Genomic DNA, 72,089 nt, shown 5'->3' on the forward strand with positions numbered 1-72,089 from the left:
GTATCACCCCGTACTCCCAATCTCCTCACACCGCACTATGAACCCGTCCATCTCACTGTCCGGTGTGTATCAACTTGTCCTCACAATCTCCTCATCCCTCACTGTGAACGTGTCCATCTCACTGTCCGGTGTGTATCACCCTGTCCTCACAATCACCTCATCCCTCACTGTGAACGTGTCCATCTCACTGTCCGGTGTGTATCACCCTGTCCTCACAATCTCCTCATCCCTCACTGTGAACGTGTTCATCTCACTGTCCGGTGTGTATCACCCTTTCCTCGCAATCACCTCATCCTTCACTGTGAACGTGTCCATCTCTCTGTCCAGTGTGTATCACCCTGTCCTCACAATCACCTCATCCTTCACTGTGAACGTGTCCATCTCACTGTCTTGTGTGTATCACCCTGTCCACTCAATCTCCTCATCCCTCACTGTGAACGTGTCCATCTCACTGTCCGTTGTGTATCACCCTGTCCTCACAATCACCTCATCCCTCACTGTGAACGTGTTCATCTCACTGTCCAGTGTATCACCCTGTCCTCGCAATCACCTTATCCTTCACTGTGAACGTGTCCATCTCACGGTCCGGTGTGTATCAACCTGTCCTCACAATCTCCTCATCCCTCACTGTGAACGTGTCCATCTCACTGTCCGGTGTGTATCACCCTGTCTTCACAATCTCCTCATCCTTCACTGTGAAAGTGTCTAGCTCACTGTCCGGTGTGTATCACCCTGTCCTCGCAATCTCCTCATCCCTCACTGTGAACGTGACAATCTCACTGTCCGGTGTGTATCACCCTGTCCTCGCAAACACCTCATCCTTCACTGTGAACGTGTTCATCTCACTGTCCGGTGTGTATCACCCTGTCCTCCCAATCTCCTCATAACTCACTGTGATCGTCTCCCTCTCACTGTCTGGTGTGTATCACCCTGTCCTCACGATCTCCTCATCCCTCACTGTGAACCTGTCCATCTCACTGTCCGGTGTGTATCACCCTGTCCTCACAATCTCCTCATCCCTCACTGTGAACGTGTCCATCACACTGTCCGCTGCGTATCACCCTGTCCTCACAATCTCCTCATCCGTCACGGTGAACGTGTCCATCACACTGTCCGCTGTGTATCACCCTGTCCTCACAATCTCCTCATCACTCATTGTGAACGGGTCCATCTCACTAACCCGTGGTGTATCACCCTTTCCTCACAATTTCCTCATCCCTCACTGTGAACGTGTTCATCTCACAGTGAGGTGTGTATCACCCTGTCCTCACAATCACCTCATCCCTCACTGTGAACGTGTCCATCTCACTGTCCTGTGTGTATCACCCTGTCCTCACAATCTCCTCATCCCTCACTGTGAACGTGTCCATCGCACTGTCCGGTGTGTATCACCCTGTCCTCCCAATCTCCTCATCCCTCAATGTGAACGTGTCCATCTCACTGTCCGGTGTGTATCACCCTGTCCTCACAATCTCCTCATCCCTCACTGTGAACGTGTTCATCTCACTGTCCGGTGTTTATCACCCTGTCCTCGCAAACACCTCATCCTTCACTGTGAACGTGTTCATCTCACTGTCCGGTGTCTATCACCCTGTCCTCCCAATCTCCTCATACCTCACTGTGATCGTCTCCCTCTCACTCTCTGGTGTGTATCACCCTGTCCTCACGATCTCCTCATCCCTCACTGTGAACCTGTCCATCTCACTGTCCGGTGTGTATCAACCTGTCCTCACAATCTCCTCATCCCTCACTGTGAACGTGTCCATCTCACTGTCCTGTGTGTATCACCCTGTCCTCACAATCTCCTCATACCTCACTGTGAACGTGACAATCTCACTGTCCGGTGTGTATCACCCTGTCCTCGCAATCAACTCATCCTTCACTGTGAACGTGTTCATCTCACTGTCCGGTGTGTATCTCCCTGTCCTCCCAATCTCCTCATACCTCACTGTGATCGTCTCCATCTCACTGTCCGGTGTGTATCACCCTGTCCTCCCAATCACCTCATCCCTCACTGTGAACGTGGCCATCTCACTGTCCGGTGTGTATCACCCTGTCCTCACAATCTCCTCATCCCTCACTGTGAACGTGACAATCTCACTGTCCGGTAAGTATCACCCTGTCCTCGCAATCACCTCATCCCTCACTGTGAACGTGTTCATCTCACTGTCCGGTGTGTATCACCCTGTCCTCACAATCACCTCATCCCTCACTGTGAACGTGTCCATCTCACTGTCTGGTGTGTATGACCCAGTCCTCACAATCTCCTCATCCCTCACTGTGAACGTGTCCATCTCACTGTCTGGTGTGTATCACCCTGTCCTCACAATCACCTCATCCTTCACTGTGATCGTGTCCATCTCACTGTCCGGTGTGCATCACCCTGTCCTCACAATCTCCTCATCCCTCAATGTTAACATGTCCATCTCACTGTCCGGTGTGTATCACCCATTCCTCGCAATCACCTCATCCTTCACTGTGAACGTGTCCATCTCTCTGTCCAGTGTGTATCACCCTGTCCTCACAATCACCTCATCCCTCACTGTGAACGTGTCCATCTCACTGTCTGGTGTGTATCACCCTGTCCTCCCAATCACCTCATCCCTCACTGTGAACGTGGCCATCTCACTGTCCGGTGTGTATCACCCTGTCCTCACAATCTCCTCATCCCTCACTGTGAACGTGACAATCTCACTGTCCGGTAAGTATCACCCTGTCCTCGCAATCACCTCATCCCTCACTGTGAACGTGTTCATCTCACTGTCCGGTGTGTATCACCCTGTCCTCACAATCACCTCATCCCTCACTGTGAACGTGTCCATCTCACTGTCTGGTGTGTATGACCCTGTCCTCACAATCTCCTCATCCCTCACTGTGAACGTGTCCATCTCACTGTCTGGTGTGTATCACCCTGTCCTCACAATCACCTCATCCTTCACTGTGAACGTGTCCAAATCAATGTCCGGTGTGTATCACCCTGTCCTCTCAATTTCCTCATCCCTCACTGTGATCGTCTCCATCTCACTGTCCGGTGTGTATCACCCTGTCCTCACAATCTCCTCATCCCTCACTGTGAACGTGTCCATCTCACTGTCCGGTGTGTATCACCCTGTCCTCACAATCACCTCATCCTTCACTGTGAACGTGTCCATCTCACTGTCCGGTGTGCATCACCCTGTCCTCACAATCTCCTCATCCCTCAATGTTAACATGTCCATCTCACTGTCCGGTGTGTATCACCCATTCCTCGCAATCACCTCATCCTTCACTGTGAACGTGTCCATCTCTCTGTCCAGTGTGTATCACCCTGTCCTCACAATCACCTCATCCCTCACTGTGAACGTGTCCATCTCACTGTCTGTTGTGTATCACCCTGTCCTCACAATCTCCTCATCCCTCACTGTGAACGTGTTCATCTCACAGTGAGGTGTGTATCACCCTGTCCTAACAATCTCCTCATCCCTCACTGTGATCGTCTCCATCTCACTGTCCGGTGTGTATCACCCCGTACTCCCAATCTCCTCACACCGCACTATGAACCCGTCCATCTCACTGTCCGGTGTGTATCAACTTGTCCTCACAATCTCCTCATCCCTCACTGTGAACGTGTCCATCTCACTGTCCGGTGTGTATCACCCTGTCCTCACAATCACCTCATCCCTCACTGTGAACGTGTCCATCTCACTGTCCGGTGTGTATCACCCTGTCCTCACAATCTCCTCATCCCTCACTGTGAACGTGTTCATCTCACTGTCCGGTGTGTATCACCCTTTCCTCGCAATCACCTCATCCTTCACTGTGAACGTGTCCATCTCTCTGTCCAGTGTGTATCACCCTGTCCTCACAATCACCTCATCCTTCACTGTGAACGTGTCCATCTCACTGTCTTGTGTGTATCACCCTGTCCACTCAATCTCCTCATCCCTCACTGTGAACGTGTCCATCTCACTGTCCGTTGTGTATCACCCTGTCCTCACAATCACCTCATCCCTCACTGTGAACGTGTTCATCTCACTGTCCAGTGTATCACCCTGTCCTCGCAATCACCTTATCCTTCACTGTGAACGTGTCCATCTCACGGTCCGGTGTGTATCAACCTGTCCTCACAATCTCCTCATCCCTCACTGTGAACGTGTCCATCTCACTGTCCGGTGTGTATCACCCTGTCTTCACAATCTCCTCATCCTTCACTGTGAAAGTGTCTAGCTCACTGTCCGGTGTGTATCACCCTGTCCTCGCAATCTCCTCATCCCTCACTGTGAACGTGACAATCTCACTGTCCGGTGTGTATCACCCTGTCCTCGCAAACACCTCATCCTTCACTGTGAACGTGTTCATCTCACTGTCCGGTGTGTATCACCCTGTCCTCCCAATCTCCTCATAACTCACTGTGATCGTCTCCCTCTCACTGTCTGGTGTGTATCACCCTGTCCTCACGATCTCCTCATCCCTCACTGTGAACCTGTCCATCTCACTGTCCGGTGTGTATCACCCTGTCCTCACAATCTCCTCATCCCTCACTGTGAACGTGTCCATCACACTGTCCGCTGCGTATCACCCTGTCCTCACAATCTCCTCATCCGTCACGGTGAACGTGTCCATCACACTGTCCGCTGTGTATCACCCTGTCCTCACAATCTCCTCATCACTCATTGTGAACGGGTCCATCTCACTAACCCGTGGTGTATCACCCTTTCCTCACAATTTCCTCATCCCTCACTGTGAACGTGTTCATCTCACAGTGAGGTGTGTATCACCCTGTCCTCACAATCACCTCATCCCTCACTGTGAACGTGTCCATCTCACTGTCCTGTGTGCATCACCCTGTCCTCACAATCTCCTCATCCCTCACTGTGAACGTGTCCATCGCACTGTCCGGTGTGTATCACCCTGTCCTCCCAATCTCCTCATCCCTCAATGTGAACGTGTCCATCTCACTGTCCGGTGTGTATCACCCTGTCCTCACAATCTCCTCATCCCTCACTGTGAACGTGTTCATCTCACTGTCCGGTGTTTATCACCCTGTCCTCGCAAACACCTCATCCTTCACTGTGAACGTGTTCATCTCACTGTCCGGTGTCTATCACCCTGTCCTCCCAATCTCCTCATACCTCACTGTGATCGTCTCCCTCTCACTCTCTGGTGTGTATCACCCTGTCCTCACGATCTCCTCATCCCTCACTGTGAACCTGTCCATCTCACTGTCCGGTGTGTATCAACCTGTCCTCACAATCTCCTCATCCCTCACTGTGAACGTGTCCATCTCACTGTCCTGTGTGTATCACCCTGTCCTCACAATCTCCTCATACCTCACTGTGAACGTGACAATCTCACTGTCCGGTGTGTATCACCCTGTCCTCGCAATCAACTCATCCTTCACTGTGAACGTGTTCATCTCACTGTCCGGTGTGTATCTCCCTGTCCTCCCAATCTCCTCATACCTCACTGTGATCGTCTCCATCTCACTGTCCGGTGTGTATCACCCTGTCCTCCCAATCACCTCATCCCTCACTGTGAACGTGGCCATCTCACTGTCCGGTGTGTATCACCCTGTCCTCACAATCTCCTCATCCCTCACTGTGAACGTGACAATCTCACTGTCCGGTAAGTATCACCCTGTCCTCGCAATCACCTCATCCCTCACTGTGAACGTGTTCATCTCACTGTCCGGTGTGTATCACCCTGTCCTCACAATCACCTCATCCCTCACTGTGAACGTGTCCATCTCACTGTCTGGTGTGTATGACCCAGTCCTCACAATCTCCTCATCCCTCACTGTGAACGTGTCCATCTCACTGTCTGGTGTGTATCACCCTGTCCTCACAATCACCTCATCCTTCACTGTGATCGTGTCCATCTCACTGTCCGGTGTGCATCACCCTGTCCTCACAATCTCCTCATCCCTCAATGTTAACATGTCCATCTCACTGTCCGGTGTGTATCACCCATTCCTCGCAATCACCTCATCCTTCACTGTGAATGTGTCCATCTCTCTGTCCAGTGTGTATCACCCTGTCCTCACAATCACCTCATCCCTCACTGTGAACGTGTCCATCTCACTGTCTGGTGTGTATCACCCTGTCCTCCCAATCACCTCATCCCTCACTGTGAACGTGGCCATCTCACTGTCCGGTGTGTATCACCCTGTCCTCACAATCTCCTCATCCCTCACTGTGAACGTGACAATCTCACTGTCCGGTAAGTATCACCCTGTCCTCGCAATCACCTCATCCCTCACTGTGAACGTGTTCATCTCACTGTCCGGTGTGTATCACCCTGTCCTCACAATCACCTCATCCCTCACTGTGAACGTGTCCATCTCACTGTCTGGTGTGTATGACCCTGTCCTCACAATCTCCTCATCCCTCACTGTGAACGTGTCCATCTCACTGTCTGGTGTGTATCACCCTGTCCTCACAATCACCTCATCCTTCACTGTGAACGTGTCCAAATCAATGTCCGGTGTGTATCACCCTGTCCTCTCAATTTCCTCATCCCTCACTGTGATCGTCTCCATCTCACTGTCCGGTGTGTATCACCCTGTCCTCACAATCTCCTCATCCCTCACTGTGAACGTGTCCATCTCACTGTCCGGTGTGTATCACCCTGTCCTCACAATCACCTCATCCTTCACTGTGAACGTGTCCATCTCACTGTCCGGTGTGCATCACCCTGTCCTCACAATCTCCTCATCCCTCAATGTTAACATGTCCATCTCACTGTCCGGTGTGTATCACCCATTCCTCGCAATCACCTCATCCTTCACTGTGAACGTGTCCATCTCTCTGTCCAGTGTGTATCACCCTGTCCTCACAATCACCTCATCCCTCACTGTGAACGTGTCCATCTCACTGTCTGTTGTGTATCACCCTGTCCTCACAATCTCCTCATCCCTCACTGTGAACGTGTTCATCTCACAGTGAGGTGTGTATCACCCTGTCCTAACAATCTCCTCATCCCTCACTGTGATCGTCTCCATCTCACTGTCCGGTGTGTATCACCCCGTACTCCCAATCTCCTCACACCGCACTATGAACCCGTCCATCTCACTGTCCGGTGTGTATCAACTTGTCCTCACAATCTCCTCATCCCTCACTGTGAACGTGTCCATCTCACTGTCCGGTGTGTATCACCCTGTCCTCACAATCACCTCATCCCTCACTGTGAACGTGTCCATCTCACTGTCCGGTGTGTATCACCCTGTCCTCACAATCTCCTCATCCCTCACTGTGAACGTGTTCATCTCACTGTCCGGTGTGTATCACCCTTTCCTCGCAATCACCTCATCCTTCACTGTGAACGTGTCCATCTCTCTGTCCAGTGTGTATCACCCTGTCCTCACAATCACCTCATCCTTCACTGTGAACGTGTCCATCTCACTGTCTTGTGTGTATCACCCTGTCCACTCAATCTCCTCATCCCTCACTGTGAACGTGTCCATCTCACTGTCCGTTGTGTATCACCCTGTCCTCACAATCACCTCATCCCTCACTGTGAACGTGTTCATCTCACTGTCCAGTGTATCACCCTGTCCTCGCAATCACCTTATCCTTCACTGTGAACGTGTCCATCTCACGGTCCGGTGTGTATCAACCTGTCCTCACAATCTCCTCATCCCTCACTGTGAACGTGTCCATCTCACTGTCCGGTGTGTATCACCCTGTCTTCACAATCTCCTCATCCTTCACTGTGAAAGTGTCTAGCTCACTGTCCGGTGTGTATCACCCTGTCCTCGCAATCTCCTCATCCCTCACTGTGAACGTGACAATCTCACTGTCCGGTGTGTATCACCCTGTCCTCGCAAACACCTCATCCTTCACTGTGAACGTGTTCATCTCACTGTCCGGTGTGTATCACCCTGTCCTCCCAATCTCCTCATAACTCACTGTGATCGTCTCCCTCTCACTGTCTGGTGTGTATCACCCTGTCCTCACGATCTCCTCATCCCTCACTGTGAACCTGTCCATCTCACTGTCCGGTGTGTATCACCCTGTCCTCACAATCTCCTCATCCCTCACTGTGAACGTGTCCATCACACTGTCCGCTGCGTATCACCCTGTCCTCACAATCTCCTCATCCGTCACGGTGAACGTGTCCATCACACTGTCCGCTGTGTATCACCCTGTCCTCACAATCTCCTCATCACTCATTGTGAACGGGTCCATCTCACTAACCCGTGGTGTATCACCCTTTCCTCACAATTTCCTCATCCCTCACTGTGAACGTGTTCATCTCACAGTGAGGTGTGTATCACCCTGTCCTCACAATCACCTCATCCCTCACTGTGAACGTGTCCATCTCACTGTCCTGTGTGTATCACCCTGTCCTCACAATCTCTTCATCCCTCACTGTGAACGTGTCCATCGCACTGTCCGGTGTGTATCACCCTGTCCTCCCAATCTCCTCATCCCTCAATGTGAACGTGTCCATCTCACTGTCCGGTGTGTATCACCCTGTCCTCACAATCTCCTCATCCCTCACTGTGAACGTGTTCATCTCACTGTCCGGTGTTTATCACCCTTTCCTCGCAATCACCTCATCCTTCACTGTGAACGTGTCCATCTCACTATCTGGTGTGTATCACCCTGTCCTCACAATCTCCTCATACCTCACTGTGAACGTGTCCATCTCACTGTCCGGTGTGTATCACCCTGTCCTCACAATCTCCTCATTCCTCACTGTGAACGTGTCCATCTCACTGTTCGTTGTGTATCACCCTGACCTCACAAACACCTCATCCCTCACTGTGAACGTGTCCATCTCACTGTCCGGTGTGTATCACCCTGTCCTCACAATCTCCTCATCCCTCACTGTGAACGTGACAATCTCACTGTCCTGTGTGTATCACCCTGTCCTCACAATCACCTCATCCTTCACTGTGAACGTGTCCATCTCACTGTCCGGTGTGTATCACCCTGTCCTCACAATCACCTCATCCCTCACTGTGAACGTGTTCATCTCACTGTCCAGTGTATCACCCTGTCCTCGCAATCACCTTATCCTTCACTGTGAACGTGTCCATCTCACTGTCCGGTGTGTATCAACCTGTCCTCACAATCTCCTCATCCCTCACTGTGAACGTGTCCATCTCACTGTCCGGTGTGTATCACCCTGTCTTCACAATCTCCTCATCCTTCACTGTGAACGTGTCCATCTCACTGTCCGGTGAGTATCACTCTCTCCTCACAATCTTGTCATCCCACACTGTGATCGTGTCCATCTCACTGTCCAGTGTGTATCACCCTGTCCTCACAATCTCCTCATCCCTCACTGTGAACGTGTCCATCTCACTGTCCGGTGTGTATCATCCTGTCCTCACAATCTCCTCATCCTTCACTGTGAATGTGTTCATCTCACTGTCCGGTCTGTATCACCCTGTACTCGCAATCACCTCATCCTTCACTGTGAACGTCTCCATCTCACAGTCCGGTGTGTATCACCCTGTCATCCCAATCTCCTCATCCCTCACTGTGAACGAGTTCATCTCACTGTCCGGTTTGTATCACCCTGTTCTCCCAATCTCCTCACACCGCACTATAACCCGTCCATCTCACTGTCCGGTGAGTATCACCCTGTGCTCACAATTTCCTCATCCCTCACTGTGAACGTGTTCATCTCACTGTCCGGTGTGTATCACCCTGTCCTCGCAATCACCTAATCCTTCACTGTGAACGTGTCCATCTCACTGTCCGGTGTGTATCACGCTGTCCTCACAATCTCCTCATCCCTCACTGTGAACGTGGCCATCGCACTGTCAGGTGTGTATCACCCGTCCTCACAATCTCCTCATCCCTCACTGTGAACGTGACAATCTCACTGTCCGGTGTGTATCACCCTGTCCTCGCAAACACCTCATCCTTCACTGTGAACGTGTTCATCTCACTGTCCGGTGTCTATCACCCTGTCCTCCCAATCTCCTCATACCTCACTGTGATCGTCTCCCTCTCACTCTCTGGTGTGTATCACCCTGTCCTCACGATCTCCTCATCCCTCACTGTGAACCTGTCCATCTCACTGTCCGGTGTGTATCAACCTGTCCTCACAATCTCCTCATCCCTCACTGTGAACGTGTCCATCTCACTGTCCTGTGTGTATCACCCTGTCCTCACAATCTCCTCATACCTCACTGTGAACGTGACAATCTCACTGTCCGGTGTGTATCACCCTGTCCTCGCAATCAACTCATCCTTCACTGTGAACGTGTTCATCTCACTGTCCGGTGTGTATCTCCCTGTCCTCCCAATCTCCTCATACCTCACTGTGATCGTCTCCATCTCACTGTCCGGTGTGTATCACCCTGTCCTCCCAATCAGCTCATCCCTCACTGTGAACGTGGCCATCTCACTGTCCGGTGTGTATCACCCTGTCCTCACAATCTCCTCATCCCTCACTGTGAACGTGACAATCTCACTGTCCGGTAAGTATCACCCTGTCCTCGCAATCACCTCATCCCTCACTGTGAACGTGTTCATCTCACTGTCCGGTGTGTATCACCCTGTCCTCACAATCACATCATCCCTCACTGTGAACGTGTCCATCTCACTGTCTGGTGTGTATGACCCAGTCCTCACAATCTCCTCATCCCTCACTGTGAACGTGTCCATCTCACTGTCTGGTGTGTATCACCCTGTCCTCACAATCACCTCATCCTTCACTGTGAACGTGTCCATCTCACTGTCCGGTGTGCATCACCCTGTCCTCACAATCTCCTCATCCCTCAATGTTAACATGTCCATCTCACTGTCCGGTGTGTATCACCCATTCCTCGCAATCACCTCATCCTTCACTGTGAACGTGTCCATCTCTCTGTCCAGTGTGTATCACCCTGTCCTCACAATCACCTCATCCCTCACTGTGAACGTGTCCATCTCACTGTCTGGTGTGTATCACCCTGTCCTCACAATCTCCTCATCCCTCACTGTGAACGTGTTCATCTCACAGTGAGGTGTGTATCACCCTGTCCTAACAATCTCCTCATCCCTCACTATGAACCTGTCCATCTCACTGTCCGGTGTGTAACACCCTGTCCTCACAAACCCCTCATCCCTCACTGTGAACGTGACAATCTCACTGTCCGGTGTGTATCACCCTGTCCTCACAATCACTTCATCCCTCACTGTGAACGTGTTCATCTCACTGTCCAGTGTATCACCCTGTCCTCACAATCTCCTCATCCCTAACTGTGAACGTGTCCATCTCACTGTCCAGTGTATCACCCTGTCCTCACAATATCCTCATCCCTAACTGTGAACGTGTCCATCTCACTGTCCCGTGTGTATCACCCTGTCCTCACAATCTCCTCATCCCTCATTGTGAACGTGTCCATCTCACTGTCCGGTGTGTATCACCCTGTCCTCACAATCTGCTCATCACTCACTGTGAACGTGTTCATCTCACTGTCCGGTGTGTATCACCCTGTCCTCGCAATCACCTCATCGTTCACTGTGAAGGTGTCCATCTCACTGTACGGTGTGTATCACCCTGTCCTCACAATCTCCTCATCCCTCACTGTGAACGTGGCCATCGCACTGTCAGGTGTGTATCACCCTGTCCTCACAATCTCCTCATCCCTCACTGTGAACGTGACAATCTCACTGTCCGGTGTGTATCACCCTGTTCTCGCAAACACCTCATCCTTCACTGTGAACGTGTTCATCTCACTGTCCGGTGTGTATCACCCTGTCCTCCCAATCTCCTCATACCTCACTGTGATCGTCTCCCTCTCACTGTCTGGTGTGTATCACCTTGTCCTCACGATCTCCTCATCCCTCACTGTGAACGTGTCCATCTCACTGTCCGGTGTGTATCACCCTGTCCTCACAATCTCCTCATCCCTCACTGTGAACGTGTCCATCTCACTGTCCTGTGTGTATCACCCTGTCCTCACAATCTCCTCATACCTCACTGTGAACATGACAATCTCACTGTCCGGTGTGTATCACCCTGTCCTCGCAATCACCTCATCCTTCACTGTGAACGTGTTCATCTCACTGTCCGGTGTGTATCACCCTGTCCTCCCAATCTCCTCATACCTCACTGTGATCGTCTCCAACTCACTGTCCGGTGTGTATCACCCAGTCATCCCAATCTCCTCATACCTCACTGTGATCGTCTCCATCTCACTGTCCGGTGTGTATCACCCTGTCTTCACAATCTCCTCATCCCTCACTGTGAACGTGACAATCTCACTGTCCGGTAAGTATCACCCTGTCCTCGCAATCACCTCATCCCTCACTGTGAACGTGTTCATCTCACTGTCCGGTGTGTATCACCCTGTCCTCACAATCACCTCATCCCTCACTGTGAACATGTCCATCTCACTGTCTGGTGTGTATGACCCTGTCCTCACAATCTCCTCATCCCTCACTGTGAACGTGACAATCTCACTGTCCTCTGTGTATCACCCTGTCCTCACAATCACCTCATCCCTCACTGTGAACGTGTGCATCTCACTGTCCGGTGTGTATCACCCTGTCCTCTCAATTTCCTCATCCCTCAATGTGAACGTGTCCATCTCACTGTCCGCTGTGTATCACCCTGTTCTCCCAATCTCCTCACACCGCACTATGAACCCGTCCATCTCACTGTCCAGTGTGTATCAACTTGTCCTCACAATCTCCTCATCCCTCACTGTGAACGTGTTCATCTCACAGTGAGGTGTGTATCACCCTGTCCTAACAATCTCCTCATCCCTCACTATGAACATGTCTATCTCACTGTCCGGTGTGTATCACGCTGTCCTCACAATCTCCTCATCCCTCACTGTGAACGTGACAATCTCACTGTCCGGTGTGTATCACCCAGTCCTCACAATCTCCTCATCCCTCACTGTGAATGTGTCCATCTCACTGTCCGGTGTGTATCACCCTGTCCTCACAATCTCCTCATCCCTCACTGTGAACGTGGCCATCGCACTGTCAGGTGTGTATCACCCTGTCCTCACAATCTCCTCATCCCTCACTGTGAACGTGACAATCTCACTGTCCGGTGTGTATCACCCTGACCTCACAAACACATCATCCCTCACTGTGAACGTGTCCATCTCACTGTCCGGTGTGTATCACCCTGTCCTCACAATCTCCTCATCCCTCACTGTGAACGTGGCCATCGCACTGTCAGGTGTGTATCACCCTGTCCTCACAATCTCCTCATCCCTCACTGTGAACGTGACAATCTCACTGTCCGGTGTGTATCACCCTGTTCTCGCAAACACCTCATCCTTCACTGTGAACGTGTACATCTCACTGTCCGGTGTGTATCACCCTGTCCTCCCAATCTCCTCATACCTCACTGTGATCGTCTCCCTCTCACTGTCTGGTGTGTATCACCCTGTCCTCACGATCTCCTCATCCCTCACTGTGAACGTGTCCATCTCACTGTCCGGTGTGTATCACCCTGTCCTCACAATCTCCTCATCCCTCACTGTGAACGTGTCCATCTCACTGTCCTGTGTGTATCACCCTGTCCTCACAATCTCCTCATACCTCACTGTGAACATGACAATCTCACTGTCCGGTGTGTATCACCCTGTCCTCGCAATCACCTCATCCTTCACTGTGAACGTGTTCATCTCACTGTCCGGTGTGTATCACCCTGTCCTCCCAATCTCCTCATACCTCACTGTGATCGTCTCCAACTCACTGTCCGGTGTGTATCACCCAGTCATCCCAATCTCCTCATACCTCACTGTGATCGTCTCCATCTCACTGTCCGGTGTGTATCTCCCTGTCCTCACAATCTCCTCATCCCTCACTGTGAACGTGACAATCTCACTGTCCGGTAAGTATCACCCTGTCCTCGCAATCACCTCATCCCTCACTGTGAACGTGTTCATCTCACTGTCCGGTGTGTATCACCCTGTCCTCACAATCACCTCATCCCTCACTGTGAACATGTCCATCTCACTGTCTGGTGTGTATGACCCTGTCCTCACAATTTCCTCATCCCTCACTGTGAACGTGACAATCTCACTGTCCTCTGTGTATCACCCTGTCCTCTCAATTTCCTCATCCCTCACTGTGATCGTCTCCATCTCACTGTCCGGTGTGTATCACCCCGTTCTCCCAATCTCCTCACACAGCACTATGAACCCGTCCATCTCACTGTCCGGTGTGTATCAACTTGTCCTCACAATCTCCTCATCCCTCACTGTGAACGTGTTCATCTCACAGTGAGGTGTGTATCACGCTGTCCTCACAATCTCCTCATCCCTCACTGTGAACGTGACAATCTCACTGTCCGGTGTGTATCACCCAGTCCTCACAATCTCCTCATCCCTCACTGTGAATGTGTCCATCTCACTGTCCGGTGTGTATCACCCTGTCCTCACAATCTCCTCATCCCTCACTGTGAACGTGTCCATCTCACTGTCCGTTGTGTATCACCCTGACCTCACAAACACATCATCCCTCACTGTGAACGTGTCCATCTCACTGTCCGGTGTGTATCACCCTGTCCTCACAATCTCCTCATCCCTCACTGTGAACGTGGCCATCGCACTGTCAGGTGTGTATCACCCTGTCCTCACAATCTCCTCATCCCTCACTGTGAACGTGACAATCTCACTGTCCGGTGTGTATCACCCTGTTCTCGCAAACACCTCATCCTTCACTGTGAACGTGTACATCTCACTGTCCGGTGTGTATCACCCTGTCCTCCCAATCTCCTCATACCTCACTGTGATCGTCTCCCTCTCACTGTCTGGTGTGTATCACCCTGTCCTCACAATCTCCTCATCCCTCACTGTGAACGTGTCCATCTCACTGTCCTGTGTGTATCACCCTGTCCTCACAATCTCCTCATACCTCACTGTGAACATGACAATCTCACTGTCCGGTGTGTATCACCCTGTCCTCGCAATCACCTCATCCTTCACTGTGAACGTGTTCATCTCACTGTCCGGTGTGTATCACCCTGTCCTCCCAATCTCCTCATACCTCACTGTGATCGTCTCCAACTCACTGTCCGGTGTGTATCACCCAGTCATCCCAATCTCCTCATACCTCACTGTGATCGTCTCCATCTCACTGTCCGGTGTGTATCTCCCTGTCCTCACAATCTCCTCATCCCTCACTGTGAACGTGACAATCTCACTGTCCGGTAAGTATCACCCTGTCCTCGCAATCACCTCATCCCTCACTGTGAACGTGTTCATCTCACTGTCCGGTGTGTATCACCCTGTCCTCACAATCACCTCATCCCTCACTGTGAACATGTCCATCTCACTGTCTGGTGTGTATGACCCTGTCCTCACAATTTCCTCATCCCTCACTGTGAACGTGACAATCTCACTGTCCTCTGTGTATCACCCTGTCCTCTCAATTTCCTCATCCCTCACTGTGATCGTCTCCATCTCACTGTCCGGTGTGTATCACCCCGTTCTCCCAATCTCCTCACACAGCACTATGAACCCGTCCATCTCACTGTCCGGTGTGTATCAACTTGTCCTCACAATCTCCTCATCCCTCACTGTGAACGTGTTCATCTCACAGTGAGGTGTGTATCACCCTGTCCTAACAATCTCCTCATCCCTCACTATGAACATGTCTATCTCACTGTCCGGTGTGTATCACGCTGTCCTCACAATCTCCTCACCCTCACTGTGAACGTGACAATCTCACTGTCCGGTGCGTATCACCCAGTCCTCACAATCTCCTCATCCCTCACTGTGAACGTGTCCATCTCACTGTCCGGTGTGTATCACCCTGTCCTTACAATCTCCTCATCCCTCACTGTGAACGTGTCCATCTCACTGTCCGGTGTGTATCACCCTGTCCTCACAATCTCCTCATCCCTCACTGGGAACGTGACAATCTCACTGTCCTGTGTATCACCCTGACCTCACAAACACATCATCCCTCACTGTGAACGTGTCCATCTCACTGTCCAGTGTGTATCACCCTGTTCTCCCAATCTCCTCACACCGCACTATGAACCCGTCCATCTCACTATCCGGTGTGTATCACCCTGTCCTCACAATCACCTCATCCTTCAGTGTGAATGTGTCCATCTCACTGTCCGGTGTGTTTCACCCTGTCCTCACAATCACCTCATCCCTAACTGTGAACGTGTTCATCTCACTGTCCAGTGTATCACACTGTCCTCACAATCACCTTATCCTTCACTGTGAACGTGTCCATCTCACTGTCCGGTGTGTATCAACCTGTCCTCACAATCTCCTCATCCCTCACTGTGAACGTGTCCATCTTACTGTCCGGTGTGTATCACCCTGTCATCTCAATCTCCTCATCCCTCACTGTGAACGTGTCCATCTCGCTGTCCGGTGTGTGTCACCCTGTCCTCACAATTTCCTCATCACTCACTGTGAACGTGTCCATCTCACTGTCCGGTATGTATCACCCTGTCCTCACAATCTCCTCATCACTCACTGTGAACGTGTCCATCTCACTGTCCTGTGAGTATCACCCTGTCCTCACAATCTCCTCATTTCTCACTGTATACATGTCCATCTCACTGTCCGGTGAGTATCACCCTGTCCTCACTATCTCCTCATCCCTCACTGTGACCGTATCCATCTCACTGTCCGGTGTGTATCACCCTGTCCTCCCAATCTACTCCACCCTCACTGTGAACGTGTCCATCTCACTGTTCGGTGTGTATCACCGAGTCATCCCAAGCTCCTCATCCCACACTGTGATCGTGTCCATCTCACTGTCCGGTGTGTATCACCCTGTCCTCACAATCTGCTCATCACTCACTGTGAACGTGTTCATCTCACTGTCCGGTGTGTATCACCCTGTCCTCGCAATCACCTCATCCATTCACTGTGAACGTGTCCATCTCACTGTCCGGTGTGTATCACCCTGTCCTCACAATCTCCTCATCCCTCACTGTGAACGTGTTCATCTCACTCTCCGGTGTGTATCACCATGTCCTCGCAATCACCTCATCCTTCACTGTGAACGTGTCCATCTCACTGTCCGGTGAGTATCACTCTCTCCTCACAATCTTGTCATCCCACACTGTGATCGTGTCCATCTCACTGTCCAGTGTGTATCACCCTGTCCTCACAATCTCCTCATCCCTCACTGTGAACGTGACAATCTCACTTTCCGGTGTGTATCACCCTGTCCTCGCAAACACCTCATCCTTCACTGTGAACGTGTTCATCTTACTGTCCGGTGTCTATCACCCTGTCCTCCCAATCTCCTCATAACTCACTGTGATCGTCTCCCTCTCACTCTCTGGTGTGTATCACCCTGTCCTCACGATCTCCTCATCCCTCACTGTGAACCTGTCCATCTCACTGTCCGGTGTGTATCAACCTGTCCTCACAATCTCCTGATCCCTCACTGTGAACGTGTTCATCTCACTGTCCGGTGTGTATCACCCTGTCCTCGCAATCACCTCATCCCTCACTGTGAACGTGTTCATCTCACTGTCCGGTGTGTATCACCCTGTCCTCACAATCTCCTCATCCCTCACTATGAACATGTCTATCTCACTATCTGGTGTGTATCACCCTGTCCTCACAATCTCCTCATACCTCACTGTGAACGTGTCCATCTCACTGTCCGGTGTGTATCACCCTGTCCTCACAATCTCCTCTTTCCTCAATGTGAACGTGTCCATCTCACTGTCCGTTGTGTATCACCCTGACCTCACAAACACCTCATCCCTCACTGTGAACGTGTCCATCTCACTGTCCGGTGTGTATCACCCTGTCCTCACAATCTCCTCATCCCTCACTGTGAACGTGACAATCTCACTGTCCTGTGTGTATCACCCTGTCCTCACAATCACCTCATCCTTCACTGTGAACGTGTCCATCTCACTGTCCGGTGTGTATCACCCTGTCCTCACAATCACCTCATCCCTCACTGTGAACGTGTTCATCTCACTGTCCAGTGTATCACCCTGTCCTCGCAATCACCTTATCCTTCACTGTGAACGTGTCCATCTCACTGTCCGGTGTGTATCAACCTGTCCTCACAATCTCCTCATCCCTCACTGTGAACGTGTCCATCTCACTGTCCGGTGTGTATCACCCTGTCTTCACAATCTCCTCATCCTTCACTGTGAACGTGTCCATCTCACTGTCCGGTGAGTATCACTCTCTCCTCACAATCTTGTCATCCCACACTGTGATCGTGTCCATCTCACTGTCCAGTGTGTATCACCCTGTCCTCACAATCTCCTCATCCCTCACTGTGAACGTGTCCATCTCACTGTCCGGTGTGTATCATCCTGTCCTCACAATCTCCTCATCCTTCACTGTGAATGTGTTCATCTCACTGTCCGGTGTGTATCACCCTGTCCTCGCAATCACCTCATCCTTCACTGTGAACGTCTCCATCTCACAGTCCGGTGTGTATCACCCTGTCATCCCAATCTCCTCATCCCTCACTGTGAACGTGTTCTTCTCACTGTCCGGTTTGTATCACCCTGTTCTCCCAATCTCCTCACACCGCACTATAACCCGTCCATCTCACTGTCCGGTGAGTATCACCCTGTGCTCACAATTTCCTCATCCCTCACTGTGAACGTGTTCATCTCACTGTCCGGTGTGTATCACCCTGTCCTCGCAATCACCTTATCCTTCACTGTGAACGTGTCCATCTCACTGTCCGGTGTGTATCACCCTGTCCTCACAATCTCCTCATCCCTCACTGTGAACGTGGCCATCGCACTGTCAGGTGTGTATCACCCGTCCTCACAATCTCCTCATCCCTCACTGTGAACGTGACAATCTCACTGTCCGGTGTGTATCACCCTGTCCTCGCAAACACCTCATCCTTCACTGTGAACGTGTTCATCTCACTGTCCGGTGTCTATCACCCTGTCCTCCCAATCTCCTCATACCTCACTGTGATCGTCTCCCTCTCACTCTCTGGTGTGTATCACCCTGTCCTCACGATCTCCTCATCCCTCACTGTGAACCTGTCCATCTCACTGTCCGGTGTGTATCAACCTGTCCTCACAATCTCCTCATTCCTCACTGTGAACGTGTCCATCTCACTGTCCTGTGTGTATCACCCTGTCCTCACAATCTCCTCATACCTCACTGTGAACGTGACAATCTCACTGTCCGGTGTGTATCACCCTGTCCTCGCAATCAACTCATCCTTCACTGTGAACGTGTTCATCTCACTGTCCGGTGTGTATCTCCCTGTCCTCCCAATCTCCTCATACCTCACTGTGATCGTCTCCATCTCACTGTCCGGTGTGTATCACCCTGTCCTCCCAATCACCTCATCAATCACTGTGAACGTGGCCATCTCACTGTCCGGTGTGTATCACCCTGTCCTCACAATCTCCTCATCCCTCACTGTGAACGTGACAATCTCACTGTCCGGTAAGTATCACCCTGTCCTCGCAATCACCTCATCCCTCACTGTGAACGTGTTCATCTCACTGTCCGGTGTGTATCACCCTGTCCTCACAATCACCTCATCCCTCACTGTGAACGTGTCCATCTCACTGTCTGGTGTGTATGACCCTGTCCTCACAATCTCCTCATCCCTCACTGTGAACGTGTCCATCTCACTGTCTGGTGTGTATCACCCTGTCCTCACAATCACCTCATCCTTCACTGTGAACGTGTCCATCTCACTGTCCGGTGTGCATCACCCTGTCCTCACAATCTCCTCATCCCTCAATGTTAACATGTCCATCTCACTGTCCGGTGTGTATCACCCATTCCTCGCAATCACCTCATCCTTCACTGTGAACGTGTCCATCTCTCTGTCCAGTGTGAATCACCCTGTCCTCACAATCACCTCATCCCTCACTGTGAACGTGTCCATCTCACTGTCTGGTGTGTATCACCCTGTCCTCCCAATCACCTCATCCCTCACTGTGAACGTGGCCATCTCACTGTCCGGTGTGTATCACCCTGTCCTCACAATCTCCTCATCCCTCACTGTGAACGTGACAATCTCACTGTCCGGTAAGTATCACCCTGTCCTCGCAATCACCTCATCCCTCACTGTGAACGTGTTCATCTCACTGTCCGGTGTGTATCACCCTGTCCTCACAATCACCTCATCCCTCACTGTGAACGTGTCCATCTCACTGTCTGGTGTGTATGACCCTGTCCTCACAATCTCCTCATCCCTCACTGTGAACGTGTCCATCTCACTGTCTGGTGTGTATCACCCTGTCCTCACAATCACCTCATCCTTCACTGTGAACGTGTCCAAATCAATGTCCGGTGTGTATCACCCTGTCCTCACAATCACCTCATCCTTCACTGTGAACGTGTCCATCTCACTGTCCGGTGTGTATCACCCTGTCCTCTCAATTTCCTCATCCCTCACTGTGATCGTCTCCATCTCACTGTCCGGTGTGTATCACCCTGTCCTCACAATCTCCTCATCCCTCACTGTGAACGTGTCCATCTCACTGTCCGGTGTGTATCACCCTGTCCTCACAATCACCTCATCCTTCACTGTGAACGTGTCCATCTCACTGTCCGGTGTGTATCACCCATTCCTCGCAATCACCTCATCCTTCACTGTGAACGTGTCCATCTCACTGTCCGGTGTGTATCACCCTGTCCTCACAATCTCCTCATCCCTCACTGTTTACGTGTCCATCTCACTGTCCGGTGTGTATCACCCTGTCCTCACAATCACCTCATCCTTCACTGTGAACGTGTCCATCTCACTGTCCGGTGTGTATCACCCTGTCCTCACAATCTCCTCATCCCTCACTGTGAACGTGTTCATCTCACAGTGAGGTGTGTATCACCCTGTCCTAACAATCTCCTCATCCCTCACTATGAACCTGTCCATCTCACTGTCCGGTGTGTATCACCCTGTCCTCACAATCACCTCATCCCTCACTGTGAACGTGTTCATCTCACTGTCCAGTGTATCACCCTGTCCTCGCAATCACCTTATCCTTCACTGTGAACGTGTCCATCTCACTGTCCGGTGTGTATCAACCTGTCCTCACAATCTCCTCATCCCTCACTGTGAACGTGTCCATCTCACTGTCCGGTGTGTATCACCCTGTCTTCACAATCTCCTCATCCTTCACTGTGAACGTGTCCATCTCACTGTCCGGTGAGTATCACTCTCTCCTCACAATCTTGTCATCCCACACTGTGATCGTGTCCATCTCACTGTCCAGTGTGTATCACCCTGTCCTCACAATCTCCTCATCCCTCACTGTGAACGTGTCCATCTCACTGTCCGGTGTGTTTCATCCTGTCCTCACAATCTCCTCATCCTTCACTGTGAATGTGTTCATCTCACTGTCCGGTGTGTATCACCCTGTCCTCGCAATCACCTCATCCTTCACTGTGAACGTCTCCATCTCACAGTCCGGTGTGTATCACCCTGTCATCCCAATCTCCTCATCCCTCACTGTGAACGTGTTCTTCTCACTGTCCGGTTTGTATCACCCTGTTCTCCCAATCTCCTCACACCGCACTATAACCCGTCCATCTCACTGTCCGGTGAGTATCACCCTGTGCTCACAATTTCCTCATCCCTCACTGTGAACGTGTTCATCTCACTGTCCGGTGTGTATCACCCTGTCCTCGCAATCACCTTATCCTTCACTGTGAACGTGTCCATCTCACTGTCCGGTGTGTATCACCCTGTCCTCACAATCTCCTCATCCCTCACTGTGAACGTGGCCATCGCACTGTCAGGTGTGTATCACCCGTCCTCACAATCTCCTCATCCCTCACTGTGAACGTGACAATCTCACTGTCCGGTGTGTATCACCCTGTCCTCGCAAACACCTCATCCTTCACTGTGAACGTGTTCATCTCACTGTCCGGTGTCTATCACCCTGTCCTCCCAATCTCCTCATACCTCACTGTGATCGTCTCCCTCTCACTCTCTGGTGTGTATCACCCTGTCCTCACGATCTCCTCATCCCTCACTGTGAACCTGTCCATCTCACTGTCCGGTGTGTATCAACCTGTCCTCACAATCTCCTCATTCCTCACTGTGAACGTGTCCATCTCACTGTCCTGTGTGTATCACCCTGTCCTCACAATCTCCTCATACCTCACTGTGAACGTGACAATCTCACTGTCCGGTGTGTATCACCCTGTCCTCGCAATCAACTCATCCTTCACTGTGAACGTGTTCATCTCACTGTCCGGTGTGTATCTCCCTGTCCTCCCAATCTCCTCATACCTCACTGTGATCGTCTCCATCTCACTGTCCGGTGTGTATCACCCTGTCCTCCCAATCACCTCATCAATCACTGTGAACGTGGCCATCTCACTGTCCGGTGTGTATCACCCTGTCCTCACAATCTCCTCATCCCTCACTGTGAACGTGACAATCTCACTGTCCGGTAAGTATCACCCTGTCCTCGCAATCACCTCATCCCTCACTGTGAACGTGTTCATCTCACTGTCCGGTGTGTATCACCCTGTCCTCACAATCACCTCATCCCTCACTGTGAACGTGTCCATCTCACTGTCTGGTGTGTATGACCCTGTCCTCACAATCTCCTCATCCCTCACTGTGAACGTGTCCATCTCACTGTCTGGTGTGTATCACCCTGTCCTCACAATCACCTCATCCTTCACTGTGAACGTGTCCATCTCACTGTCCGGTGTGCATCACCCTGTCCTCACAATCTCCTCATCCCTCAATGTTAACATGTCCATCTCACTGTCGGGTGTGTATCACCCATTCCTCGCAATCACCTCATCCTTCACTGTGAACGTGTCCATCTCTCTGTCCAGTGTGAATCACCCTGTCCTCACAATCACCTCATCCCTCACTGTGAACGTGTCCATCTCACTGTCTGGTGTGTATCACCCTGTCCTCCCAATCACCTCATCCCTCACTGTGAACGTGGCCATCTCACTGTCCGGTGTGTATCACCCTGTCCTCACAATCTCCTCATCCCTCACTGTGAACGTGACAATCTCACTGTCCGGTAAGTATCACCCTGTCCTCGCAATCACCTCATCCCTCACTGTGAACGTGTTCATCTCACTGTCCGGTGTGTATCACCCTGTCCTCACAATCACCTCATCCCTCACTGTGAACGTGTCCATCTCACTGTCTGGTGTGTATGACCCTGTCCTCACAATCTCCTCATCCCTCACTGTGAACGTGTCCATCTCACTGTCTGGTGTGTATCACCCTGTCCTCACAATCACCTCATCCTTCACTGTGAACGTGTCCAAATCAATGTCCGGTGTGTATCACCCTGTCCTCTCAATTTCCTCATCCCTCACTGTGATCGTCTCCATCTCACTGTCCGGTGTGTATCACCCTGTCCTCACAATCTCCTCATCCCTCACTGTGAACGTGTCCATCTCACTGTCCGGTGTGTATCACCCTGTCCTCACAATCACCTCATCCTTCACTGTGAACGTGTCCATCTCACTGTCCGGTGTGTATCACCCATTCCTCGCAATCACCTCATCCTTCACTGTGAACGTGTCCATCTCACTGTCCGGTGTGTATCACCCATTCCTCACAATCACCTCATCCTTCACTGTGAACGTGTCCATCTCACTGTCCGGTGTGTATCACCCATTCCTCGCAATCACCTCATCCTTCACTGTGAACGTGTCCATCTCTCTGTCCAGTGTGTATCACCCTGTCCTCACAATCACCTCATCCCTCACTGTGAACGTGTCCATCTCACTGTCTGGTGTGTATCACCCTGTCCTCACAATCTCCTCATCCCTCACTGTGAACGTGTTCATCTCACAGTGAGGTGTGTATCACCCTGTCCTAACAATCTCCTCATCCCTCACTATGAACCTGTCCATCTCACTGTCCGGTGTGTAACACCCTGTCCTCACAAACCCCTCATCCCTCACTGTGAACGTGACAATCTCACTGTCCGGTGTGTATCACCCTGTCCTCACAATCACTTCATCCCTCACTGTGAACGTGTTCATCTCACTGTCCAGTGTATCACCCTGTCCTCACAATCTCCTCATCCCTAACTGTGAACGTGTCCATCTCACTGTCCGGTGTGTATCACCCTGTCTTCACAATCTCCTCATCCTTCACTGTGAACGTGTCCATCTCACTATCCGGTGTGTATCACCCTGTCCTCACAATCTCCTCATCCCTCATTGTGAACGTGTCCATCTCACTGTCCGGTGTGTAGCACCCTGTCCTCACAATCTGCTCATCACTCACTGTGAACGTGTTCATCTCACTGTCCGGTGTGTATCACCCTGTCCTCGCAATCACCTCATCGTTCACTGTGAAGGTGTCCATCTCACTGTACGGTGTGTATCACCCTGTCCTCACAATCTCCTCATCCCTCACTGTGAACGTGGCCATCGCACTGTCAGGTGTGTATCACCCTGTCCTCACAATCTCCTCATCCCTCACTGTGAACGTGACAATCTCACTGTCCGGTGTGTATCACCCTGTTCTCGCAAACACCTCATCCTTCACTGTGAACGTGTTCATCTCACTCTCCGGTGTGTATCACCCTGTCCTCCCAATCTCCTCATACCTCAGTGTGATCGTCTCCCTCTCACTGTCTGGTGTGTATCACCCTCTCCTCACGATCTCCTCATCCCTCACTGTGAACGTGTCCATCTCACTGTCCGGTGTGTATCACCCTGTCCTCACAATCTCCTCATCCCTCACTGTGAACGTGTCCATCTCACTGTCCTGTGTGTATCACCCTGTCCTCACAATCTCCTCATACCTCACTGTGAACATGACAATCTCACTGTCCGGTGTGTATCACCCTGTCCTCGCAATCACCTCATCCTTCACTGTGAACGTGTTCATCTCACTGTCCGGTGTGTATCACCCTGTCCTCCCAATCTCCTCATACCTCACTGTGATCGTCTCCAACTCACTGTCCGGTGTGTATCACCCAGTCATCCCAATCTCCTCATACCTCACTGTGATCGTCTCCATCTCACTGTCCGGTGTGTATCACCCTGTCCTCACAATCTCCTCATCCCTCACTGTGAACGTGACAATCTCACTGTCCGGTAAGTATCACCCTGTCCTCGCAATCACCTCATCCCTCACTGTGAACGTGTTCATCTCACTGTCCGGTGTGTATCACCCTGTCCTCACAATCACCTCATCCCTCACTGTGAACATGTCCATCTCACTGTCTGGTGTGTATGACCCTGTCCTCACAATCTCCTCATCCCTCACTGTGAACGTGACAATCTCACTGTCCTCTGTGTATCACCCTGTCCTCACAATCACCTCATCCTTCACTGTGAACGTGTCCAAATCAATGTCAGGTGTGTATCACCCTGTCCTCTCAATTTCCTCATCCCTCAATGTGAACGTGTCCATCTCACTGTCCGCTGTGTATCACCCTGTTCTCCCAATCTCCTCACACCGCACTATGAACCCGTCCATCTCACTGTCCAGTGTGTATCAACTTGTCCTCACAATCTCCTCATCCCTCACTGTGAACGTGTCCATCTCACTGTCCGGTGTGTATCACCCTGTCCTCACAATCTCCTCATCCCTCACTGTGAACGTGTCCATCTCACTGTCCGTTGTGTACCACCCTGACCTCACAAACACATCATCCCTCACTGTGAACGTGTCCATCTCACTGTCCGGTGTGTATCACCCTGTCCTCACAATCTCCTCATCCCTCACTGTGAACGTGGCCATCGCACTGTCAGGTGTGTATCACCCTGTCCTCACAATCTCCTCATCCCTCACTGTGAACGTGACAATCTCACTGTCCGGTGTGTATCACCCTGTTCTCGCAAACACCTCATCCTTCACTGTGAACGTGTACATCTCACTGTCCGGTGTGTATCACCCTGTCCTCCCAATCTCCTCACACCTCACTGTGATCGTCTCCCTCTCACTGTCTGGTGTGTATCACCCTGTCCTCACGATCTCCTCATCCCTCACTGTGAACGTGTCCATCTCACTGTCCGGTGTGTATCACCCTGTCCTCACAATCTCCTCATCCCTCACTGTGAACGTGTCCATCTCACTGTCCTGTGTGTATCACCCTGTCCTCACAATCTCCTCATACCTCACTGTGAACATGACAATCTCACTGTCCGGTGTGTATCACCCTGTCCTCGCAATCACCTCATCCTTCACTGTGAACGTGTTCATCTCACTGTCCGGTGTGTATCACCCTGTCCTCCCAATCTCCTCATACCTCACTGTGATCGTCTCCAACTCACTGTCCGGTGTGTATCACCCAGTCATCCCAATCTCCTCATACCTCACTGTGATCGTCTCCATCTCACTGTCCGGTGTGTATCTCCCTGTCCTCACAATCTCCTCATCCCTCACTGTGAACGTGACAATCTCACTGTCCGGTAAGTATCACCCTGTCCTCGCAATCACCTCATCCCTCACTGTGAACGTGTTCATCTCACTGTCCGGTGTGTATCACCCTGTCCTCACAATCACCTCATCCCTCACTGTGAACATGTCCATCTCACTGTCTGGTGTGTATGACCCTGTCCTCACAATTTCCTCATCCCTCACTGTGAACGTGACAATCTCACTGTCCTCTGTGTATCACCCTGTCCTCTCAATTTCCTCATCCCTCACTGTGATCGTCTCCATCTCACTGTCCGGTGTGTATCACCCCGTTCTCCCAATCTCCTCACACCGCACTATGAACCCGTCCATCTCACTGTCCGGTGTGTATCAACTTGTCCTCACAATCTCCTCATCCCTCACTGTGAACGTGTTCATCTCACAGTGAGGTGTGTATCACCCTGTCCTAACAATCTCCTCATCCCTCACTATGAACATGTCTATCTCACTGTCCGGTGTGTATCACGCTGTCCTCACAATCTCCTCATCGCTCACTGTGAACGTGACAATCTCACTGTCCGGTGTGTATCACCCAGTCCTCACAATCTCCTCATCCCTCACTGTGAACGTGTCCATCTCACTGTCCGGTGTGTATCACCCTGTCCTTACAATCTCCTCATCCCTCACTGTGAACGTGTCCATCTCACTGTCCGTTGTGTATCACCCTGACCTCACAAACACATCATCCCTCACTGTGAACGTGTCCATCTCACTGTCCGGTGTGTATCACCCTGTCCTCACAATCACCTCATCCCTCACTGGGAACGTGACAATCTCACTGTCCTGTGTGTATCACCCTGTCCTCACAATCACCTCATACTTCACTGTGAACGTGTTCATTTCACTGTCCAGTGTGTATCACCCTGTTCTCCCAATCTCCTCACACCGCACTATGAACCCGTCCATCTCACTATCCGGTGTGTATCACCCTGTCCTCACAATCACCTCATCCTTCACTGTGAACGTGTCCATCTCACTGTCCGGTGTGTTTCACCCTGTCCTCACAATCACCTCATCCCTAACTGTGAACGTGTTCATCTCACTGTCCAGTGTATCACCCTGTCCTCACAATCACCTTATCCTTCACTGTGAACGTGTCCATCTCACTGTCCGGTGTGTATCAACCTGTCCTCACAATCTCCTCATCCCTCACTGTGAACGTGTCCATCTTACTGTCCGGTGTGTATCACCCTGTCATCTCAATCTCCTCATCCCTCACTGTGAACGTGTCCATCTCACTGTCCGGTGTGTGTCACCCTGTCCTCACAATTTCCTCATCACTCACTGTGAACGTGTCCATCTCACTGTCCGGTATGTATCACCCTGTCCTCACAATCTCCTCATCACTCACTGTGAACGTGTCCATCTCACTGTCCTGTGAGTATCACCCTGTCCTCACAATCTCCTCATTTCTCACTGTATACATGTCCATCTCACTGTCCGGTGAGTATCACCCTGTCCTCACTATCTCTTCATCCCTCACTGTGACCGTATCCATCTCACTGTCCGGTGTGTATCACCCTGTCCTCCCAATCTACTCCACCCTCACTGTGAACGTGTCCATCTCACTGTTCGGTGTGTATCACAGAGTCATCCCAAGCTCCTCATCCCACACTGTGATCGTGTCCATCTCACTGTCCGGTGTGTATCACCTTGTCCTCACAATCTCCTCATCCCTCACTGTGAACGTGTCCATCTCACTGTCCAGTCTGTATCACCCTGTCCTCACAATCTGCTCATCACTCACTGTGAACGTGTTCATCTCACTGTCCGGTGTGTATCACCCTGTCCTCGCAATCACCTCATCGTTCACTGTGAACGTGTCCATCTCACTGTCCGGTGTGTATCACCCTGTCCTCACAATCTCCTCATCCCTCACTGTGAACGTGTTCATCTCACTCTCCGGTGTGTATCACCCTGTCCTCACAATCTCCTCATCCCTCACTGTGAACGTGTCCATCTCACTGTCCGGTGAGTATCACTCTCTCCTCACAATCTTGTCATCCCACACTGTGATCGTGTCCATCTCACTGTCCAGTGTGTATCACCCTGTCCTCACAATCTCCTCATCCCTCACTGTGAACGTGACAATCTCACTGTCCGGTGTGTATCACCCTGTCCTCGCAAACACCTCATCCTTCACTGTGAACGTGTTCATCTCACTGTCCGGTGTCTATCACCCTGTCCTCCCAATCTCCTCATACCTCACTGTGATCGTCTCCCTCTCACTCTCTGGTGTGTATCACCCTGTCCTCACGATCTCCTCATCCCTCACTGTGAACCTGTCCATCTCACTGTCCGGTGTGTATCAACCTGTCCTCACAATCTCCTCATCCTTCACTGTGAACGTGTCCATCTCACTGTCCGGTGTGCATCACCCTGTCCTCACAATCTCCTCATCCCTCAATGTTAACATGTCCATCTCACTGTCCGGTGTGTATCACCCATTCCTCGCAATCACCTCATCCTTCACTGTGAACGTGTCCATCTCTCTGTCCAGTGTGTATCACCCTGTCCTCACAATCACCTCATCCCTCACTGTGAACGTGTCCATCTCACAGTCTGGTGTGTATCACCCTGTCCTCACAATCTCCTCATCCCTCACTGTGAACGTGACAATCTCACTGTCCGGTAAGTATCACCCTGTCCTCGCAATCACCTCATCCCTCACTGTGAACGTGGCCATCTCACTGTCCGGTGTGTATCACCCTGTCCTCACAATCACCTCATCCCTCACTGTGAACGTGTCCATCTCACTGTCTGGTGTGTATGACCCTGTCCTCACAATCTCCTCATCCCTCACTGTGAACGTGTCCATCTCACTGTCTGGTGTGTATCACCCTGTCCTCACAATCACCTCATCCTTCACTGTGAACGTGTCCAAATCAATGTCCGGTGTGTATCACCCTGTCCTCTCAATTTCCTCATCCCTCACTGTGATCGTCTCCATCTCACTGTCCGGTGTGTATCACCCTGTCCTCACAATCTCCTCATCCCTCACTGTGAACGTGTCCATCTCACTGTCCGGTGTGTATCACCCTGTCCTCACAATCACCTCATCCTTCACTGTGAACGTGTCCATCTCACTGTCCGGTGTGCATCACCCTGTCCTCACAATCTCCTCATCCCTCAATGTTAACATGTCCATCTCACTGTCCGGTGTGTATCACCCATTCCTCGCAATCACCTCATCCTTCACTGTGAACGTGTCCATCTCGCTGTCCAGTGTGTATCACCCTGTCCTCACAATCACCTCATCCCTCACTGTGAACGTGTCCATCTCACTGTCTGGTGTGTATCACCCTGTCCTCACAATCTCCTCATCCCTCACTGTGAACGTGTTCATCTCACAGTGAGGTGTGTATCACCCTGTCCTAACAATCTCCTCATCCCTCACTATGAACCTGTCCATCTCACTGTCCGGTGTGTAACACCCTGTCCTCACAATCACCTCATCCCTCACTGTGAACGTGTCCATCTCACTGTCTGGTGTGTATCACCCTGTCCTCACAATCTCCTCATCCCTCACTGTGAACGTGTTCATCTCACAGTGAGGTGTGTATCACCCTGTCCTAACAATCTCCTCATCCCTCACTGTGAACGTGGCCATCGCACTGTCAGGTGTGTATCACCCTGTCCTCACAATCTCCTCATCCCTCACTGTGAACGTGACAATCTCACTGTCCGGTGTGTATCACCCTGTTCTCGCAAACACCTCATCCTTCACTGTGAACGTGTTCATCTCACTGTCCGGTGTGTATCACCCTGTCCTCCCAATCTCCTCATACCTCACTGTGATCGTCTCCCTCTCACTGTCTGGTGTGTATCACCCTGTCCTCACGATCTCCTCATCCCTCACTGTGAACGTGTCCATCTCACTGTCCGGTGTGTATCACCCTGTCCTCACAATCTCCTCATCCCTCACTGTGAACGTGTCCATCTCACTGTCCGGTGAGTATCACTCTCTCCTCACAATCTTGTCATCCCACACTGTGATCGTGTCCATCTCACTGTCCAGTGTGTATCACCCTGTCCTCACAATCTCCTCATCCCTCACTGTGAACGTGACAATCTCACTGTCCGGTGTGTATCACCCTGTCCTCGCAAACACCTCATCCTTCACTGTGAACGTGTTCATCTCACTGTCCGGTGTCTATCACCCTGTCCTCCCAATCTCCTCATACCTCACTGTGATCGTCTCCCTCTCACTCTCTGGTGTGTATCACCCTGTCCTCACGATCTCCTCATCCCTCACTGTGAACCTGTCCATCTCACTGTCCGGTGTGTATCACCTTGTCCTCACAATCTCCTCATCCCTCACTGTGAACGTGTCCATCTCACTGTCCAGTCTGTATCACCCTGTCCTCACAATCTGCTCATCACTCACTGTGAACGTGTTCATCTCACTGTCCGGTGTGTATCACCCTGTCCTCGCAATCACCTCATCGTTCACTGTGAACGTGTCCATCTCACTGTCCGGTGTGTATCACCCTGTCCTCACAATCTCCTCATCCCTCACTGTGAACGTGTTCATCTCACTCTCCGGTGTGTATCACCCTGTCCTCACAATCTCCTCATCCCTCACTGTGAACGTGTCCATCTCACTGTCCGGTGAGTATCACTCTCTCCTCACAATCTTGTCATCCCACACTGTGATCGTGTCCATCTCACTGTCCAGTGTGTATCACCCTGTCCTCACAATCTCCTCATCCCTCACTGTGAACGTGACAATCTCACTGTCCGGTGTGTATCACCCTGTCCTCGCAAACACCTCATCCTTCACTGTGAACGTGTTCATCTCACTGTCCGGTGTCTATCACCCTGTCCTCCCAATCTCCTCATACCTCACTGTGATCGTCTCCCTCTCACTCTCTGGTGTGTATCACCCTGTCCTCACGATCTCCTCATCCCTCACTGTGAACCTGTCCATCTCACTGTCCGGTGTGTATCAACCTGTCCTCACAATCTCCTCATCCTTCACTGTGAACGTGTCCATCTCACTGTCCGGTGTGCATCACCCTGTCCTCACAATCTCCTCATCCCTCAATGTTAACATGTCCATCTCACTGTCCGGTGTGTATCACCCATTCCTCGCAATCACCTCATCCTTCACTGTGAACGTGTCCATCTCTCTGTCCAGTGTGTATCACCCTGTCCTCACAATCACCTCATCCCTCACTGTGAACGTGTCCATCTCACAGTCTGGTGTGTATCACCCTGTCCTCACAATCTCCTCATCCCTCACTGTGAACGTGACAATCTCACTGTCCGGTAAGTATCACCCTGTCCTCGCAATCACCTCATCCCTCACTGTGAACGTGGCCATCTCACTGTCCGGTGTGTATCACCCTGTCCTCACAATCACCTCATCCCTCACTGTGAACGTGTCCATCTCACTGTCTGGTGTGTATGACCCTGTCCTCACAATCTCCTCATCCCTCACTGTGAACGTGTCCATCTCACTGTCTGGTGTGTATCACCCTGTCCTCACAATCACCTCATCCTTCACTGTGAACGTGTCCAAATCAATGTCCGGTGTGTATCACCCTGTCCTCTCAATTTCCTCATCCCTCACTGTGATCGTCTCCATCTCACTGTCCGGTGTGTATCACCCTGTCCTCACAATCTCCTCATCCCTCACTGTGAACGTGTCCATCTCACTGTCCGGTGTGTATCACCCTGTCCTCACAATCACCTCATCCTTCACTGTGAACGTGTCCATCTCACTGTCCGGTGTGCATCACCCTGTCCTCACAATCTCCTCATCCCTCAATGTTAACATGTCCATCTCACTGTCCGGTGTGTATCACCCATTCCTCGCAATCACCTCATCCTTCACTGTGAACGTGTCCATCTCGCTGTCCAGTGTGTATCACCCTGTCCTCACAATCACCTCATCCCTCACTGTGAACGTGTCCATCTCACTGTCTGGTGTGTATCACCCTGTCCTCACAATCTCCTCATCCCTCACTGTGAACGTGTTCATCTCACAGTGAGGTGTGTATCACCCTGTCCTAACAATCTCCTCATCCCTCACTATGAACCTGTCCATCTCACTGTCCGGTGTGTAACACCCTGTCCTCACAATCACCTCATCCCTCACTGTGAACGTGTCCATCTCACTGTCTGGTGTGTATCACCCTGTCCTCACAATCTCCTCATCCCTCACTGTGAACGTGTTCATCTCACAGTGAGGTGTGTATCACCCTGTCCTAACAATCTCCTCATCCCTCACTGTGAACGTGGCCATCGCACTGTCAGGTGTGTATCACCCTGTCCTCACAATCTCCTCATCCCTCACTGTGAACGTGACAATCTCACTGTCCGGTGTGTATCACCCTGTTCTCGCAAACACCTCATCCTTCACTGTGAACGTGTTCATCTCACTGTCCGGTGTGTATCACCCTGTCCTCCCAATCTCCTCATACCTCACTGTGATCGTCTCCCTCTCACTGTCTGGTGTGTATCACCCTGTCCTCACGATCTCCTCATCCCTCACTGTGAACGTGTCCATCTCACTGTCCGGTGTGTATCACCCTGTCCTCACAATCTCCTCATCCCTCACTGTGAACGTGTCCATCTCACTGTCCGGTGAGTATCACTCTCTCCTCACAATCTTGTCATCCCACACTGTGATCGTGTCCATCTCACTGTCCAGTGTGTATCACCCTGTCCTCACAATCTCCTCATCCCTCACTGTGAACGTGACAATCTCACTGTCCGGTGTGTATCACCCTGTCCTCGCAAACACCTCATCCTTCACTGTGAACGTGTTCATCTCACTGTCCGGTGTCTATCACCCTGTCCTCCCAATCTCCTCATACCTCACTGTGATCGTCTCCCTCTCACTCTCTGGTGTGTATCACCCTGTCCTCACGATCTCCTCATCCCTCACTGTGAACCTGTCCATCTCACTGTCCGGTGTGTATCAACCTGTCCTCACAATCTCCTCATCCTTCACTGTGAACGTGTCCATCTCACTGTCCGGTGTGCATCACCCTGTCCTCAGAATCTCCTCATCCCTCAATGTTAACATGTCCATCTCACTGTCCGGTGTGTATCACCCATTCCTCGCAATCACCTCATCCTTCACTGTGAACGTGTCCATCTCTCTGTCCAGTGTGTATCACCCTGTCCTCACAATCACCTCATCCCTCACTGTGAACGTGTCCATCTCACTGTCTGGTGTGTATCACCCTGTCCTCACAATCTCCTCATCCCTCACTGTGAACGTGACAATCTCACTGTCCGGTAAGTATCACCCTGTCCTCGCAATCACCTCATCCCTCACTGTGAACGTGGCCATCTCAATGTCCGGTGTGTATCACCCTGTCCTCACAATCACCTCATCCCTCACTGTGAACGTGTCCATCTCACTGTCTGGTGTGTATCACCCTGTCCTCACAATCACCTCATCCTTCACTGTGAACGTGTCCAAATCAATGTCCGGTGTGTATCACCCTGTCCTCCCAATCTCCTCATACCTCACTGTGATCGTCTCCCTCTCACTCTCTGGTGTGTATCACCCTGTCCTCACGATCTCCTCATCCCTCACTGTGAACCTGTCCATCTCACTGTCCGGTGTGTATCAACCTGTCCTCACAATCTCCTCATCCTTCACTGTGAACGTGTCCATCTCACTGTCCGGTGTGCATCACCCTGTCCTCAGAATCTCCTCATCCCTCAATGTTAACATGTCCATCTCACTGTCCGGTGTGTATCACCCATTCCTCGCAATCACCTCATCCTTCACTGTGAACGTGTCCATCTCTCTGTCCAGTGTGTATCACCCTGTCCTCACAATCACCTCATCCCTCACTGTGAACGTGTCCATCTCACTGTCTGGTGTGTATCACCCTGTCCTCACAATCTCCTCATCCCTCACTGTGAACGTGACAATCTCACTGTCCGGTAAGTATCACCCTGTCCTCGCAATCACCTCATCCCTCACTGTGAACGTGGCCATCTCACTGTCCGGTGTGTATCACCCTGTCCTCACAATCACCTCATCCCTCACTGTGAACGTGTCCATCTCACTGTCTGGTGTGTATGACCCTGTCCTCACAATCTCCTCATCCCTCACTGTGAACGTGTCCATCTCACTGTCTGGTGTGTATCACCCTGTCCTCACAATCACCTCATCCTTCACTGTGAACGTGTCCAAATCAATGTCCGGTGTGTATCACCCTGTCCTCTCAATTTCCTCATCCCTCACTGTGATCGTCTCCATCTCACTGTCCGGTGTGTATCACCCTGTCCTCACAATCTCCTCATCCCTCACTGTGAACGTGTCCATCTCACTGTCCGGTGTGTATCACCCTGTCCTCACAATCACCTCATCCTTCACTGTGAACGTGTCCATCTCACTGTCCGGTGTGCATCACCCTGTCCTCACAATCTCCTCATCCCTCAATGTTAACATGTCCATCTCACTGTCCGGTGTGTATCACCCATTCCTCGCAATCACCTCATCCTTCACTGTGAACGTGTCCATCTCTCTGTCCAGTGTGTATCACCCTGTCCTCACAATCACCTCATCCCTCACTGTGAACGTGTCCATCTCACTGTCTGGTGTGTATCACCCTGTCCTCACAATCTCCTCATCCCTCACTGTGAACGTGTCCATCTCACTGTCTGGTGTGTATCACCCTGTCCTCACAATCTCCTCATCCCTCACTGTGAACGTGTTCATCTCACAGTGAGGTGTGTATCACCCTGTCCTAACAATCTCCTCATCCCTCACTATGAACCTGTCCATCTCACTGTCCGGTGTGTAACACCCTGTCCTCACAATCACCTCATCCCTCACTGTGAACGTGTCCATCTCACTGTCTGGTGTGTATCACCCTGTCCTCACAATCTCCTCATCCCTCACTGTGAACGTGTCCATCTTTCTGTCCGGTGTGTATCACCCTGTCATCTCAATCTCCTCATCCCTCACTGTGAACGTGTCCATCTCACTGTCCGGTGTGTGTCACCCTGTCCTCACAATTTCCTCATCACTCACTGTGAACGTGTCCATCTCACTGTCCGGTATGTATCACCCTGTCCTCACAATCTCCTCATCACTCACTGTGAACGTGTCCATCTCACTGTCCTGTGAGTATCACCCTGTCCTCACAATCTCCTCATTTCTCACTGTATACATGTCCATCTCACTGTCCGGTGAGTATCACCCTGTCCTCACTATCTCTTCATCCCTCACTGTGACCGTATCCATCTCACTGTCCGGTGTGTATCACCCTGTCCTCCCAATCTACTCCACCCTCACTGTGAACGTGTCCATCTCACTGTTCGGTGTGTATCACCGAGTCATCCCAAGCTCCTCATCCCACACTGTGATCGTGTCCATCTCACTGTCCGGTGTGTATCACCTTGTCCTCACAATCTCCTCATCCCTCACTGTGAACGTGTCCATCTCACTGTCCAGTCTGTATCACCCTGTCCTCACAATCTGCTCATCACTCACTGTGAACGTGTTCATCTCACTGTCCGGTGTGTATCACCCTGTCCTCGCAATCACCTCATCGTTCACTGTGAACGTGTCCATCTCACTGTCCGGTGTGTATCACCCTGTCCTCACAATCTCCTCATCCCTCACTGTGAACGTGTTCATCTCACTCTCCGGTGTGTATCACCCTGTCCTCACAATCTCCTCATCCCTCACTGTGAACGTGTCCATCTCACTGTCCGGTGAGTATCACTCTCTCCTCACAATCTTGTCATCCCACACTGTGATCGTGTCCATCTCACTGTCCAGTGTGTATCACCCTGTCCTCACAATCTCCTCATCCCTCACTGTGAACGTGACAATCTCACTGTCCGGTGTGTATCACCCTGTCCTCGCAAACACCTCATCCTTCACTGTGAACGTGTTCATCTCACTGTCCGGTGTCTATCACCCTGTCCTCCCAATCTCCTCATACCTCACTGTGATCGTCTCCCTCTCACTCTCTGGTGTGTATCACCCTGTCCTCACGATCTCCTCATCCCTCACTGTGAACCTGTCCATCTCACTGTCCGGTGTGTATCAACCTGTCCTCACAATCTCCTCATCCTTCACTGTGAACGTGTCCATCTCACTGTCCGGTGTGCATCACCCTGTCCTCACAATCTCCTCATCCCTCAATGTTAACATGTCCATCTCACTGTCCGGTGTGTATCACCCATTCCTCGCAATCACCTCATCCTTCACTGTGAACGTGTCCATCTCTCTGTCCAGTGTGTATCACCCTGTCCTCACAATCACCTCATCCCTCACTGTGAACGTGTCCATCTCACAGTCTGGTGTGTATCACCCTGTCCTCACAATCTCCTCATCCCTCACTGTGAACGTGACAATCTCACTGTCCGGTAAGTATCACCCTGTCCTCGCAATCACCTCATCCCTCACTGTGAACGTGGCCATCTCACTGTCCGGTGTGTATCACCCTGTCCTCACAATCACCTCATCCCTCACTGTGAACGTGTCCATCTCACTGTCTGGTGTGTATGACCCTGTCCTCACAATCTCCTCATCCCTCACTGTGAACGTGTCCATCTCACTGTCTGGTGTGTATCACCCTGTCCTCACAATCACCTCATCCTTCACTGTGAACGTGTCCAAATCAATGTCCGGTGTGTATCACCCTGTCCTCTCAATTTCCTCATCCCTCACTGTGATCGTCTACATCTCACTGTCCGGTGTGTATCACCCTGTCCTCACAATCTCCTCATCCCTCACTGTGAACGTGTCCATCTCACTGTCCGGTGTGTATCACCCTGTCCTCACAATCACCTCATCCTTCACTGTGAACGTGTCCATCTCACTGTCCGGTGTGCATCACCCTGTCCTCACAATCTCCTCATCCCTCAATGTTAACATGTCCATCTCACTGTCCGGTGTGTATCACCCATTCCTCGCAATCACCTCATCCTTCACTGTGAACGTGTCCATCTCGCTGTCCAGTGTGTATCACCCTGTCCTCACAATCACCTCATCCCTCACTGTGAACGTGTCCATCTCACTGTCTGGTGTGTATCACCCTGTCCTCACAATCTCCTCATCCCTCACTGTGAACGTGTTCATCTCACAGTGAGGTGTGTATCACCCTGTCCTAACAATCTCCTCATCCCTCACTATGAACCTGTCCATCTCACTGTCCGGTGTGTAACACCCTGTCCTCACAATCACCTCATCCCTCACTGTGAACGTGTCCATCTCACTGTCTGGTGTGTATCACCCTGTCCTCACAATCTCCTCATCCCTCACTGTGAACGTGTTCATCTCACAGTGAGGTGTGTATCACCCTGTCCTAACAATCTCCTCATCCCTCACTGTGAACGTGGCCATCGCACTGTCAGGTGTGTATCACCCTGTCCTCACAATCTCCTCATCCCTCACTGTGAACGTGACAATCTCACTGTCCGGTGTGTATCACCCTGTTCTCGCAAACACCTCATCCTTCACTGTGAACGTGTTCATCTCACTGTCCGGTGTGTATCACCCTGTCCTCCCAATCTCCTCATACCTCACTGTGATCGTCTCCCTCTCACTGTCTGGTGTGTATCACCCTGTCCTCACGATCTCCTCATCCCTCACTGTGAACGTGTCCATCTCACTGTCCGGTGTGTATCACCCTGTCCTCACAATCTCCTCATCCCTCACTGTGAACGTGTCCATCTCACTGTCCGGTGAGTATCACTCTCTCCTCACAATCTTGTCATCCCACACTGTGATCGTGTCCATCTCACTGTCCAGTGTGTATCACCCTGTCCTCACAATCTCCTCATCCCTCACTGTGAACGTGACAATCTCACTGTCCGGTGTGTATCACCCTGTCCTCGCAAACACCTCATCCTTCACTGTGAACGTGTTCATCTCACTGTCCGGTGTCTATCACCCTGTCCTCCCAATCTCCTCATACCTCACTGTGATCGTCTCCCTCTCACTCTCTGGTGTGTATCACCCTGTCCTCACGATCTCCTCATCCCTCACTGTGAACCTGTCCATCTCACTGTCCGGTGTGTATCAACCTGTCCTCACAATCTCCTCATCCTTCACTGTGAACGTGTCCATCTCACTGTCCGGTGTGCATCACCCTGTCCTCAGAATCTCCTCATCCCTCAATGTTAACATGTCCATCTCACTGTCCGGTGTGTATCACCCATTCCTCGCAATCACCTCATCCTTCACTGTGAACGTGTCCATCTCTCTGTCCAGTGTGTATCACCCTGTCCTCACAATCACCTCATCCCTCACTGTGAACGTGTCCATCTCACTGTCTGGTGTGTATCACCCTGTCCTCACAATCTCCTCATCCCTCACTGTGAACGTGACAATCTCACTGTCCGGTAAGTATCACCCTGTCCTCGCAATCACCTCATCCCTCACTGTGAACGTGGCCATCTCACTGTCCGGTGTGTATCACCCTGTCCTCACAATCACCTCATCCCTCACTGTGAACGTGTCCATCTCACTGTCTGGTGTGTATCACCCTGTCCTCACAATCACCTCATCCTTCACTGTGAACGTGTCCAAATCAATGTCCGGTGTGTATCACCCTGTCCTCCCAATCTCCTCATACCTCACTGTGATCGTCTCCCTCTCACTCTCTGGTGTGTATCACCCTGTCCTCACGATCTCCTCATCCCTCACTGTGAACCTGTCCATCTCACTGTCCGGTGTGTATCAACCTGTCCTCACAATCTCCTCATCCTTCACTGTGAACGTGTCCATCTCACTGTCCGGTGTGCATCACCCTGTCCTCAGAATCTCCTCATCCCTCAATGTTAACATGTCCATCTCACTGTCCGGTGTGTATCACCCATTCCTCGCAATCACCTCATCCTTCACTGTGAACGTGTCCATCTCTCTGTCCAGTGTGTATCACCCTGTCCTCACAATCACCTCATCCCTCACTGTGAACGTGTCCATCTCACTGTCTGGTGTGTATCACCCTGTCCTCACAATCTCCTCATCCCTCACTGTGAACGTGACAATCTCACTGTCCGGTAAGTATCACCCTGTCCTCGCAATCACCTCATCCCTCACTGTGAACGGGGCCATCTCACTGTCCGGTGTGTATCACCCTGTCCTCACAATCACCTCATCCCTCACTGTGAACGTGTCCATCTCACTGTCTGGTGTGTATGACCCTGTCCTCACAATCTCCTCATCCCTCACTGTGAACGTGTCCATCTCACTGTCTGGTGTGTATCACCCTGTCCTCACAATCACCTCATCCTTCACTGTGAACGTGTCCAAATCAATGTCCGGTGTGTATCACCCTGTCCTCTCAATTTCCTCATCCCTCACTGTGATCGTCTCCATCTCACTGTCCGGTGTGTATCACCCTGTCCTCACAATCTCCTCATCCCTCACTGTGAACGTGTCCATCTCACTGTCCGGTGTGTATCACCCTGTCCTCACAATCACCTCATCCTTCACTGTGAACGTGTCCATCTCACTGTCCGGTGTGCATCACCCTGTCCTCACAATCTCCTCATCCCTCAATGTTAACATGTCCATCTCACTGTCCGGTGTGTATCACCCATTCCTCGCAATCACCTCATCCTTCACTGTGAACGTGTCCATCTCTCTGTCCAGTGTGTATCACCCTGTCCTCACAATCACCTCATCCCTCACTGTGAACGTGTCCATCTCACTGTCTGGTGTGTATCACCCTGTCCTCACAATCTCCTCATCCCTCACTGTGAACGTGTCCATCTCACTGTCTGGTGTGTATCACCCTGTCCTCACAATCTCCTCATCCCTCACTGTGAACGTGTTCATCTCACAGTGAGGTGTGTATCACCCTGTCCTAACAATCTCCTCATCCCTCACTATGAACCTGTCCATCTCACTGTCCGGTGTGTAACACCCTGTCCTCACAATCACCTCATCCCTCACTGTGAACGTGTCCATCTCACTGTCTGGTGTGTATCACCCTGTCCTCACAATCTCCTCATCCCTCACTGTGAACGTGTTCATCTCACAGTGAGGTGTGTATCACCCTGTCCTAACAATCTCCTCATCCCTCACTGTGAACGTGGCCATCGCACTGTCAGGTGTGTATCACCCTGTCCTCACAATCTCCTCATCCCTCACTGTGAACGTGACAATCTCACTGTCCGGTGTGTATCACCCTGTTCTCGCAAACACCTCATCCTTCACTGTGAACGTGTTCATCTCACTGTCCGGTGTGTATCACCCTGTCCTCCCAATCTCCTCATACCTCACTGTGATCGTCTCCCTCTCACTGTCTGGTGTGTATCACCCTGTCCTCACGATCTCCTCATCCCTCACTGTGAACGTGTCCATCTCACTGTCCGGTGTGTATCACCCTGTCCTCACAATCTCCTCATCCCTCACTGTGAACGTGTCCATCTCACTGTCCGGTGAGTATCACTCTCTCCTCACAATCTTGTCATCCCACACTGTGATCGTGTCCATCTCACTGTCCAGTGTGTATCACCCTGTCCTCACAATCTCCTCATCCCTCACTGTGAACGTGACAATCTCACTGTCCGGTGTGTATCACCCTGTCCTCGCAAACACCTCATCCTTCACTGTGAACGTGTTCATCTCACTGTCCGGTGTCTATCACCCTGTCCTCCCAATCTCCTCATACCTCACTGTGATCGTCTCCCTCTCACTCTCTGGTGTGTATCACCCTGTCCTCACGATCTCCTCATCCCTCACTGTGAACCTGTCCATCTCACTGTCCGGTGTGTATCAACCTGTCCTCACAATCTCCTCATCCTTCACTGTGAACGTGTCCATCTCACTGTCCGGTGTGCATCACCCTGTCCTCACAATCTCCTCATCCCTCAATGTTAACATGTCCATCTCACTGTCCGGTGTGTATCACCCATTCCTCGCAATCACCTCATCCTTCACTGTGAACGTGTCCATCTCTCTGTCCAGTGTGTATCACCCTGTCCTCACAATCACCTCATCCCTCACTGTGAACGTGTCCATCTCACTGTCTGGTGTGTATCACCCTGTCCTCACAATCTCCTCATCCCTCACTGTGAACGTGACAATCTCACTGTCCGGTAAGTATCACCCTGTCCTCGCAATCACCTCATCCCTCACTGTGAACGTGGCCATCTCACTGTCCGGTGTGTATCACCCTGTCCTCACAATCACCTCATCCCTCACTGTGAACGTGTCCATCTCACTGTCTGGTGTGTATGACCCTGTCCTCACAATCTCCTCATCCCTCACTGTGAACGTGTCCATCTCACTGTCTGGTGTGTATCACCCTGTCCTCACAATCACCTCATCCTTCACTGTGAACGTGTCCAAATCAATGTCCGGTGTGTATCACCCTGTCCTCTCAATTTCCTCATCCCTCACTGTGATCGTCTCCATCTCACTGTCCGGTGTGTATCACCCTGTCCTCACAATCTCCTCATCCCTCACTGTGAACGTGTCCATCTCACTGTCCGGTGTGTATCACCCTGTCCTCACAATCACCTCATCCTTCACTGTGAACGTGTCCATCTCACTGTCCGGTGTGCATCACCCTGTCCTCACAATCTCCTCATCCCTCAATGTTAACATGTCCATCTCACTGTCCGGTGTGTATCACCCATTCCTCGCAATCACCTCATCCTTCACTGTGAACGTGTCCATCTCTCTGTCCAGTGTGTATCACCCTGTCCTCACAATCACCTCATCCCTCACTGTGAACGTGTCCATCTCACTGTCTGGTGTGTATCACCCTGTCCTCACAATCTCCTCATCCCTCACTGTGAACGTGTTCATCTCACAGTGAGGTGTGTATCACCCTATCCTAACAATCTCCTCATCCCTCACTGTGAACGTGGCCATCGCACTGTCAGGTGTGTATCACCCTGTCCTCACAATCTCCTCATCCCTCATTGTGAACGTGACAATCTCACTGTCCGGTGTGTATCACCCTGTTCTCGCAAACACCTCATCCTTCACTGTGAACGTGTTCATCTCACTGTCCGGTGTGTATCACCCTGTCCTCCCAATCTCCTCATACCTCACTGTGATCGTCTCCCTCTCACTGTCTGGTGTGTATCACCCTGTCCTCACGATCTCCTCATCCCTCACTGTGAACGTGTCCATCTCACTGTCCGGTGTGTATCACCCTGTCCTCACAATCTCCTCATCCCTCACTGTGAACGTGTCCATCTCACTGTCCTGTGTGTATCACCCTGTCCTCACAATCTCCTCATACCTCACTGTGAACATGACAATCTCACTGTCCGGTGTGTATCACCCTGTCCTCGCAATCACCTCATCCTTCACTGTGAACATGACAATCTCACTGTCCGGTGTGTATCACCCTGTCCTCGCAATCACCTCATCCTTCACTGTGAACGTGTTCATCTCACTGTCCGGTGTGTATCACCCTGTCCTCCCAATCTCCTCATACCTCACTGTGATCGTCTCCAACTCACTGTCCGGTGTGTATCACCCAGTCATCCCAATCTCCTCATACCTCACTGTGATCGTCTCCATCTCACTGTCCGGTGTGTATCACCCTGTCCTCACAATCTCCTCATCCCTCACTGTGAACGTGACAATCTCACTGTCCGGTAAGTATCACCCTGTCCTCGCAATCACCTCATCCCTCACTGTGAACGTGTTCATCTCACTGTCCGGTGTGTATCACCCTGTCCTCACAATCACCTCATCCCTCACTGTGAACATGTCCATCTCACTGTCTGGTGTGTATGACCCTGTCCTCACAATCTCCTCATCCCTCACTGTGAACGTGACAATCTCACTGTCCTCTGTGTATCACCCTGACCTCACAATCACCTCATCCTTCACTGTGAACGTGTCCAAATCAATGTCAGGTGTGTATCACCCTGTCCTCTCAATTTCCTCATCCCTCAATGTGAACGTGTCCATCTCACTGTCCGCTGTGTATCACCCTGTTCTCCCAATCTCCTCACACCGCACTATGAACCCGTCCATCTCACTGTCCAGTGTGTTTCAACTTGTCCTCACAATCTCCTCATCCCTCACTGTGAACGTGTTCATCTCACAGTGAGGTGTGTATCACCCTGTCCTAACAATCTCCTCATCCCTCACTATGAACATGTCTATCTCACTGTCCGGTGTGTATCACGCTGTCCTCACAATCTCCTCATCCCTCACTGTGAACGTGACAATCTCACTGTCCGGTGTGTATCACCCAGTCCTCACAATCTCCTCATCCCTCACTGTGAATGTGTCCATCTCACTGTCCGGTGTGTATCACCCTGTCCTCACAATCTCCTCATCCCTCACTGTGAACGTGTCCATCTCACTGTCCGTTGTGTATCACCCTGACCTCACAAACACATCATCCCTCACTGTGAACGTGTCCATCTCACTGTCCGGTGTGTATCACCCTGTCCTCACAATCTCCTCATCCCTCACTGTGAACGTGGCCATCGCACTGTCAGGTGTGTATCACCCTGTCCTCACAATCTCCTCATCCCTCACTGTGAACGTGACAATCTCACTGTCCGGTGTGTATCACCCTGTTCTCGCAAACACCTCATCCTTCACTGTGAACGTGTACATCTCACTGTCCGGTGTGTATCACCCTGTCCTCCCAATCTCCTCATACCTCACTGTGATCGTCTCCCTCTCACTGTCTGGTGTGTATCACCCTGTCCTCACGATCTCCTCATCCCTCACTGTGAACGTGTCCATCTCACTGTCCGGTGTGTATCACCCTGTCCTCACAATCTCCTCATCCCTCACTGTGAACGTGTCCATCTCACTGTCCTGTGTGTATCACCCTGTCCTCACAATCTCCTCATACCTCACTGTGAACATGACAATCTCACTGTCCGGTGTGTATCACCCTGTCCTCGCAATCACCTCATCCTTCACTGTGAACGTGTTCATCTCACTGTCCGGTGTGTATCACCCTGTCCTCCCAATCTCCGCATACCTCACTGTGATCGTCTCCAACTCACTGTCCGGTGTGTATCACCCAGTCATCCCAATCTCCTCATACCTCACTGTGATCGTCTCCATCTCACTGTCCGGTGTGTATCTCCCTGTCCTCACAATCTCCTCATCCCTCACTGTGAACGTGACAATCTCACTGTCCGGTAAGTATCACCCTGTCCTCGCAATCACCTCATCCCTCACTGTGAACGTGTTCATCTCACTGTCCGGTGTGTATCACCCTGTCCTCACAATCACCTCATCCCTCACTGTGAACATGTCCATCTCACTGTCTGGTGTGTATGACCCTGTCCTCACAATTTCCTCATCCCTCACTGTGAACGTGACAATCTCACTGTCCTCTGTGTATCACACTGTCCTCTCAATTTCCTCATCCCTCACTGTGATCGTCTCCATCTCACTGTCCGGTGTGTATCACCCCGTTCTCCCAATCTCCTCACACCGCACTATGAACCCGTCCATCTCACTGTCCGGTGTGTATCAACTTGTCCTCACAATCTCCTCATCCCTCACTGTGAACGTGTTCATCTCACAGTGAGGTGTGTATCACCCTGTCCAAACAATCTCCTCATCCCTCACTATGAACATGTCTATCTCACTGTCCGGTGTGTATCACGCTGTCCTCACAATCTCCTCATCCCTCACTGTGAACGTGACAATCTCACTGTCCGGTGTGTATCACCCAGTCCTCACAATCTCCTCATCCCTCACTGTGAACGTGTCCATCTCACTGTCCGGTGTGTATCACCCTGTCCTTACAATCTCCTCATCCCTCACTGTGAACGTGTCCATCTCACTGTCCGTTGTGTATCACCCTGACCTCACAAACACATCATCCCTCACTGTGAACGTGTCCATCTCACTGTCCGGTGTGTATCACCCTGTCCTCACAATCTCCTCATCCCTCACTGGGAACGTGACAATTTCACTGTCCTGTGTGTATCACCCTGTCCTCACAATCACCTCATACTTCACTGTGAACGTGTTCATTTCACTGTCCAGTGTGTATCACCCTGTTCTCCCAATCTCCTCACACCGCACTATGAACCCGTCCATCTCACTATCCGGTGTGTATCACCCTGTCCTCACAATCACCTCATCCTTCACTGTGAACGTGTCCATCTCACTGTCCGGTGTGTTTCACCCTGTCCTCACAATCACCTCATCCCTAACTGTGAACGTGTTCATCTCACTGTCCAGTGTATCACCCTGTCCTCACAATCACCTTATCCTTCACTGTGAACGTGTCCATCTCACTGTCCGGTGTGTATCAACCTGTCCTCACAATCTCCTCATCCCTCACTGTGAACGTGTCCATCTTACTGTCCGGTGTGTATCACCCTGTCATCTCAATCTCCTCATCCCTCACTGTGAACGTGTCCATCTCACTGTCCGGTGTGTGTCACCCTGTCCTCACAATTTCCTCATCACTCACTGTGAACGTGTCCATCTCACTGTCCGGTATGTATCACCCTGTCCTCACAATCTCCTCATCACTCACTGTGAACGTGTCCATCTCACTGTCCTGTGAGTATCACCCTGTCCTCACAATCTCCTCATTTCTCACTGTATACATGTCCATCTCACTGTCCGGTGAGTATCACCCTGTCCTCACTATCTCCTCATCCCTCACTGTGACCGTATCCATCTCACTGTCCGGTGTGTATCACCCTGTCCTCCCAATCTACTCCACCCTCACTGTGAACGTGTCCATCTCACTGTTCGGTGTGTATCACCGAGTCATCCCAAGCTCCTCATCCCACACTGTGATCGTGTCCATCTCACTGTCCGGTGTGTATCACCTTGTCCTCACAATCTCCTCATCCCTCACTGTGAACGTGTCCATCTCACTGTCCAGTCTGTATCACCCTGTCCTCACAATCTGCTCATCACTCACTGTGAACGTGTTCATCTCACTGTCCGGTGTGTATCACCCTGTCCTCGCAATCACCTCATCGTTCACTGTGAACGTGTCCATCTCACTGTCCGGTGTGTATCACCCTGTCCTCACAATCTCCTCATCCCTCACTGTGAACGTGTTCATCTCACTCTCCGGTGTGTATCACCATGTCCTCGCAATCACCTCATCCTTCACTGTGAACGTGTCCATCTCACTGTCCGGTGAGTATCACTCTCTCCTCACAATCTTGTCATCCCACACTGTGATCGTGTCCATCTCACTGTCCAGTGTGTATCACCCTGTCCTCACAATCTCCTCATCCCTCACTGTGAACGTGACAATCTCACTGTCCGGTGTGTATCACCCTGTCCTCGCAAACACCTCATCCTTCACTGTGAACGTGTTCATCTCACTGTCCGGTGTCTATCACCCTGTCCTCCCAATCTCCTCATACCTCACTGTGATCGTCTCCCTCTCACTCTCTGGTGTGTATCACCCTGTCCTCACGATCTCCTCATCCCTCACTGTGAACCTGTCCATCTCACTGTCCGGTGTGTATCAACCTGTCCTCACAATCTCCTCATCCTTCACTGTGAACGTGTCCATCTCACTGTCCGGTGTGCATCACCCTGTCCTCACAATCTCCTCATCCCTCAATGTTAACATGTCCATCTCACTGTCCGGTGTGTATCACCCATTCCTCGCAATCACCTCATCCTTCACTGTGAACGTGTCCATCTCTCTGTCCAGTGTGTATCACCCTGTCCTCACAATCACCTCATCCCTCACTGTGAACGTGTCCATCTCACTGTCTGGTGTGTATCACCCTGTCCTCACAATCTCCTCATCCCTCACTGTGAACGTGACAATCTCACTGTCCGGTAAGTATCACCCTGTCCTCGCAATCACCTCATCCCTCACTGTGAACGTGGCCATCTCACTGTCCGGTGTGTATCACCCTGTCCTCACAATCTCCTCATCCCTCACTGTGAACGTGACAATCTCACTGTCCGGTAAGTATCACCCTGTCCTCGCAATCACCTCATCCCTCACTGTGAACGTGTTCATCTCACTGTCCGGTGTGTATAACCCTGTCCTCACAATCACCTCATCCCTCACTGTGAACGTGTCCATCTCACTGTCTGGTGTGTATGACCCTGTCCTCACAATCTCCTCATCCCTCACTGTGAACGTGTCCATCTCACTGTCTGGTGTGTATCACCCTGTCCTCACAATCACCTCATCCTTCACTGTGAACGTGTCCAAATCAATATCCGGTGTGTATCAGCCTGTCCTCTCAATTTCCTCATCCCTCACTGTGATCGTCTCCATCTCACTGTCCGGTGTGTATCACCCTGTCCTCACAATCTCCTCATCCCTCACTGTGAACGTGTCCATCTCACTGTCCGGTGTGTATCACCCTGTCCTCACAATCACCTCATCCTTCACTGTGAACGTGTCCATCTCACTGTCCGGTGTGCATCACCCTGTCCTCACAATCTCCTCATCCCTCAATGTTAACATGTCCATCTCACTGTCCGGTGTGTATCACCCATTCCTCGCAATCACCTCATCCTTCACTGTGAACGTGTCCATCTCTCTGTCCAGTGTGTATCACCCTGTCCTCACAATCACCTCATCCCTCACTGTGAACGTGTCCATCTCACTGTCTGGTGTGTATCACCCTGTCCTCACAATCTCCTCATCCCTCACTGTGAACGTGTTCATCTCACAGTGAGGTGTGTATCACCCTGTCCTAACAATCTCCTCATCCCTCACTATGAACCTGTCCATCTCACTGTCCGGTGTGTAACACCCTGTCCTCACAATCCCCTCATCCCTCACTGTGAACGTGACAATCTCACTGTCCGGTGTGTATCACCCTGTCCTCACAATCACTTCATCCCTCACTGTGAACGTGTTCATCTCACTGTCCAGTGTATCACCCTGTCCTCACAATCTCCTCATCCCTAACTGTGAACGTGTCCATCTCACTGTCCGGTGTGTATCACCCTGTCTTCACAATCTCCTCATCCTTCACTGTGAACGTGTCCATCTCACTATCCGGTGTGTATCACCCTGTCCTCACAATCTCCTCATCCCTCATTGTGAACGTGTCGATCTCACTGTCCGGTGTGTATCACCCTGTCCTCGCAATCACCTCATCACTCACTGTGAAGGTGTCCATCTCACGGTACGGTGTGTATCACCCTGTCCTCACAATCTCCTCATCCCTCACTGTGAACGTGGCCATCGCACTGTCAGGTGTGTATCACCCTGTCCTCACAATCTCCTCATCCCTCACTGTGAACGTGACAATCTCACTGTCCGGTGTGTATCACCCTGTTCTCGCAAACACCTCATCCTTCACTGTGAACGTGTTCATCTCACTGTCCGGTGTGTATCACCCTGTCCTCCCAATCTCCTCATACCTCACTGTGATCGTCTCCCTCTCACTGTCTGGTGTGTATCACCCTGTCCTCACGATCTCCTCATCCCTCACTGTGAACGTGTCCATCTCACTGTCCGGTGTGTATCACCCTGTCCTCACAATCTCCTCATCCCTCACTGTGAACGTGTCCATCTCACTGTCCTGTGTGTATCATCCTGTCCTCGCAATCACCTCATTCTTCACTGTGAACGTGTTCATCTCACTGTCCGGTGTGTATCACCCTGTCCTCACAATCACCTCATCCCTCACTGTGAACATGTCCATCTCACTGTCTGGTGTGTATGACCCTGTCCTCACAATCTCCTCATCACTCACTGTGAACGTGACAATCTCACTGTCCTCTGTGTATCACCCTGTCCTCACAATCACCTCATCCTTCACTGTGAACGTGTCCAAATCAATGTCAGGTGTGTATCACCCTGTCCTCTCAATTTCCTCATCCCTCAATGTGAACGTGTCCATCTCACTGTCCGCTGTGTATCACCCTGTTCTCCCAATCTCCTCACACCGCACTATGAACCCGTCCATCTCACTGTCCAGTGTGTATCAACTTGTCCTCACAATCTCCTCATCCCTCACTGTGAACGTGTTCATCTCACAGTGAGGTGTGTATCACCCTGTCCTAACAATCTCCTCATCCCTCACTATGAACATGTCTATCTCACTGTCCGGTGTGTATCACGCTGTCCTCACAATCTCCTCATCCCTCACTGTGAACGTGACAATCTCACTGTCCGGTGTGTATCACCCAGTCCTCACAATCTCCTCATCCCTCACTGTGAATGTGTCCATCTCACTGTCCGGTGTGTATCACCCTGTCCTCACAATCTCCTCATCCCTCACTGTGAACGTGTCCATCTCACTGTCCGTTGTGTATCACCCTGACCTCACAAACACATCATCCCTCACTGTGAACGTGTCCATCTCACTGTCCGGTGTGTATCACCCTGTCCTCACAATCTCCTCATCCCTCACTGTGAACGTGGCCATCGCACTGTCAGGTGTGTATCACCCTGTCCTCACAATCACCTCATCCCTCACTGTGAACGTGACAATCTCACTGTCCGGTGTGTATCACCCTGTTCTCGCAAACACCTCATCCTTCACTGTGAACGTGTACATCTCACTGTCCGGTGTGTATCACCCTGTCCTCCCAATCTCCTCATACCTCACTGTGATCGTCTCCCTCTCACTGTCTGGTGTGTATCACCCTGTCCTCACGATCTCATCATCCCTCACTGTGAACGTGTCCATCTCACTGTCCGGTGTGTATCACCCTGTCCTCACAATCTCCTCATCCCTCACTGTGAACGTGTCCATCTCACTGTCCTGTGCGTATCACCCTGTCCTCACAATCTCCTCATACCTCACTGTGAACATGACAATCTCACTGTCCGGTGTGTATCACCCTGTCCTCGCAATCACCTCATCCTTCACTGTGAACGTGTTCATCTCACTGTCCGGTGTGTATCACCCTGTCCTCCCAATCTCCTCATACCTCACTGTGATCGTCTCCAACTCACGGTCCGGTGTGTATCACCCAGTCATCCCAATCTCCTCATACCTCACTGTGATCGTCTCCATCTCACTGTCCGGTGTGTATCTCCCTGTCCTCACAATCTCCTCATCCCTCACTGTGAACGTGACAATCTCACTGTCCGGTAAGTATCACCCTGTCCTCGCAATCACCTCATCCCTCACTGTGAACGTGTTCATCTCACTGTCCGGTGTGTATCACCCTGTCCTCACAATCACCTCATCCCTCACTGTGAACATGTCCATCTCACTGTCTTGTGTGTATGACCCTGTCCTCACAATTTCCTCATCCCTCACTGTGAACGTGACAATCTCACTGTCCTCTGTGTATCACCCTGTCCTCTCAATTTCCTCATCCCTCACTGTGATCGTCTCCATCTCACTGTCCGGTGTGTATCACCCTGTCCTCACAATCTCCTCATCCCTCACTGGGAACGTGACAATCTCACTGTCCTGTGTGTATCACCCTGTCCTCACAATCACCTCATACTTCACTGTGAACGTGTTCATTTCACTGTCCAGTGTGTATCACCCTGTTCTCCCAATCTCCTCACACCGCACTATGAACCCGTCCATCTCACTATCCGGTGTGTATCACCCTGTCCTCACAATCACCTCATCCTTCACTGTGAACGTGTCCATCTCACTGTCCGGTGTGTTTCACCCTGTCCTCACAATCACCTCATCCCTAACTGTGAACGTGTTCATCTCACTGTCCAGTGTATCACCCTGTCCTCACAATCACCTTATCCTTCACTGTGAACGTGTCCATCTCACTGTCCGGTGTGTATCAACCTGTCCTCACAATCTCCTCATCCCTCACTGTGAACGTGTCCATCTTACTGTCCGGTGTGTATCACCCTGTCATCTCAATCTCCTCATCCCTCACTGTGAACGTGTCCATCTCACTGTCCGGTGTGTGTCACCCTGTCCTCACAATTTCCTCATCACTCACTGTGAACGTGTCCATCTCACTGTCCGGTATGTATCACCCTGTCCTCACAATCTCCTCATCACTCACTGTGAACGTGTCCATCTCACTGTCCTGTGAGTATCACCCTGTCCGCACAATCTCCTCATTTCTCACTGTATACATGTCCATCTCACTGTCCGGTGAGTATCACCCTGTCCTCACTATCTCCTCATCCCTCACTGTGACCGTATCCATCTCACTGTCCGGTGTGTATCACCCTGTCCTCCCAATCTACTCCACCCTCACTGTGAACGTGTCCATCTCACTGTTCGGTGTGTATCACCGAGTCATCCCAAGCTCCTCATCCCACACTGTGATCGTGTCCATCTCACTGTCCGGTGTGTATCACCTTGTCCTCACAATCTCCTCATCCCTCACTGTGAACGTGTCCATCTCACTGTCCAGTGTGTATCACCCTGTCCTCACAATCTGCTCATCACTCACTGTGAACGTGTTCATCTCACTGTCCGGTGTGTATCACCCTGTCCTCGCAATCACCTCATCGTTCACTGTGAACGTGTCCATCTCACTGTCCGGTGTGTATCACCCTGTCCTCACAATCTCCTCATCCCTCACTGTGAACGTGTTCATCTCACTCTCCGGTGTGTATCACCATGTCCTCGCAATCACCTCATCCTTCACTGTGAACGTGTCCATCTCACTGTCCGGTGAGTATCACTCTCTCCTCACAATCTTGTCATCCCACACTGTGATCGTGTCCATCTCACTGTCCAGTGTGTATCACCCTGTCCTCCCAATCTCCTCATCCCTCACTGTGAACGTGTCCATCTCACTGTCCGGTGTGTATCACCATGTCCACGCAATCACCTCATCCCTCACTGTGAACGTGTCCAAATCAATGTCAGGTGGGTATCACCCTGTCCTCTCAATTTCCTCATCCCTCACTGTGATCGTCTCCATCTCACTATCCGGTGTGTATCACCCCGTTCTCCCAATCTCCTCACACCGCACTATGAACCCGTCCATCTCACTGTCCGGTGTGTATCAACTTGTCCTCACAATCTCCTCATCCCTCACTGTGAACGTGTCCATCTCACTGTCCGGTGTGTATCACCCTGTCCTCACAATCACCTCATCCCTCACTGTGAACGTGTCCATCTCACTGTCCGGTGTGTATCACCCTGTCCTCACAATCTCCTCATCCCTCACTGTGAACGTGTCCATCTCTCTGTCCAGTGTGTATCACCCTGTCCTCACAATCACCTCATCCCTCACTGTGAACGTGTCCATCTCACTGTCTGGTGTGTATCACCCTGTCCTCACAATCTCCTCATCCCTCACTGTGAACGTGTTCATCTCACAGTGAGGTGTGTATCACCCTGTCCTAACAATCTCCTCATCCCTCACTATGAACATGTCTATCTCACTGTCCGGTGTGTATCACCCTGTCCTCACAATCACCTCATCCTTCACTGTGAACGTGTCCATCTCACTGTCCGGTGTGTTTCACCCTGTCCTCACAATCACCTCATCCCTAACTGTGAACGTGTTCATCTCACTGTCCAGTGTATCACCCTGTCCTCACAATCACCTTATCCTTCACTGTGAACGTGTCCATCTCACTGTCCGGTGTGTATCAACCTGTCCTCACAATCTCCTCATCCCTCACTGTGAACGTGTCCATCTTACTGTCCGGTGTGTATCACCCTGTCATCTCAATCTCCTCATCCCTCACTGTGAACGTGTCCATCTCACTGTCCGGTGTGTGTCACCCTGTCCTCACAATTTCCTCATCACTCACTGTGAACGTGTCCATCTCACTGTCCGGTATGTATCACCCTGTCCTCACAATCTCCTCATCACTCACTGTGAACGTGTCCATCTCACTGTCCTGTGAGTATCACCCTGTCCTCACAATCTCCTCATTTCTCACTGTATACATGTCCATCTCACTGTCCGGTGAGTATCACCCTGTCCTCACAATCTCCTCATCCCTCACTGTGACCGTATCCATCTCACTGTCCGGTGTGTATCACCCTGTCCTCCCAATCTACTCCACCCTCACTGTGAACGTGTCCATCTCACTGTTCGGTGTGTATCACCGAGTCATCCCAAGCTCCTCATCCCACACTGTGATCGTGTCCATCTCACTGTCCGGTGTGTATTACCTTGTCCTCACAATCTCCTCATCCCTCACTGTGAACGTGTCCATCTCACTGTCCAGTGTGTATCACCCTGTCCTCACAATCTGCTCATCACTCACTGTGAACGTGTTCATCTCACTGTCCGGTGTGTATCACCCTGTCCTCGCAATCACCTCATCGTTCACTGTGAACGTGTCCATCTCACTGTCCGGTGTGTATCACCCTGTCCTCACAATCTCCTCATCCCTCACTGTGAACGTGTTCATCTCACTCTCCGGTGTGTATCACCATGTCCTCGCAATCACCTCATCCTTCACTGTGAACGTGTCCATCTCACTGTCCGGTGAGTATCACTCTCTCCTCACAATCTTGTCATCCCACACTGTGATCGTGTCCATCTCACTGTCCAGTGTGTATCACCCTGTCCTCCCAATCTCCTCATCCCTCACTGTGAACGTGTCCATCTCACTGTCCGGTGTGTATCACCCTGTCCTCACAATCACCTCATCCCTCACTGTGAACGTGTCCATCTCACTGTCCGGTGTGTATCACCCTGTCCTCACAATCTCCTCATCCCTCACTGTGAACGTGTCCATCTCTCTGTCCAGTGTGTATCACCCTGTCCTCACAATCACCTCATCCCTCACTGTGAACGTGTCCATCTCACTGTCTGGTGTGTATCACCCTGTCCTCACAATCTCCTCATCCCTCACTGTGAACGTGTTCATCTCACAGTGAGGTGTGTATCACCCTGTCCTAACAATCTCCTCATCCCTCACTATGAACATGTCTATCTCACTGTCCGGTGTGTATCACGCTGTCCTCACAATCTCCTCATCCCTCACTGTGAACGTGACAATCTCACTGTCCGGTGTGTATCACCCTGTCCTCACAATCTCCTCATCCCTCACTGTGAACATGACAATCTCACTGTCCGGTGTGTATCACCCTGTCCTCGCAATCACCTCATCCTTCACTGTGAACGTGTTCATCTCACTGTCCGGTGTGTATCACCCTGTCCTCCCAATCTCCTCATACCTCACTGTGATCGTCTCCAACTCACTGTCCGGTGTGTATCACCCAGTCATCCCAATCTCCTCATACCTCACTGTGATCGTCTCCATCTCACTGTCCGGTGTGTATCACCCCGTTCTCCCAATCTCCTCACACCGCACTATGAACCCGTCCATCTCACTGTCCGGTGTGTATCAACTTGTCCTCACAATCTCCTCATCCCTCACTGTGACCGTGTTCATCTCACAGTGAGGTGTGTATCACCCTGTCCTAACAATCTCCTCATCCCTCACTATGAACATGTCTATCTCACTGTCCGGTGTGTATCACGCTGTCCTCACAATCTCCTCATCCCTCACTGTGAACGTGTCAATCTCACTGTCCGGTGTGTATCACCCAGTCCTCACAATCTCCTCATCCCTCACTGTGAACGTGTCCATCTCACTGTCCGGTGTGTATCACCCTGTCCTTACAATCTCCTCATCCCTCACTGTGAACGTGTCCATCTCACTGTCCGTTGTGTATCACCCTGACCTCACAAACACATCATCCCTCACTGTGAACGTGTCCATCTCACTGTCCGGTGTGTATCACCCTGTCCTCACAATCACCTCATCCCTCACTGTGAACGTGTTCATCTCACTGTCCAGTGTATCACCCTGTCCTCACAATCACCTTATCCTTCACTGTGAACGTGTCCATCTCACTGTCCGGTGTGTATCACCCTGTCCTCACAATCACCTTATCCTTCACTGAGAACGTGTCCATCTCACTGTCCGGTGTGTATCACCCTGTCATCTCAATCTCCTCATCCCTCACTGTGAACGTGTCCATCTCACTGTCCGGTGTGTGTCACCCTGTCCTCACAATTTCCTCCTCACTCACTGTGAACGTGTCCATCTCACTGTCCGGTATGTATCACCCTGTCCTCACAATCTCCTCATCACTCACTGTGAACGTGTCCATCTCACTGTCCTGTGAGTATCACCCTGTCCTCACAATCTCCTCATTTCTCACTGTAAACATGTCCATCTCACTGTCCGGTGAGTATCACCCTGTCCTCACTATCTCCTCATCCCTCACTGTGACCGTATCCATCTCACTGTCCGGTGTGTATCACCCTGTCCTCCCAATCTACTCATACCTCACTGTGATCGTGACCCATCTCACTGTTCGGTGTGTATCACCGAGTCATCCCAAGCTCCTCATCCCACACTGTGATCGTGTCCATCTCACTGTCCGGTGTGTATCACCCTAACCTCACAATCTCCTCATCTCTCACTGTGAAAGTCTCCATCTCACTGTCCGGTATGAATCACCTTGTCCTCACAATCTCCTCATCCCTCACTGTGAACGTGTCCATCTCACTGTCCGGTGTGTATCACCCTGTCCTCACAATCTCCTCATCCCTCACTGTGAAAGTGTCCATTTCACTGTCCTGTGTGTATCACCCTGTCCTCACAATCACCTCATTCCTCACTGTGAACGTGTCCATCTCACTGTCCGGTGTGTATCACCCTGTCCTCACAATCTGCTCATCACTCACTGTGAACGTGTTCATCTCACTGTCCGGTGTGTATCACTCTGTCCTCGCAATCACCTCATCGTTCACTGTGAACGTGTCCATCTCACTGTCCGGTGTGTATCACCCTGTCCTCACAATCTCCTCATCCCTCACTGTGAACGTGTTCATCTCACTCTCCGGTGTGTATCACCATGTCCTCGCAATAACCTCATCCTTCACTGTGAAAGTGTCCATCTCACTGTCCGGTGAGTATCACTCTCTCCTCACAATCTTGTCATCCCACACTGTGATCGTGTCCATCTCACTGTCCAGTGTGTATCACCCTGTCCTCACAATCACCTCATCCCTCACTGTGAACGTGTCCAAATCAATGTCAGGTATGTATCACCCTGTCCTCTCAATTTCCTCATCCCTCACTGTGAACGTTTCCATCTCACTGTCCGGTGTGTATCACCCTGTTCTCCCAATCTCCTCACACCGCACTATGAACCCGTCCATCTCACTGTCCGGTGTGTATCAACTTGTCCTCACAATCTCCTCATCCCTCACTGTGAACGTGTCCATCTCACTGTCCGGTGTGTATCACCCTGTCCTCACAATCACCTCATCCCTCACTGTGAACGTGTCCATCTCACTGTCCGGTGTGTATCACCCTGTCCTCACAATCTCCTCATCCCTCACTGTGAACGTGTCCATCTCTCTGTCCAGTGTGTATCACCCTGTCCTCACAATCACCTCATCCCTCACTGTGAACGTGTCCATCTCACTGTCTGGTGTGTATCACCCTGTCCTCACAATCACCTCATCCCTCACTGTGAACGTGTCCATCTCACTGTCCGGTGTGTATCACCCTGTCCTCACAATCACCTCATCCCTCACTGTGAACGTGTCCATCTCACTGTCCGGTGTGTATCACCCTGTCCTCACAATCTCCTCATCCCTCACTGTGAACGTGTCCATCTCTCTGTCCAGTGTGTATCACCCTGTCTTCACAATCACCTCATCCCTCACTGTGTACGTGTCCATCTCACTGTCCGGTGTGTATCACGCTGTCCTCACAATCTCCTCATCCCTCACTGTGAACGTGACAATCTCACTGTCCGGTGTGTATCACCCTGTCCTCACAATCTCCTCATCCCTCACTGTGAACGTGACAATCTCACTGTCCTGTGTGTATCACCCTGTCCTCACAATCTCCTCATCCCTCACTGTGAACGTGTCCATCTCACTGTCCGGTGTGTATCACCCTGTCCTCACAATCTCCTCATCCCTCACTGTGAACGTGTCCATCTCACTGTCCTTTGTGTATCACCCTGACCTCACAAACACATCAGCCCTCACTGTGAACGTGTCCATCTCACTGTCCAGTGTGTATCACCCTGTCCTCACAATCTCCTCATCCCTCACTGTGAACGTGACAATCTCACTGTCCTGTGTGTATCACCCTGTCCTCACAATCACCTCATCCTTCACTGTGAACGTGTTCATTTCACTGTCCAGTGTGTATCACCCTGTTCTCCCAATCTCCTCACACCGCACTATGAACCCGTCCATCTCACTATCCGGTGTGTATCACCCTGTCCTCACAATCACCTCATCCTTCACTGTGAACGTGTCCATCTCACTGTCCGGTGTGTCTCACCCTGTCCTCACAATCACCTCATCCCTAACTGTGAACGTGTTCATCTCACTGTCCAGTGTATCACCCTGTCCTCACAATCACCTTATCCTTCACTGTGAACGTGTCCATCTCACTGTCCGGTGTGTATCAACCTGTCCTCACAATCTCCTCATCCCTCACTGTGAACGTGTCCATCTCATTGCCCGGTGTCTATCACCCTGTCATCTCAATCTCCTCATCCCTCACTGTGAACGTGTCCATCTCACTGTCCGGTGTGTGTCACCCTGTCCTCACAATTTCCTCATCCCTCATTGTGAACGTGTCCATCTCACTGTCCGGTGTGTATCACCCTGTCCTCACAATCTGCTCATCACTCACTGTGAACGTGTTCATCTCACTGTCCGGTGTGTATCACCCTGTCCTCGCAATCACCTCATCCTTCACTGTGAACGTGTCCATCTCACTGTCCGGTGAGAATCAGTCTCTCCTCACAATCTTGTCATCCCACACTGTGATCGTGTCCATCTCACTGTCCAGTGTGTATCACCCTGTCCTCACAATCTCCTCATCCCTCACTGTGAACGTGTCCATCTCACTGTCCAGTGTGTATCACCCTGTCCTCACAATCTCCTGATCCCTCACTGTGAACGTCTCCATCTCACTGTCCGGTGTGTATCACCCTGTCCTCGCAATCACCTCATCCTTCACTGTGAACATCTCCATCTCACAGTCCGGTGTGTATCACCCTGTCATCCCAATCTCCTCATCCCTCACTGTGAACGTGTTCATCTCACTGTCCGGTTTGTATCACCCTGTTCTCCCAATCTCCTCACACCGCACAATAACCCGTCCATCTCACTGTCCGGTGAGTATCACACTGTCCTCGCAAACACCTTATCCTTCACTGTGAACGTGTCCATCTCACTGTCTGGTGTGTATCACCCTGTCCTCACAATTTCCTCATCCCTCACTGTGAACGTGTTCATCTCACTGTCCGGTGTGTATCACCCTGTCCTCGCAATCACCTTATCCTTCACTGTGAACGTGTCCATCTCACTGTCCGGTGTGTATCACCCTGTCCTCACAATCTCCTCATCCCTCACTGTGAACGTGACAATCTCACTGTCCGGTGTGTATCACCCTGTCCTCGCAAACACCTGATCCTTCACTGTGAACGTGTTCATCTCACTGTCCGGTGTGTATCACCATGTCCGCCCAATCTCCTCATACCTCAGTGTGATCGTCTCCCTCTCACTGTCTTGTGTGTATCACCCTGTCCTCACGATCTCCTCATCCCTCACTGTGAACGTGTCCATCTCACTGTCCGGTGTGTATCACCCTGTCCTCACAATCTCCTCATCCCTCACTGTGAACGTGTCCATCTCACTGTCCTGTGTGTATCACCCTGTCCTCACAATCTCCTCATACCTCACTGTGAACGTGACAATCTCACTGTCCGGTGTGTATCACCCTGTCCTCGCAATCACCTCATCCTTCACTGTGAACGTGTTCATCTCACTGTCCGGTGTGTATCACCCTGTCCTCGCAATCACCTCATCCTTCACTGTGAACATCTCCATCTCACAGTCCGGTGTGTATCACCCTGTCATCCCAATCTCCTCATCCCTCACTGTGAACGTGTTCATCTCACTGTCCGGTTTGTATCACCCTGTTCTCCCAATCTCCTCACACCGCACAATAACCCGTCCATCTCACTGTCCGGTGAGTATCACACTGTCCTCGCAAACACCTTATCCTTCACTGTGAACGTGTCCATCTCACTGTCTGGTGTGTATCACCCTGTCCTCACAATTTCCTCATCCCTCACTGTGAACGTGTTCATCTCACTGTCCGGTGTGTATCACCCTGTCCTCGCAATCACCTTATCCTTCACTGTGAACGTGTCCATCTCACTGTCCGGTGTGTATCACCCTGTCCTCACAATCTCCTCATCCCTCACTGTGAACGTGACAATCTCACTGTCCGGTGTGTATCACCCTGTCCTCGCAAACACCTGATCCTTCACTGTGAACGTGTTCATCTCACTGTCCGGTGTGTATCACCATGTCCGCCCAATCTCCTCATACCTCAGTGTGATCGTCTCCCTCTCACTGTCTTGTGTGTATCACCCTGTCCTCACGATCTCCTCATCCCTCACTGTGAACGTGTCCATCTCACTGTCCGGTGTGTATCACCCTGTCCTCACAATCTCCTCATCCCTCACTGTGAACGTGTCCATCTCACTGTCCTGTGTGTATCACCCTGTCCTCACAATCTCCTCATACCTCACTGTGAACGTGACAATCTCACTGTCCGGTGTGTATCACCCTGTCCTCGCAATCACCTCATCCTTCACTGTGAACGTGTTCATCTCACTGTCCGGTGTGTATCACCCTGTCCTCCCAATCTCCTCATACCTCACTGTGATCGTCTCCATCTCACTGTCCGGTGTGTATCACCCAGTCATCCCAATCTCCTCATCCCTCACTGTGAACGTGACAATCTCACTGTCCGGTAAGTATCACCCTGTCCTCGCAATCACCTCATCCCTCACTGTGAACGTGGCCATCTCACTGTCCGGTGTGTATCACCCTGTCCTCACAATCTCCTCATCCCTCACTGTGAACGTGACAATCTCACTGTCCGGTGTGTATCACCCTGTCCTCTCAATTTCCTCATCCCTCACTGTGATCGTCTCCATCTCACTGTCCGGTGTATATCACCCCGTTCTCCCAATCTCCTCACACCGCACTATGAACCCGACCATCTCACTGTCCGGTTTGTATCAACTTGTCCTCACAATCTCCTCATCCCTCACTGTGAACGTGTCCATCTCACTGTCCGGTGTGTATCACCCTGTCCTCACAATCACCTCATCCCTCACTGTGAACGTGTCCATCTCACTGTCCGGTGTGTATCACCCTGTCCTCACAATCTCCTCATCCCTCACTGTGAACGTGTTCATCTCACTGTCCGGTGTGTATCACCCTGTCCTCACAATCACCTCATCCCTCACTGTGAACGTGTCCATCTCTCTGTCCAGTGTGTATCACCCTGTCCTCACAATCTCCTCATCCCTCACTGTGAACGTGTTCAGCTCACTGTCCGGTGTGTATCACCGTGTCCTCACAATCACCTCATCCCTCACTGTGAACGTGTCCATCTGACTGTCCGGTGTGTATCACCCTGTCCTCACAATCTCCTCATCCCTCAGTGTGAACGGGTCCATCTCACTATCCCGTGGTGTATCACCCTGTCCTCACAATTTCCTCATCCCTCACTGTGAACGTGTCCATCTCACTGTTCGGTGTGTATCACACTGTCCTCACAATCTCCTCATCCCTCACTGTGAACATGTTCATCTCACAGTCCGGTGTGTATCACCCTGTCCTCACAATCACTTCATCCTTCACTGTGAATATGTCCATCTCACAATCCGGTGTGTATCACCCTGTCCTCACAATCACCTCATCCTTCACTGTGAACGTGTCCATGTCACTGTCCGGTGTGTATCAACTTGTCCTCACAATCTTCTCATCACTCACTGTGAACGTATTCATCTCACTGTCCGGTGTGTATCACCCTGTCCTCACAATCACCTCATCCCTCACTGTGAACGTGTCCATCTCACTGTCCGGTGTGTATCACCCTGTCTTCACAATCTCCTGATCCCTCACTGTGAACGTGTTCATCTCACTGTCCGGTGTGTATCACCCTTTCCTCGCAATCACCTCATCCTTCTCTGTGAACGTGTCCATCTCAGTGTCCGGTGTGTATCACCCTGTCCTCACAATCTCCTCATCCCTCACTGTGAACGTGTCCATCTCACTGTCCTGTGTGTATCACCCTGTCGTCACAATCTCCTCATCCCTCACTGTGAACGTGTCCATCTCACCGTTCTTTGAGTATCAACCTGTCCTCACAATCTCCTCATCCCTAACTGTGAACGTGACAATATCACTGTCCTGTGCGTATCACCCTGTCCTCACAATCTCCTCATCCCTCACTGTGAACGTGTCCATCTCACTGTCCGCTGTGTATGACCCTGCCCTCACAATCTCCTCATCCCTCACTATGAACCTGTCCATCTCACTGTCCGGTGTGTAACACCCTGTCCTCACAATCTCCTCATCCCTCACTGTGAACGTGACAATCTCACTGTCCGGTGTGTATCACCCTGTCCTCACAATCACCTCATCCCTCACTGTGAACGTGTTCATCTCACTGTCCAGTGTATCACCCTGTCCTCACAATCTCCTCATCCCTCACTGTGAACGTGTCCATCTCACTGTCCGGTGTGTATCAACCTGTCCTCACAATCTCCTCATCCCTCACTGTGAACGTGTTCATCTCACTGTCCGGTGTGTATCACCCTGTCCTGACAATCACCTCATCCCTCACTGTGAACGTGTTCATCTCACTGTCTGGTGTGTATCACCCTGTCCTCACAATCTCCTCATCCCTCACTGTGAACGTGTTCATCTCACTGTCCTGTGTGTATCACCCTGTCCTCACAATCTCCTCATTCCTCAATGTGAACGTGTCCATTTCTCTGTCCGCTGTGTAACACCCTGTCCTCACAATCTCCTCATCCCTCACTGTGAACGTGACAATCTCACTGTCCTGTGTGTATCACCCTGTCCTCACAATCTCCTCATCCCTCACTGTGAACGTGTCCATCTCACTGTCCTTTGAGTATCAACCTGTCCTCACTATCTCCTCATCCCTAACAGTGAACGTGTCCATATCACTGTCCTATGCGTTTCACCCAGTCCTCACAATCTCCTCATCCCTCACTGTGAACGTGTCCATCTCACTGTCCGTTGTGTATCACCCTGTCCTCACAATCTCCTCATCCCTCACTGTGAACGGGTCCATCTCACTAACCCGTGGTGTATCACACTGTCCTCACAATTTCCTCATCACTCACGGTGAACGTGTCCATCTCAGTGTCCCGTGTGTATCACCCTGTCCTCACAATCTCCTCATCCCTCACTGTGAACGTGTTCATCTCACTGTCTGGTGTGTATCACCCTGTCCTCACAATCTCCTCATCCCTCACTGTGAACGTGACAATCTCACTGTCCTGTGTGTATCACCCTGTCCTCACAAACACCTCATCCTGCACTGTGAACATGTCCATCTCAATATCCGTTGTGTATCACCCTGTCCTCGCAATCACCTCATCCTTCACTGTGAACGTGTCCATCTCACTGTCCGGTGTGTATCACCCTGTCCTCACAATCTCCTCATCCCTCACTGTGAACGTGTCCATCTCACTGTCCGATGTGTATCACCCTGTCCTCACAATCACCTCATCCCTCACTGTGAAAGTGTCCATCTCACCATCCGGTCTGTATCACCCTGTCCTCACAATCTCCTCATACCTCACTGTGAATGTGTTCATCTCACTGTCCAGTGTGTATCACCCTTTCCTCGCAATCACCTCATCCTTCACTGTGAACGTGTCCATCTCACTGTCCGGTGTGTATCACCAAGTCCTCACAATCTCCTCATCCCAAACTGAGAACGTGTCCATCTCACCGTCCGGTCTGTATCACCCTGTCCTCACAATCTCCTCATACCTCACTGTGAACGTGTCCATCTCACTGTCCGTTGTGTATCACCCTGTCCTCACAATCTCCTCATCCCTCACTGTGAACGGGTCCATCTCACTAACCCGTGGTGTATCACACTGTCCTCACAATTTCCTCATCACTCACTGTGAACGTGTCCATCTCAGTGTCCCGTGTGTATCACCCTGTCCTCACAATCTCCTCATCCCTCACTGTGAACGTGTTCATCTCACTGTCTGGTGTGTATCACCCTGTCCTCACAATCTCCTCATCCCTCACTGTGAACGTGACAATCTCACTGTCCTGTGTGTATCACCCTGTCCTCACAAACACCTCATCCTTCACTGTGAACGTGTCCATCTCACTGTCCGGTCTGTATCACCCTGTCCTCACAATCACCTCATCCTGCACTGTGAACATGTCCATCTCAATATCCGTTTTGTATCACCCTGTCCTCGCAATCACCTCATCCTTCACTGTGAACGTGTCCATCTCACTGTCCGGTGTGTATCACCCTGTCCTCACAATCTCCTCATCCCTCACTGTGAACGTGTCCATCTCACTGTCCGATGTGTATCACCCTGTCCTCACAATCACCTCATCCCTCACTGTGAAAGTGTCCATCTCACCATCCGGTCTGTATCACCCTGTCCTCACAATCTCCTCATACCTCACTGTGAATGTGTTCATCTCACTGTCCAGTGTGTATCACCCTTTCCTCGCAATCACCTCATCCTTCACTGTGAACGTGTCCATCTCACTGTCCGTTGTGTATCACCAAGTCCTCACAATCTCCTCATCCCAAACTGTGAACGTGTCCATCTCACCGTCCGGTCTGTATCACCCTGTCCTCACAATCTCCTCATACCTCACTGTGAATGTGTTCATCTCACTGTCCGGTGTGTATCACCCTGTCCTCACAATCACCTCATCCCTCACTGTGAACGTGTCCATTTCACTGTCCGGTGTGTATCACCCAGTCCTCACAATCAGCTCATCCCTCACTGTGAACGTGTCCATCTCACTGTCTGGTGTGTATCACCCTGTCCTCACAATCTCCTCATCCCTCACTGTGAACGTGACAATCTCACTGTCCTGTGTGTATCACCCTGTCCTCACAATCTCCTAATCCCTCACTGTGAACCTGTCCATCTCACTGTCCTGTGAGTATCAACCTGTCCTCACAATCTCCTCATCCTTCACTGTGAACGTGTCCATCTCACTGTCCGGTGTGTATCACCCTGTCCTCACAATCTCCTCATCCCTCACTGTGAACGTGACAATCTCACTGTCCTGTGTGTATCACCCTGTCCTCACAATCTCCTAATCCCTCACTGTGAACGTGTCCATCTCACTGTCCTGTGAGTATCAACCTGTCCTCACAATCTCCTCATCCTTCACTGTGAACGTGTCCATCTCACTGTACGTTGTGTATCACCCTGTGCTCACAATCTCCTCATCCCTCACTGTGAACGGCTCCATCTCACTATCCCGTGGTGTATCACCCTGACCTCACAATTTCCTCATCCTCACTGTGAACGTGTCCATCTCACTGTCCAGTGTGTATCACCCTGTACTCACAATCACCACATCCCTCACTGTGAACGTGTTCATCTCACTGTCCGGTGTGTAACACCCTGTCCTCACAATCTCCTCATCCCTCACTGTGAACGTGTTTATCTCACTCTCCAGTGTGTATCACCCTGTCCTCACAATCTCCTCATCCCTCACTGTGAACGTGTCCATCTCACCGTCCGGTCTGTATCACCCTGTCCTCACAATCTCCTCATACCTCACTGTGAATGTGTTCATCTCACTGTCCAGTGTGTATCACCCTTTCCTCGCAATCACCTCATCCTTCACTGTGAACGTGTCCATCTCACTGTCCGGTGTGTATCACCCTATCCTCACAATCTCCTCATCCCTCACTGTGAACGTGACAATCTCACTGTCCGGTCTGTTTCACCCTGTCCTCACAATCTCCTCATACCTCACTGTGAATGTGTTCATTTCACTGTCCGGTGTGTATCACCCTGTCCTCACAATCACCTCATCCCTCACTGTGAACGTGTCCATCTCAACGTCCGGTCTGTATCACCCTGTCCTCACAATCTCCTCATACCTCACTGTGAATGTGTTCATCTCATTCTCCGGTGTGTATCACCCTTTCCTCGCAATAACCTCATCCTTCACTGTGAACGTGTCCATCTCACTGTCCGGTGTGTATCACCCTGTCCTCACAATCTCCTCATCCCTCACTGTGAACGTGACAATCTCACTGTCCGGTAAGTATCACCCTGTCCTCGCAATCAACTCATCCCTCACTGTGAACGTGTTCATCTCACTGTCCGGTGTATATCACCCAGTCCTCGCAATCACCTCATCCCTCACTGTGAACGTGTCCATCTCACTGTCCGGTGTGTAACACCCTGTCCTCACAATCTCCTCATCCCTCACTGTGAACGTGACAATCTCACTGTCCTGTGTGTATCACCCTGTCCTCACAATCTCCTAATCCCTCACTGTGAACGTGTCCATCTCACTGTCCTGTGAGTATTAACCTGTCCTCACAATCTCCTCATCCCTCACTGTGAACGTGTCCATCTCACTGTCCGTTGTGTATCACCCTGTCCTCACAATCTCCTCATCCCTCACTGTGAACGTCTCCATCTCACTATCCCGTGGTGTATCACCCTGACCTCACAATTTCCTCATCCTCACTGTGAACGTGTCCATCTCACTGTCCAGTGTGTATCACCCTGTACTCACAATCACCTCATCCCTCACTGTGAACGTGTCCATCTCACTGTACGTTGTGTATCACCCTGTGCTCACAATCTCCTCATCCCTCACTGTGAACGGCTCCATCTCACTATCCCGTGGTGTATCACCCTGACCTCACAATTTCCTCATCCTCACTGTGAACGTGACAATCTCACTGTCCAGTGTGTATCACCCTGTACTCACAATAACCTCATCCTTCACTGTGAACGTGTCCATCTCACTGTCCGGTGTGTATCACCCTGTCCTCACAATCTCCTCATCCCTCACTGTGAACGTGACAATCTCACTGTCCGGTAAGTATCACCCTGTCCTCGCAATCAACTCATCCCTCACTGTGAACGTGTTCATCTCACTGTCCGGTGTATATCACCCAGTCCTCGCAATCACCTCATCCCTCACTGTGAACGTGTCCATCTCACTGTCCGGTGTGTAACACCCTGTCCTCACAATCTCCTCATCCCTCACTGTGAACGTGACAATCTCACTGTCCTGTGTGTATCACCCTGTCCTCACAATCTCCTAATCCCTCACTGTGAACGTGTCCATCTCACTGTCCTGTGAGTATTAACCTGTCCTCACAATCTCCTCATCCCTCACTGTGAACGTGTCCATCTCACTGTCCGTTGTGTATCACCCTGTCCTCACAATCTCCTCATCCCTCACTGTGAACGTCTCCATCTCACTATCCCGTGGTGTATCACCCTGACCTCACAATTTCCTCATCCCTCACTGTGAACGTGTCCATCTCACTGTCCGGTGTGTATCACCCTGTCCTCGTAATCTCCTCATCCCTAACTGTGAACGTGTGTATCTCACTGTCCAGTGTGTATCACCCTGTCCTCACAATCACCTCATCCCTCACTGTGAACGTGTTCATCTCACTGTCTGGTGTGTATCACCCTGTCCTCACAATCTCCTCATCCCTCACTGTGAACGTGTTCATCTCAATGTCCGGTGTGTATCACCGTGTCCTCACAATCACCTCATCCCTCACTGTGAACGTGTTCATCTCACTGTCTGGTGTGTATCACCCGGTCCTCACAATCTCCTCATTCCTCACTGTGAACGTGTCCATCTCAATGTCCGCTGTGTATCACCCTGTCCTCACAATCTCCTCATCCCTCATTGTGAACGTGACAATCTCACTGTCCTGTGTGTATCACCCTGTCCTCACAATCTCCTCATCCCTCACTGTGAACGTGACAATCTCACTGTCCGGTAAGTATCACCCTGTCCTCGCAATCACCTCATCCCTCACTGTGAACGTGTTCATCTCACTCTCCTTGGTGTATCACCCTGTCCTCACAATCACCTCATCCCTCACTGTGAACGTGCCCATCTCACTGTCTGGTGTGTATCACACTGTCCTCACAATCTCCTCATCCCTCACTGTGAACGTGTTCATCTCAATGTCCGGTGTGTATCACCCTGTCCTCACAATCTCCTCATCCCTCACTGTGAACGTGTTCATCTCAATGTCCGGTGTGTATCACCCTGTCCTCACAATCACCTCATCCCTCACTGTGAACGTGACAATCTCACTGTCCTGTGTGTATCACCCTGTCCTCACAAACACCTCATCCTTCACTGTGAACGTGTCCATCTCACTGTCCGGTCTGTATCACCCTGTCCTCACAATCACCTCATCCTGCACTGTGAACATGTCCATCTCAATATCCGTTTTGTATCACCCTGTCCTCGCAATCACCTCATCCTTCACTGTGAACGTGTCCATCTCACTGTCCGGTGTGTATCACCCTGTCCTCACAATCTCCTCATCCCTCACTGTGAACGTGTCCATCTCACTGTCCGATGTGTATCACCCTGTCCTCACAATCACCTCATCCCTCACTGTGAAAGTGTCCATCTCACCATCCGGTCTGTATCACCCTGTCCTCACAATCTCCTCATACCTCACTGTGAATGTGTTCATCTCACTGTCCAGTGTGTATCACCCTTTCCTCGCAATCACCTCATCCTTCACTGTGAACGTGTCCATCTCACTGTCCGGTGTGTATCACCAAGTCCTCACAATCTCCTCATCCCAAACTGTGAACGTGTCCATCTCACCGTCCGGTCTGTATCACCCTGTCCTCACAATCTCCTCATACCTCACTGTGAATGTGTTCATCTCACTGTCCGGTGTGTATCACCCTGTCCTCACAATCACCTCATCCCTCACTGTGAACGTGTCCATTTCACCGTCCGGTCTGTATCACCCTGTCCTCACAATCTCCTCATACCTCACTGTGAATGTGTTCATCTCACTGTCCGGTGTGTATCACCCTTTCCTCGCAATCACCTCATCCTTCACTGTGAACGTGTCCATCTCACTGTCCGGTAAGTATCACCCTGTCGTCGCAATCAACTCATCCCTCACTGTGAACGTGTTCATCTCACTGTCCGGTGTGTATCACCCAGTCCTCACAATCAGCTCATCCCTCACTGTGAACGTGTCCATCTCACTGTCTGGTGTGTATCACCCTGTACTCACAATCTCCTCATCCCTCACTGTGAACGTGACAATCTCACTGTCCTGTGTGTATCACCCTGTCCTCACAATCTCCTAATCCCTCACTGTGAACCTGTCCATCTCACTGTCCTGTGAGTATCAACCTGTCCTCACAATCTCCTCATCCTTCACTGTGAACGTGTCCATCTCACTGTCCGGTGTGTATCACCCTGTCCTCACAATCTCCTCATCCCTCACTGTGAACGTGACAATCTCACTGTCCTGTGTGTATCACCCTGTCCTCACAATCTCCTAATCCCTCACTGTGAACGTGTCCATCTCACTGTCCTGTGAGTATCAACCTGTCCTCACAATCTCCTCATCCTTCACTGTGAACGTGTCCATCTCACTGTACGTTGTGTATCACCCTGTGCTCACAATCTCCTCATCCCACACTGTGAACGGCTCCATCTCACTATCCCGTGGTGTATCACCCTGACCTCACAATTTCCTCATCCTCACTGTGAACGTGTCCATCTCACTGTCCAGTGTGTATCACCCTGTACTCACAATCACCTCATCCCTCACTGTGAACGTGTTCATCTCACTGACTGGTGTGTATCACACTGTCCTCACAATCACCTCATCCCTCACTGTGAACGTGTTCATCTCACTGTCTGGTGTGTATCACCCGGTCCTCACCATCTCCTCATTCCTCACTGTGAACGTGTCCATCTCAATGTCCGCTGTGTATCACCCTGTCCTCACAATCTCCTCATCCCTCATTGTGAACGTGACAATCTCACTGTCCTGTGTGTATCACCCTGTCCTCACAATCACCTCACCCTTCACTGTGAACGTGTCCATCTCACTGTCCGGTGTGTAACACCCTGTCCTCACAATCTCCTCATCCCTAACTGTGAACGTGTTTATCTCACTCTCCAGTGTGTATCACCCTGTCCTCACAATCTCCTCATCCCTCACTGTGAACGTGTCCATCTCACTGTCCGATGTGTATCACCCTGTACTCACAATCACCTCATCCTTCACTGTGAAAGTGTCCATCTCACCATTCGGTCTGTATCACCCTGTCCTCACAATCTCCTCATACCTCACTGTGAATGTGTTCATCTCACTGTCCGGTGTGTATCACCCTTTCCTCGCAATCACCTCATCCTTCACTGTGAATGTGTCCATCTAACTGTCCGGTGTATATCACCATATCCTCACAATCTCCTCATCCCAAACTGTGAACGTGTCCATCTCACCGTCCGGTCTGTATCACCCTGTCCTCACAATCTCCTCATCCCAAACTGTGAACGTGTCCATCTCACCGTCCGGTCTGTATCACCCTGTCCTCACAATCTCCTCATACCTCACTGTGAATGTGTTCATCTCACTGTCCGGTGTGTATCACCCTGTCCTCACAATCACCTCATCCCTCACTGTGAACGTGTCCATTTCACCGTCCGGTCTGTATCACCCTGTCCTCACAATCTCCTCATACCTCACTGTGAATGTGTTCATCTCACTGTCCGGTGTGTATCACCCTTTCCTGGCAATCACCTCATCCTTCACTGTGAACGTGTCCATCTCACTGTCCGGTGTGTATCACCCTGTCCTCACAATCTCCTCATCCCTCACTGTGAACGTGGCAATCTCACTGTCCGGTAAGTATCACCCTGTCGTCGCAATCAACTCATCCCTCACTGTGAACGTGTTCATCTCACTGTCCGGTGTGTATCACCCAGTCCTCACAATCAGCTCATCCCTCACTGTGAACGTGTCCATCTCACTGTCTGGTGTGTATCACCCTGTACTCACAATCTCCTCATCCCTCACTGTGAACGTGACAATCTCACTGTCCTGTGTGTATCACCCTGTCCTCACAATCTCCTAATCCCTCACTGTGAACCTGTCCATCTCACTGTCCTGTGAGTATCAACCTGTCCTCACAATCTCCTCATCCTTCACTGTGAACGTGTCCATCTCACTGTCCGGTGTGTATCACCCTGTCCTCACAATCTCCTCATCCCTCACTGTGAACGTGACAATCTCACTGTCCTGTGTGTATCACCCTGTCCTCACAATCTCCTAATCCCTCACTGTGAACGTGTCCATCTCACTGTCCTGTGAGTATCAACCTGTCCTCACAATCTCCTCATCCTTCACTGTGAACGTGTCCATCTCACTGTACGTTGTGTATCACCCTGTGCTCACAATCTCCTCATCCCTCACTGTGAACGGCTCCATCTCACTATCCCGTGGTGTATCACCCTGACCTCACAATTTCCTCATCCTCACTGTGAACGTGTCCATCTCACTGTCCAGTGTGTATCACCACTGTACTCACAATCACCTCATCCCTCACTGTGAACGTGTTCATCTCACTGACTGGTGTGTATCACACTGTCCTCACAATCACCTCATCCCTCACTGTGAACGTGTTCATCTCACTGTCTGGTGTGTATCACCCGGTCCTCACCATCTCCTCATTCCTCACTGTGAACGTGTCCATCTCAATGTCCGCTGTGTATCACCCTGTCCTCACAATCTCCTCATCCCTCATTGTGAACGTGACAATCTCACTGTCCTGTGTGTATCACCCTGTCCTCACAATCACCTCACCCTTCACTGTGAACGTGTCCATCTCACTGTCCGGTGTGTAACACCCTGTCCTCACAATCTCCTCATCCCTAACTGTGAACGTGTTTATCTCACTCTCCAGTGTGTATCACCCTGTCCTCACAATCTCCTCATCCCTCACTGTGAACGTGTCCATCTCACTGTCCGATGTGTATCACCCTGTACTCACAATCACCTCATCCTTCACTGTGAAAGTGTCCATCTCACCATTCGGTCTGTATCACCCTGTCCTCACAATCTCCTCATACCTCACTGTGAATGTGTTCATCTCACTGTCCGGTGTGTATCACCCTTTCCTCGCAATCACCTCATCCTTCACTGTGAATGTGTCCATCTAACTGTCCGGTGTATATCACCATATCCTCACAATCTCCTCATCCCAAACTGTGAACGTGTCCATCTCACCGTCCGGTCTGTATCACCCTGTCCTCACAATCTCCTCATACCTCACTGTGAATGTGTTCATCTCACTGTCCGGTGTGTATCACCCTGTCCTCACAATCACCTCATCCCTCACTGTGAACGTGTCCATCTCACCGTCCGGTCTGTATCACCCTGTCCTCACAATCTCCTCATACCTCACTGTGAATGTGTTCATCTCACTGTCCGGTGTGTATCACCCTTTCCTCGCAATCACCTCATCCTTCACTGTGAACGTGTCCATCTCACTGTCCGGTGTGTATCACCCTGTCCTCACAATCTCCTCATCCCTCACTGTGAACGTGACAATCTCACTGTCCGGTAAGTATCACCCTGTCCTCGCAATCAACTCATCCCTCACTGTGAACGTGTTCATCTCACTGTCCGGTGTGTATCACCCTGTCCTGACAATCACCTCATCCCTCACTGTGAACGTGTTCATCTCACTGTCTGGTGTGTATCACCCTGTCCTCACAATCTCCTCATCCCTCACTGTGAACGTGTTCATCTCACTGTCCGGTGTGTATCACCCTGTCCTCACAATCTCCTCATTCCTCACTGTGAACGTGTCCATCTCACTGTCCGTTGTGTATCACCCTGTCCTCACAATCTCCTCATCCCTCACTGTGAACGTGACAATCTCACTGTCCTGTGTGTATCACCCTGTCCTCACAATCACCTCATCCTTCACTGTGAACGTGTTCATCTCACTGTCCGGTCTGTATCACCCTGTCCTCACAATCACCTCATCCTTCACTGTGAACATGTCCATCTCACTATCCGTTGTGTATCAACCTGTCCTCGCAATCACCTCATCCTTCACTGTGAACGTGTCCATCTCACTGTCCGGTGTGTATCACACAATCTCCTCATCCCTCACTGTGAACGTGTCCATCTCACTGTCCGA

The sequence above is a fragment of the Hemitrygon akajei genome, chromosome 7 (genome assembly GCF_048418815.1).
Source record: "Hemitrygon akajei chromosome 7, sHemAka1.3, whole genome shotgun sequence".
NCBI classification, from domain to species: domain Eukaryota; kingdom Metazoa; phylum Chordata; class Chondrichthyes; order Myliobatiformes; family Dasyatidae; genus Hemitrygon; species Hemitrygon akajei.